This window comes from Phoenix dactylifera, chromosome 8, assembly GCF_009389715.1.
Source record: "Phoenix dactylifera cultivar Barhee BC4 chromosome 8, palm_55x_up_171113_PBpolish2nd_filt_p, whole genome shotgun sequence".
NCBI lineage: Eukaryota > Viridiplantae > Streptophyta > Magnoliopsida > Arecales > Arecaceae > Phoenix > Phoenix dactylifera.
This window is the reverse complement of record NC_052399.1, coordinates 2,821,159-2,893,247: the sequence shown is the minus strand read 5'-3', so window position 1 is coordinate 2,893,247 and position 72,089 is coordinate 2,821,159. Positions and strand designations below refer to the sequence as shown.

The following is a 72,089-nucleotide window of genomic DNA, read 5'->3' as shown; positions in this document are numbered from 1 at the left end:
AGATGGTTTCTTACTCATTATTCATTCAAATCATGCTTTAATCATGTATCTTACTTTTGATGATGTTTCAACTCTATTTTTCAAGTTAAAAAGAAATAGGAAGAAATCTTAGAATTGAGATCTGATCCAAGATTTAATGATGCCTCTTACTTTTCAAGTTGTTTTAACACTATTGTTTTATGTCAAAAAGAAATCTTACAATTTATGATTCAATTCATGATCCAGTCCAATTTGACCTCTATGATTTTATGACATGATCCTGACCTTAATAACATTGGTCGTGTAAGCCCTATCTAGGTGATGTTCACCTACGGGCTTATCTGCTTATGTAGGATTGGCACAAGTCTTTAGGGTAGTTGGTACTAGCTTAGTCAAGATATCAGCAGCTCCCATGCTGCCATAACAAACTCCAACATCAATCTTTTGCTGGAACATGCCAAATATGCACTAGCGAAAATTGTTTATTCTGCAAGTACTAGCAACAATTTCACACCAGGAGGCACTAGGAACATTAACTCTTTACCTAGCGACAACACACGATCAAATTAAATATGAAATTTACTAGTATATACAAAAAAAAAAAAAACAGGAGTAATCAGCAATAAGTCATAAGTCCTTGGCATTGCAAATTGTCCCTTCCAAAGATGCATGTAATGAAGACAAAGTCAACAGAGGAACCAGACTTACTTCAGGTATTACCCAAAGTGATAGCTTTGCATAAAGAAGATCTATAGAAACCCCATTAAACTTAAACTTCATCACAGGTACATGAGCATCAGGAACAGGATGTAGTTCTGTCACTTCTGGCATCTCAGCCAACATATTATGGAGTTCTGTAAAGAAGTCCTCCTGCATTCAAATTTAATAATACATTTTCCTCATTAAAATGTATTTCAAACTAAATGAAAGCAGTTCAATCTTCAGCAAAAATTGAATAGTTAATCTTACTTCTCTAGTTGCATGTCTAGGCCCTACACATAATGTGTCTATATCTGCACCAGGTCCATGAACCTGAGATAATACACAAATACAACAGCCCACATCACTATGAATGACAAGGGAAAATCAAAGGAATCTGTTAAAAGAACAACTGCAAGTGCAGAATTGACCAAAAAGTATTATGATAGCATGTTTTGGTTCCCCCCATCATTTGAAGATGGTATAAAATTCAATTCGTGTTGAAAACTATACCAAATTTTTTTAAGCTATAGTTTTATTATAATATAAATTACAGTGAATTAAAATTGCAAAATCAGTCCTTAAATCCACCATTTAAGTGAGCAAGTTTAGCTTCATATGTTTGATCATTCAAACAAAATTCTTTTGCCAGATATGCATTGGCAAAAACATCAAAGTACATGAAAGATTATGTTTCCCAGGTTGTACCACATAGTTCATCACCTTCTCTTTTCAGATGAGTCCAAAGTTCACCACCTTCTCTTTTCCAATGAATCCAACTACCATGTGTTTATTCGACCAATATTTGATAGTGTTTATGGCATGATGGCAAATGAATGATTCTAAGCATATTTAAGGTCTGGAATTGGACCAGGATCTGCGTCCAATGGCCTACACAAAGATGCACCATGCTTCAGGTTTTTTAGGCCAACAACTATGCCATTCAATTCTGTAAGTGATTCAATTTTGAGGGTTGGTTATATGTAAGGCAAAATACTCATAAAGTGGACTGCTAATTGTGGTCATTATAGTGAAAATCTTGAGAAATCCTGATGAATTGAAGGCACAATCATTTTATAAGGTATCAAAAGGTCTTTAAGAAGTTGTGCAATTACCTTAAAAGGGCTTTCTCCTATCGAAGGTGGTGAACAATTGCTCTCGGTTGTAGAAGATGGTAGCAGCAGTGTTAAGCATGTTGGTAGATAAAGGGTGGTGATGACAATGCAGAAGTAGGGCTAATAAAGGATGCAAAATGGAGGTGGCAACATAAACATACCAGCAGTACATTGTGATATGATTAGAGGTATGGAGGCGCCACATGATGGCAGTTGAGAGGGTGCTGAAGGTGGCAAGATGTAGTTGAGGTGGAAAAGAGTGGAGCCAACAAGGTGATGATGCTAACAGAAGAGGATAGCAATGGTGGTATAGAAGGCAATGGTGGGTGAATAAGGTAGATGAAGTGAAAGGAGTGGCAAAGGATGACAGTCATGCAACAAAGTGCACAGAATGAATGGCATATTGGCACACATTTAAAGACAATGGGGGAGGTCAGATGGTAGAATGACAATGGCGGTAGAAGATTGGGGGATGGCATTTGGAAATGATGAGGAGGATAGTTAGAAGAGCATCAAGCCCTGCTTGAAGGGGTAGGTTCTAACATTCGCCTGTTGTAGATTATAAATGAAAACTCAATGTCCCTATTCAAAAGATAACTATAAAATTTGGTAATCTCAAGCATAGTTAAATTTTAGCAAAAGGGTTATTTTCTTATTCAAATGGAGCCAGGTGGACCTCCATCCCCATCCCTTCTACTATAAAAAAAATAAGAAAAAAATTATCAACAAGTTTGTTTCTTGCATCTATCAGAAGAACTGAGTACATAAATAAATTAAATGCCTTCAGGACTTTAGCTAACAACTTGGCAAAGTCAGCTTTAGAAAAGACAAAAGTAACCACATTTTCGCAAGTGCAAACATATTATTTAGCATAGTAACATAAAGCCGTATTGACTAACAGAATCAATAGCTCTTCCCATTTTAAGTATCCCATGTGCTCGTTTGCTATCAGCAAAAGACAAATAAAGTGGTGAGTAAGTACCCCAAGACGGTAAGAACCAAAAGTGAAGATCTTTGCATTTGCTTCTTGCACAAATTGCTCGTTGAATCCTTTGGCCCTGCTAACCTTCCTAACCCAAACCTTCACAATCTGTTAAAACCTCCAATGGTATCAATATCCACAGAAAGGAATGAAAAGCAATGAATGGAAGAGATCAAATTACATGAAATTAGAGATAACCTGGTCCAGTCTTCCCAAAACCTCCTCTCGAGACACAGCTCCTTCCTGGCTTTCATATAACCCAGCATCCGCAAGATACTGAGCAAAACAGAGATCATAGTTCAAAAATCCAATCTTTCCAAAAATCAAACTTGACACATAAACAAAAGCCCATGAGCAAAGTGAAACCTTTTCAAGCTCCTGGGTCTTTGTGATATCAAATTCAGTAGGCCCACTCCACGAGATTGGCTCCGTGACCCCAAGGTATCCATTACTCCGCTTCGATAATCCAGAGCTCGCCATCGATTGCAGGAACTCTAATATTATTTCCTTTCTTTTTAATAAATACAATTTGTTTATGCCTTCCTATATAGAATTATAAATAAAAATTGATATCCCGCAAAATCCCCCCCTCAAAATTCAAGTGCAAAGAGCAAGGGATTTACTATTTTTTTATTTTTTTTCTGATACACAAATTGTAACCAAGAACAAGGGAAATTAAAAAGATAAAGAAAGAAAACTAAAATCACTGTCCAGAATTACTGGTTCCAAACATCAGAACAAGAATCCATACAGGTCGAGCAGAGAGCTTATTTTTACAAAGAGAACGAATCGAAGCCCTAACAACATGAACTCATCCACCAGATCTCCACAGGGTTGCGAACTTGCGATTACAACCGCATCTATCTCCTTCACTCTCCAACTCTTCCTTAAGAGAAAACGCAATAACAAAGAGACCAAATCCAAGCTCTAGAGAGAAGAATAATTGAACCACTCCTCGGTGCAACAGGCTTGCACGCTTCGGTTCCAGCCTTCTCGTTCTCCTCCGGCTTCTCCTTGGATTCGAAGATCTAATGAGGCCCGGCGTTCGCCTCGCCGTCGATGATCGGCGGACGAAAAACAAAACCTAGAATTCGAGGATTTGGGGGAAGGAAAAGAGAAACAAAGGAGAAGAGGTTTCGGCCTCTCTCCTTTTCTGGGCCTCTTGTTCTGCCTCTTTATTAACCGAGTTAGAAACCGACAACTCTCTCTCTCTCTCCCTCTCTCCTATTTTGTTTAGGAAAGGGAAAAACTATTAGCCGTTAGATATCTTGGCGAGGTCCTTATCTCAAAGCATATGCAACGGAAACCCTTTCGAGGGCCTTCTGGGCCTGGGCCAACGGAATCTGGAGGGCCTGGGCTGGTAATCAGATGGCTCGTGCGATACCGATGGGCTGAGTCGCTGAGCACTAAGGTCGATCATGCCAATACATGGATTAGACGGATCACAACGGGCCGCATCAACTTGAAGGTGAAGATGATCACATGATTGGTGTTTTGGTTGCCGTTGCCTTGGATGGACTAATGTCCAAATAATTTTAGGCAAAGTTGATGGTACCATCTCAAACCGCTCGATTCGAAGTACATCGAGCCAGCTGACCAGAATGGTTCCGGCCTTCCCGTTGAGAAATCAATGAGAGAGGGAGAAAGGAAGAAGGAAAGAGTGGGGGAAAAAAAAAAGAGAGGAAAGGAGGATAAAGAGAGAGAGTGCGGCGGAGAGCCGCAGAGAGGGAAGGAGGGGAGAGAAAAGCCCTCTCTTCCTTGCGATGCTACAATGGGGGCGAAGCTCCTATTTCAAAACCAAGCAAGACTTTGGCCTCTCTTTTTTTTTGAATGTTTTTAACTGAAAAATAATGAACCATTACTCCAAATGACAGCAGCTCTGCCATTGGAAGACACCATTCATCCTGTTATTTGGATGATAATAACTGTTACTTGGCCACAATTGCATTCATTCTTTTATGTGACAATGCTAGAAGGGATGTCCCAACGATTTTTATTAGTTTTATGGCAAATTGTGTACATTAATGAGAATACAATGCTATTGTTTGATGGGTTCACTATTTTAACAAATAAAATTTATATTTTATCAAAACTATGTCATGCACATGTACAGCATAAAGGATGGCCTCGAAGGCTATCGTAACATTATTTGTTTAAAACCCTAACATGATCTCTTATAGTTAAGGGTATGCATTTAGTGTCACGAGCGACAAAAGTTACATTGAAATTATAGAATAATTCAAATTCTGATTCGATCGAAGAGAAGAAAGTAATTCCTTCAATCTATGTAGTAGCTATATAATAAATTTCTTGACTTTAATGGGTGGATTCCTTGCTGAAATAGGGCCTTAACTCACAAAACATTCTTAACTCCAATAATTAACATAGTGTAAGGACGACGAAGGTGCAATCTTCTTGGAGGGACCTGAGGAATCACAAGTATACTCGGGCAAGAAGGTATACCGGTGACTTAGGTGTGCAATTGCCTCTATTTTGCTCATGGCCAAGTTTATTTCTAATTGGGATATAGACTCTTGAGAACTGAGATTAGGAGGTGGATTTCTACTATTATTTTGGTGCACAATGAGGAGGTGGAGTAATTTAGTGAATATGGTAATTGATGGTCTAGATGCTCCCTGTTAAATTGAACGGTTGTTGTTGCTTTGACAGAATTATTGTTGGCGAGTTCAGGAGTTTGGATGATATAGAAGAATGATGTTTGATCTAGGGGATGAGATGATAGGAACATCTAAGGGTTAGAATGGCGTCTACACAGAAATATTCGTGCTTTTATAGTATTTAAGATAAGATCATCTCTTATCAACGTATATCCTGCCTAGCACAAGTAAGTAGCTTGTACAATCTGAGTTCTCTATTACACAATTGTTTCTAAAGCTTTGAGTTGAAACAAAATCTCATGAGACAACGACTGTTTTGAAAGAAAAAAAAAAATCATACTTTGATAGATAAAGATCAGGTAGAAAAACACTAACTTGAAATAATGACAGTGTAGTTGTTTCCAAGCACGAATCAAAATAATGAAATAATTTTCTTCTTCTTCTTTTGGTTGGAAAAGGAGTTTTTATTTTTTTGTGGTGGTACTTTTCTCTTATTTTGCTGTCTTGTTTAGTTTTATAGTTTTGTCAACCTTATGGTTTGATTATTATGGATATTTGTAGTGAAAATAATACTTTGGATGTTTGTGGATTTGGTGGAGTTTGGATGTTTATGGTTTTTAATAATCCAGCTATTACAATTCTTGGTGTTATCCCATTTTATTCATGGTGTTGGCCACATAGACATTATAATATAGATAATATCCAAGAGAACTGGTATATCTAAATTTTTCACATTTATTCAAGTTAAACTTTGTTAAATGTGCTACATGTTGTATGCTGAATGGCTTTGTCTTGTATGCAGTTTGAGTGTAACAAAATAGGTCATTCTAAATTGAGGTGACGAGGGATTGATTATTTTGTTTGTAAAGACATGGAGACTTCTTGAACCTATATGTTTTGAATTGTTTAATATTCTTCTATTATTCATTAGTGCATAACAAGCTTGGGACTACAAAAACAATTTTTTTACATTTAGGACGTGTGAATGAACAACAAAAAAAATATAAGTGTTCTGTAGATACCGTCCAGAGGTAGGAATCACTAAAAATACAATTTGTAACAAAATGATGGAACCATATAAGAATCAGCATATTTGCTTATATTCTTGATTCATGAAAATTGCAAATACATAAAAAATCTATTTGAGATATGTTAAAAGTATTTTTGGTATTATATAGCTGGTAATCTTCGATTGCCATATCATACCAAACATATCATACCAAACAGGTTATCTATCGCTACTCGAGGATTTTTAATTACTAAAACATGGCTTACCAAATATATTGATTTTAGATCACTAAGGATTATATCATCTCAAGATTAGGATTATTGATGATCTTAGATCACTGTGGTGACCCAAATGGAGTCACCAAACGCCCACAAATGGAAAAGCATAGGTCTGGCTAGAAAAACCCCAAACATCAAAACATGTGGGAAACCATGCGACAAGGACATCGCTAGGTAGTTGAAAGGTCCAAAGAAACTCGATGGCCATGGGTCAAAAAAGAAAGGTTTTAGCAGAAGGGCAAACCCATCCCTTGACATTGTAGTCCTCAAACCCATGAGGAGCAGGGGCATAAACTCAACAAGTCTCCAACAGCAGAAAACTTACCAAAGAATATACTACACATTGGATCAAGACGCAGACTTAATCTTATCAACGAGCAGTAGCACATTACGTGCGATCTTTTGAATCTTAATGGTCAAAAAATAGCTTTCCGACAAAGTTCAAAACAGATTTTTCAGAAAGCTCTAAAATAAAGCTTCTTTCAAAAAGCTATTTTTAGTTTCTTGATAAATCTAAAATAGCTTTTCAAAATTTTTATCAAATACTCTTTTTTGTCTAAAAGTATTTTTGGAGGGACGGAGAGTACTTTTTGATCCTTTAAAAACTCTTCCAAACGGGGCCTTAATCTTGATGGCTGTCCCGTTGCAACAGTAGTATCCAGTGCCCGCGCCAAGCAACTGAGGCACACTTAGCGGATCCTGGGGTAAACAGGTGTAGTGTTGGAAACCGGGGTCGCAACGGAAGCGCAGCCACCTAATTGATTTTTAAGTGCGACAGAAGCCTCCCATTGGCATCAGTTTATTGATGAGCAGCTATACCGAAGACATTTCTTTAAAAGCCTGCGCCCCCCGCCCACGCGCGCGCACAAAAAAAAAGAGGCACAGCCGACATGCACACGTTGCCGCTACCCCACATAAGCATGCCGCGACTTTCGACCACTTAACGTGCAGGCCCCACATAAGCATGCATAAGCTGGTAACACATGCACGTCGAAATCACTGACAATTACGAGCGCATCAGCTGCACCTCCAGGATACTCACCTAAAAAAAAAAGGAAAGAAACAAGAGGCATAAGCCAGAAGTTTAGCGAGACCAGAAAAAAAAAACAGGTTCATCTCTTTGTCCCACCATCAGGCATCACTGGTTCAATTGATCATATATTGCGCATGATGTTTATTCCAAACAACATAAACATAGTATAAATATCCAGATTTCAAGGTAACTGTTTTAGCCAAAAAGAGATCTTGGTTACCAACTGAGAAGCAGAATGAACTTCACAATACAGTCTTTTTGATGCAACTGTGAACAGAAAGAACTTTGAGCAGCCACATAAAAAACCAGAGCTCCTCTCCAATTTCTGCATTTAAGCTGTTGCAGACCCCCCGACCCCCCTGCTCTACTTTCTTTCTTGAAATGAAAAGGAAAAGAAGAAAGAAAAGAAAGGTAGAAAAAGAAAGCCCTTCACTGCCCTCTCATAAAACTTTTGCCATGATAATTTCCTTTCTGAGGGCCCTGTAACATAGGTGAGTTCACGACGCTACCACCAGAAGCGCCTGTCTGGGAGCTCACCTGTGGGCTTCCAGCATTAGCAATACCAGTATTGACCTGCTGGCTAGCCGACCCTGAGCTCAACTGTTTTGGACTCATTAATGATATCTGTGATTCGTGCTGCTGGGGAGAGCCTAGTTGGTGTTGCTGCAGCTGTCGTATTGACTGATTCACAGTCAGCAAATCATGCTGACAGGCTAGTTGTTGCTGCAGCTGCTGCAATGGCAGTTGCAGATTTCCCCTTGGATGCATATTCTGCTGACGCTGTTGGTCATAGTTGTTGGTGCTCAGGTTCAAGGATTGCTTGTTAGGAAAGATAGTAGGCTGTGTATCTCGGTACTGGAATTGATCGGTACAGCTTCTTCCCAGTATCTGATCCAGCAAAGATCCATCTCCTGTCATCCCAAAAATCCCATAAGTCGAACTCCCTGCAGGCATACTACCACTCACCACCCCCATTCCCTGACTGCCTGCCTGTCTCAGCTTTGCTAGCACAGCTGCAGAGGTTTCAGAAGTTCCTCTTTGGAGGAATTGCGTACCGGAGTGACTCAACCCAGGTACCTGAATAAGGTGATCATTGTTGCGACAGACATTCAACCCAGATTCGCATTCCCCCATGCCTACGATATTGTTGGTGGCTCCAAGGATAGTCATCTTATTCTGTAAGATTGCTTGTTGCTCATAATTCTGCCATTTACTCTGCTGCAAGCGAAGAAGGTTTAGATGGGGAATGCTGTTGGGTGTTGCATTGCCCATCTGCATATTTGTGTTGGGATGGGGAATGCTGTTGGGTGTGGCATTGCCCACCTGCATATTTGTGTTGGGATGGGCAATGCTGTTGGGTGTTGCATTGCCCACATGCATATTTGTGTTAACCAGTGGGTTGTTCCAAACAAAAGGCAGGGGACTCTGAAACTGAGGGTGTTGTTGCTGCACGGAATTAAGATGAGAAACAATATCCAACTGCTGTTGCCTGGTCAAATTCAAAGAGGACGTAGGTGCCCTTGAAGGCATTTGAATATTCTGAGGTGGAAACTGGCATAAGTTCAAGGCTGAGATGCTGTCACCAAATGGGGAAATTGGCTTCAATGACTGGCTCGTAACAGGTGTTGTGCAAGGATACAGAGTAACTCCACGGGAATCAGTATGTACAGAATCAATAGAAAGGCCACGAGTGCAGGATAACAATGGCTGGAGTTGATCATCCACGACTTTGTAGCCCTCGCGTTCCATCTGCATGTGTATCAGACAGGTGCATGGGAAAAATTTTAAACTGTTTGATCATAAATCAAGCTAGTGCTCACATCAAGTCCGCCAACTCTACTTGGTTGCTATAAAGAATGCTTGTACGAATATTGTAGCTTGTTCGCCATGCATTTGACATGATCACCCCATTCAAGGGTATAGACCCTTAAAATAACTACAGATTATTCAGGATAGATTATCATCCATTGGAACATTTTATAAACAATGTTATTTTTGTCCTTAAGAATTGCTCAGACCAAATCAAAGATCAGGATATCAAAAGGATCTCCAGATTATGGCCCTTGCAGAAGATAGATGACACAATTATAATGCAAATTGTCATGCAGACTACAACATGGCAACATTAAAAAGTCGCATACTACTGAACTCAAATTTCATAGGCACATTTTGACATTTTACATAATTAGAAGAGGAAGTTGAAGGCAAACATACCAGTGAAGCGAACTGAGCAGCAAATAGGTCCGCATGATGCTGCAAAGCACATTATCGTGCGGGTGAGAAAAGACTGCAAGCGACAGTTACTTGCACAGATGTTACTTCAGTCAAAAAAATACTCACAGGATTGTGGAGAAGAGCAGTATGGAAGTGTTGTTCTTTGTCTCCAAAGACAACTTCTGCTCTGACCTCATGCATGTCAAGCTCCTCAGATTCAGTAAGGATTAATTTGCACCGAGATTCATCAACCAAGAAGGGGATACCATTTCCTGTGGAGAATAAACATAAATATCAGAAAGTCAGGATTAGCGAATAATTAGTAAGATTCAATAACGACTTACCTCTAAAGAAAAATCTCACACGCACAAATGTAATCTTTCGGGTCTTGTGAGCATTCCTGCTTCCACCAATTAAGTACTTTGACATGCACAAGTTCTCTGTGAGAGGCCCACATTCTTCAGTATCCTCCCGCATTACAAGTCTGGCTGGTGGCAAAGAGCATTCAGATAATGATTTTGTTGTTGGAAACTCTTCAATTTTGTTTCTTTTGCTGTTGAGTCCATGCCTAAAAATAGGTTTGACAGAATATTAGTGCTATAGAATTGATGAGAAATTGAGAACATATAAAAATATCAGCACGCACGTGATTCTGATATTGAAACTTTTCATAACTGGTTCTGAAGCTGATATCAAATCTTCCCAACTGAAACAAAAAAAGAAAAACTAATACAAATAACGATTTTTCTTAAGTCACACCTTTGGCTCACCACCTCAATCTTTGAGAACCTCTCTAAGGCGCTAGGATCAACATCAGTTCCTGAAGGAGGCAATAATCCAATCCCAACTGAAGAACTGTTTGATCCGAATGAAACATTTGATTCACCAACATGTGCTAGAGATCCTATTTCACTCATGCTCTGAGATGTAACCTTATTAAGAGCTTTAGATTTCTTCCTTTTAGGTAAAGTCAACTGACTCTCCTGTATCAAAGAACTGCTAGAAGCAGAATTTGCAGAAAGAGTTCCAATTGAAGCAGCAGGCACTGATGCAACTTTATCCTTGGATAATCCAACCACAGTAACATTTGGCGATGTGCTGCAACTTGACAATATTCTTTGTCTATCTCCTAGTTTGGACACGTGAGAATCTGAACCCCGAGCTGAACCTTGGGGGCCTTGCGAGGGTTTCCTTTTCCGAGAAGCTCTCTCCTTCTTCGGATACTTTTCAACAGACTGTCCAGCACCAATTTCCTGCATCTGGAGAGGCAGAGCTCTTACACATGATGGAGTTTGCTGCTCACTTGAAATCTCACTTCTGATATCCTGTGCATGGCCTTCTCTGTCCTTCTCTACCTCTATTCTGCATAAAATTTCTGTCTCACCAGGCTCTTCTTTAACAATATGTTGTACATGCTCTTGGTATAAGTAAGAGGGCATTTCGGCTTCCAGATTTCCAGTTCTTTCAATGGATGCTTCACTCCTCTGCTGTTGGGAAGAATTTTGGTCATGAAATCTGAGATGCTGCATATTTTGAGCTTCCTGATGTTTTTGTGCCAGAGTAGTATTCCGTTGTGGTTCTTGTTCAAGCAGAGTGTCCCTTTGACTGGTAATTATCTGTGAAGAAACCAGGTCTGGTGGCTCTTGTTTTGGCCTTTTGCCATTAGTTTTGGAGGTTGGTTGTATTTTAGATCTAGTCCTCTTTCCAAGAAGATTAATAGGATTCTTCAAACCAAGCCAAGAGTCTCTGAGATTTTGATCAGGTGCTGATGCAAAAACCACATTACTGGAAACAGATAAAGGGCAACTGACTACTAAATTATAGTTTGGTTGGAATGCCAATGGTAAAGAGGGCACTGTAACATCTTTCATGCTGTCAACCTGTTGCACATGTGGCATGCTTCTTGAGATGGCACACTGAGAATGATGTGCAGAATCATTTTTGAAGGAAAAACTTGTTTGGGACTTCAAACTCTCAGCATATCCATTGCTTGACATGTCTAAATTAGTAGATTTATGGTTAACTTCTAGCATGTCATGTTGCTTGCTCATCAGCTTTTGTTTATATATCCCTAAATCAACCTACACATGGCAACAAAAGTTGGTGAAACAAATTGTTGGTGAAAATATCATGCTGCTTGAAACTAGGTAATAGGAGATGAAAGTGGAACTTATGTAAACATTCACACCTGTTTTGGAACTGTTCTACAAAGCCTGTCTAGGGATGGATCTGGGCCCAAATAAAGCATCGGTTGCAAGGCCTTCACAATCTGAGACTCCGCTTGCTGAAACACAAATACATACTAACAATGTACTGAAGTTGAAATAACCAAGAAGCACCAAGAAAACAGAATAATCATTTAGACTGACCAATAGATCATTGTAAGTCCATGAGTCATCAGAAATTGACGGCATGTCTTTGACAACATTCTCCATGCCCATCCGTAAGCACACTTTCTGAACTCTGGGAAACTCATCTCCAGAAGAATCACTGTTTCTAAATTTTGACATACAAGATCGATAATCCCGCACCTGTTTAAAAATATATTCATTCTGGTCACCATATAACTTAGCACCGATCACCATATAATATAATCTTCTACAGTCTCACTCAAACAAGAGTTCTAATAAAATGAAAGTCAGAAAGATCATCGGTTCATATAATAACAGCTTGAACACAAGTGCTGCTATGTAACAAATGTACCCTCTTTCCCTACATATGATGGCCGCTTTGGAAATAAAATATTACTAAGTTGCAACATCTCTATTTGCTCAGTCAAATAATGATATGTCCCTAGAAGCAAATGAATGAACATGAGCAAACAAATAATATGTTGCATTGCAAGGTCTCAAAAATTATGGAATTTGATATTGTTTTGCGGTCCCTTGTTTAGAAAGTAGTTCTAACTATGGAAAAACTGCTTGAGATAATCAAAATGCATAAAAAGGAATCCAAAGCAACAAGAAACAAAGAAAAGAAAATTTTGATTAAGAATGAACAAAGACAGAGAGGGACAGAAAAATAAGAGATTATGCAAAGCTGTATTTCATCGTTATGCAACTTGGGACTTTCAGTAATCAGGGTGAAAAGCAAACAGGTGGTGAATGACCAAACTGCCATGCATAAATCATAGACTACTCAATCACCAAGTTACACTGACTATGGCCCATAAGCATGGAGAAACTAAAACAGGTACAGCTACAGATCAAACAGTGAAATATTACATCATAGACACTCCTCTTATGCTAAAGCCTAGATATCATAGCATCAAAGCTTAAAATAACATTTAACAAGCTGGCATCTTTCCAAATTTATAACATATTGGCAAATTGTTCTATCATAAGGATTTTGTTATCTCATTCATATTTAAGTTAATAGTTTTAATCTCAAACCTTCACTGCAAGCAACAAATGGACTTGCTTATCAAATAATATAATTATACATAATTACAAGTGATCATCAATCACATCTCAATTAATACTTTACATAACTCAGTCTAGATCATGCTAATCGAGCAGGTTTTGTGACTCAAATGTTGACTCACCAACATAGCAACACTCAAGTGTCTTATTTGATCACATGGTACCTTGATCTCATAGATGGAGTTGGGCACATAACTGAGTCAATAAAAATCACTGCATTGTTAACATTTTTATATGAAATGAGCATGACTAATCAAGAACACCAAGTCTTAAACCATATAGGCATGTTTTGATTAAATTAGTACACTAATCATATCTTATAAACAAAAGCAAGATGCCAACTCATTATTTGAGATCTTATGGAGCAACTGAAATCAATTTAAGGAATATCACCTACTATGATGAGTTTAATTATCTCCTTTTCACACTCCCTTCATTTTAGCCATATCATGTTCTGCCTTAAGAACTTTGCAGCCCTTGTTGCATGTGTCTAAATAAACCAATCATTACAAACTATTTGACACCCATGCTATGCACACCTTCAGCATATATCCTATCATTATCATCCAAAACACTATCAATCAAACAGTTCTTATCACAAAATTAAAATTTGTATGAATTCAATGTTGACAATATAACTATAAGTCATTCGTGAAGGCTATTGCCTGCTTTTACATCACAACAGAGGCCATTGCTTGCTTTCAAGACCAAACATGGATCACAAAGATAAAAAGCATGCTAAAAATGGCTAGATTAGGATCCATAAGTGCCTCTTAAAATGACGTAATGTGCTCAATTGACAGCTCTAGTTAGATGGAGTTTTATAGACTTCAAATTTAGTTGTAGGGGAACATTGTGCCTCATGCTGATTTGATGTTTTATCAATTCAAGATTTTTATCATCACATTTTCATGAAATAACTATTATATGATAAAGGAAATGAGAGCAAACTCTGGCATCTCACAAAGTAGTACATTATTTTATCTAAAGTTGAACACAACTGGTAACAATAAGCAATTGTCTTTTATGTAATTGGCTCTTTGTTACCAACTTTAAGTAGTCTGAAAAGGCTGCGACTGATCCATGTTCTTCAATACTAGTACATTCATTTTGCCTTTATTTGTCAGCATTAAACATATATACCATATTTAAGTGATAATAAGATATCCATATTACTCAACCTATATAAAAGAACATGAAATTGGGCAAAAAATGGGGAAAATGTACTCAACTATTAAAGTGCATGTTGAGTAATATCTAAAGCATCCATGGTTTTCCCAGATATAACAGTGCACTCCCTTACAATGGCCAATATCTCTCGAGTAATGTCCTGATATTACCAAGATAAAAGGGGGAAAAGAGAAAAAGAGAAAACGAGAAAAAGATAAAAAGATAAAATAAAAATAAACACTTGGGGTAAAGAAACAGTTGAATAATGTTCATCATGATCAAGTAAAACATAAAATTACAGGATATTAATATGTCAATTCAATTTCACAAAATTTGAAGAGGTATGTAACAAGTAAGTACATAATCACCACAATGAATTTACAACTAAGAAAAAAAATACAGGAAATTTCACTAGAATAAGCAGTCTTCAACAGGAAGTCAGGAACAACCTTCTCCTTTTAAATAATATAGGACCTGACAAATTTCAAAAACAGAATTAACCATAATCTCCTAATATTAAAAATCAATTAATTTCAAGTTTCGACTTGACCAGCACTTTTCTAAATTATAAATATGGAGCTTTCCAGAACACACACACAAACACAAAGAAAAAGAAGATATGGAGATCTAAATCAAAGAATGCTATATGGAAAATAACAGTTAGCCTCCTCTATGAGCATTTATTGCTACTTCACCTCACAAATAAGAGTTCCATTGAAGTATTTGCAAGGTAGGTCATCTAAGATGTCGCTCGGCAACCATCCATATTCAATTGCCTGTACAAAAGGAGGGGGGGATAGAGAGAGAGAAAGAGAGAGAGTTTAGTAGCAAATTGATGGCATAAGTAGGTAGCATCAAAAAAATAAATTTACATACTTAGTTTCCACCTATCCAACAAAATATAATAAGTGAAAAGGTCAAATAATAAGCACAAAATGTAAGCATGCAAGAATACTTACTACATACATACCAGACTCATGGTTTTAAAAACTTGTTTAGAATATTACCATTCAGGAGGCATAAGTTCTTTTGATTTGCCAGACTAGAACAGGGCATAAAAACAGGTAATGATCCATTTCCCCTGTTGTCATTACAATACTTGTATTTCATTCAGTAATCCAAGAGAAACTACAATGCTTCATGGTATTGATATTCTACTAATTAGAACATGTTAACAGGTTAGTTAAAATCCAGAATTCCATATGTATGTGCCAAAGGATCAAAGATTTATTGATAGCATGCCTCTTTCTCGATAGCATCGCAAAATCTTGTGGGCACAGATATCAACTATTTGCCACTTATTGACCTTTAAAATATGGAATTCATGAAACCAAAGAGGCAGGAAATTTTGATACCTTTGAATTATAAATCAGTTGCGATGCTATCGAGAAAGAGTCCTACAGTGAGCAAAGAGGTTGCATGAATAAATTTTAAGCCAATGTGTTAAGCCTACAAAGCATGTACACGGAAGAGTCCTAAGCGTGCATGTAGGTCTAGCATGCCTCGTTTTCAATAGCATCGCAAAATCTCATGGGCACGGATATCAACTATTTGCCTCTTATTGATCTTTAAGAAATGAAATTCATGAAACCAAAGAGGTAGCATATTTTGATACCTTTGGATCATAAATCAGTCGCGACATTAGTTTTGATGAATAGATCCAAACAAAATAGTTAGATTATGGAGAAGTGCATAGGCAGAAATTAGATAGAAAACAATCTTTTGGGAAAATTTTATTACAGTTCTATTATTTGCATAATCACAGGAAATTATTTCATAAGAAACTAGCTATTAGCAATCTACCACAACATACTGCATTCAACCATAATTGCTTAGAAGTACAGACTACAAACATGAAGTAACACCAAGCAAAAGATTCTACCACACTATCTCACTAGACGTATTGAAAATACAATGCCACTGCCGTGCATTTGATTTTCCAAATATGTGAATGACAGTGATCTAAGACACATCATGAGATTTTTTCCAATCATATGTTTTAGGGAAAAGTTAGTGCCAAGAGTATCAAGAAGCTTTGAGACCGGTGTTTGCAATGGCAAGATGGCATCCCAAGAAACAAGCTATGGCATATGGAACCACGAGAGAAGGGACGTTGCAAGCAACGGGGTTGAGTCATGAGAAACCTAGCTATCGAACAGCAAGAAGTTGATCTAGGGTAAAATAAGAAGGGACGAATTACGAGCATTTTTTTTCCTTTGGTGTATCTTGTTCTTCAAGATGGTGTCTTGCAATGTGAGACAGTTAGTACTTTACAGAACACAATTATGCAAGGCAGTCATCTTTGACTTTTACTTGGTACTTATCAGAAACTACTATGAGAAAAGACAATGAAAAGCTCCAAGTTTCTAGGAGAAAAAGTATAAAGATTCAACTCCAAGACATGTCAACATGTTTCAAAATTTCTTCTGGTCACAACTTCCAGAATATTGTTGCTGATATCCCTCCTAGCCTTCAATCAAAAACATCTTCTCTAAGAATTTCAAAACTAATGTTATATATGATTGAACAGAAGTCAACGAGTACATATTCTAGAACAAATTACTCATTTGAAGCAGTAAGAACTTATATAAATCAGCATACTTACAGAGAACAAAGTCTTCGATGCCCTATCATAAGGGTGCAGCAACTTTGGAGCATCTTCAAGCAAAGGCAAAAGCATACCCTATGGAAATCCCAATAGCACTAAGTGGCAAATTCTACATACCTGTTACTGAATTGTTATAGTAATCAAAAGTACAGTCAACAAACCTCAGTAGGTCTTCCAACAGAAAATCCATCAGGAAATAAGTTTAGAGAGAAGGATACCTCATGATCTGCATTAGAAGTCAACGCAACTCAAAATAAAAAAAGAAAAGAAAAGAAAAGAAAAGGCACCATTCTATTGAATCAGAATTGGTCACCTGGTCCAACAAGGTTGCTTTCACTATTTGCTGATAAAACAGAACCAGCAAAGCCATCACCTAGACCCGGCAATGCAACCTGCATGATAAGCAGGGAAACATAAAATAAATTATGTTGAATAAAATTCAATATAAATGGAAAGTGTATCCTTACAAATAAAAATTTCAGCTGAAGATATTAGATAACCATTTCACAATACAGTGAGAGACAGCAAACAATGATATCAACCTAAGAAACAAAACTATCTCAGATAGGAGTTCAACTTGCGGACTAGAAACGTCTCCAACATTAATAGATAAAACCAGGTATCTTCGATGTTAGTCAGATAACCATAAGTACCGAGGAATTGGTTAAAATTTGTTTGCATGATTCCCCTCCAAAGAATTTAAATCAAGTTAATCAGCAGTATCAACCACTGCTGTTCATAAAGGAACAGTCCAGCCAACAACCAAGCAAGCAAGCACAAATGCATGTTATGCACATGCACATGCGCCCGTGCGCACACGCGTGGGCCCATGCACACACACACACACACACACACACACACACACGCACACACGGATATGTACACAAATGCATGTCATAAGCATAAAAATGTATTTAGGGTTTTACTAAATGATAAACTAATGAAAAGGACAAGAAAGTCACCACAATAAAGCAGTTGTAATCATTAGTTTAAAATAAATAGTGTGCCCTTCCAACAGACTCAAAATAAACCATTCAAGGATGCCCTATAACTCATTTTTGATACAAATATATGCTTTAAAAAGCATTCTTCATAAAGATGTTTGTGATTACCCTCCATGTGAATCATGCAACCATCTTCAAGTAAGAAAATAAGCTCACGCGATTTCATATAATAGTTAGAGACACATTACCCTCCTCACAGTAGCCAGCTATGGATGGAAGAACCAATCGGCCAAAAGGAATTTACAACTAGCTCACACACACAAACCACCCTCATCGATATGCAAGTACACATGCAAACATGTGTATATATGAGCGTGCCCATACACAAGGGAAAAACACCTTCTACTAGATCATTGACTAAAGGGTTCAAAAACAGTAGCAGTTGGCATATCATGAACTACTTTGATGAATAAAGAACATTTATGTTTCAAACAAGATAATAAAAAAGAAAAATCTGAAATAAGTAACAAATTAAAACACAAAATTGCACATTGCTGGAAATAAAACCAGTATGTACTTTACTGAGTAAATTTAGATAAAGATCAAAGAAGAAAATATTTTTTTCTTAAAAGAGTACCAACTTCTTACATGACAATCATTTTTTTTTAGTTTGATGATGCATTTGTATAATGATGAAAGGACATAACAGTCATCATAAACAGCTTGAGCAGCTCTCCTATTTCCATAGTTTCCTCTGAAAATGAGTAACAAATTAGAAGACAAAATTGCCCATTGTTGGAAATGAAACCAGTGCACTTTACCAAGTAAGTTTAGATAAATATTAAAGAAGAAATCATTCTTTCTTAAAAAAGTACCAACTTTTTACATGACAAACATTTTTCTTTTAATTTAGTCATGCACTTGTACAATAGGACATAAATATCATCATAACTGAAAAGGCTTGAGCAGCTCTCCTATTTCTGTAGTTATCTTCTTCACTCTTCCCTTTCTTTCCTGCAACTGGATGAATACCGGTTCACAAGGAAAGTAATTGATGCCAGTATAAACCAACTAGTGTTGATACTATGCATGCATTCTGTCTAGAACAGAACTAATATAGCATACAATCTTTACAAGTCATACTTGGGAGGACATATTCTTAACAATGTACCCCACCCCTAGTCCTTATATTTGTCATCATAATCCAAATATGCTGTGTCTATTGATAATAAATGACGACATTTGGATTTTACCCATTTATCTAATCCTTTAGGTTCGCATCAAAACTCAAATTTGTTGTCATTTAGGAGTCCCATAACCCAAGTGGTAAGGGTTGGAGCAAATGCAAGTCCACAGATTGACACTGAGCTAAGAACAAAATATTTGCCTCACAGTTACTAAACCCAGGCAACTACTGTTACCTTAATGCAAAAAAAAAGCCAGTTGCTTAGGCTGAAGCATTTGGACTCTCAACGTAGCACGCATGAAACAGAGTCTGTAAAGCCAATATCGCCCTCTTTCTATATTTGAGATGATGTCATTTTTCTGTTATTATTTCTAAGGTTTTGTTGTTATTGACATTTAATTTTTTGTTTCTGTTGGTATGCTATGTGCATTCAATGGATCTTAAACTTGTATTAGGCATCAATCCAAGGTAGAAAATATGGTTTGCTTATATATTTTACTCTTTCTATATGGAAACTGAAACTACTAATGTGAGTGAAGAAGTCTTAAGAATTAAAAAGGAATGACTACATTAAAAGAATAGTATAGGTTTAAAAAAATATTGGATAGATAATATTATAAGCAGAGCACAATATCTGGCAATAAACTTGCAGACTCTATACTCCAAAAAAGTGTAAAGCTGTTGATCTAACATAAACTACCCTGGCCAAATACACATGTTTGAGAGAATATTAATAAAAAATCCATCTCTCCGTGCCAAGATTTAGAAAGTATCTAATTTTCAGATTCTTTTTACTGAAAATAGAAGCAAAAGATAGTTCTTTTTGATTTTCTAACAGTTATTTGTTTCACAAACTTGTGAATGTAAAAAACATAGCACTTATTCTCCTGAGCCCATCAAACCAAAGAGGAAGAGGATCTTTCAGGTTTTTGTATAGCAAACGAGAACAGGCTTGTTTACAGGGTAAATTGTATATACTTCCAACACAAACCAGACCTTATTTTTAAACTAAGGCCCATCAACAGTTGACGACCGCAGCAACTTTTATACCGTTAATTCCCCTTAAAATTACACATTGACCCATATTAAATAATATCGCCAGTAAGTTGTGGAACAATCACTGACAGTCTCGATATTAGCTTCCACAATTCCAACATCTTGAGATCTAAAAGTGAATCCTTATATGAAAGTGTCCAAACAATTACATAATTTTTACATCATTCTAAGCATGGCTCAAAAACACACTGTTCCGATTTCTGAGCTCGGGTTAAGTCCATATCTCTGCTTGCTGCATGCAACTCCCTTGGCTGGGTGATGGGACGTCCATGTTGGACCAAGATAAGTTTGGGATCGTTTAACTCAGTCCACTACAGAATGGTAACGAATGCTCCCCTCACCTGAGCCCGGCCCATCTAAAGCCCCTAGAGACTTTTAAGGGCGCCTAGATTTTCAATAACAGCAACAGTAACAAAAAAAAACAAAAAGAAGAAGAAGAAGGAGAACAAAAAAAATCGACAACAACCGATATGTCCAGCAAAACAGAGTAAAAAATCAGAACTTTGGTCACTACCAGCCCTGGTATTTCAAGAAAACAAACACGGCAAAGCACATACCGCAAAACAAAAGCCACATCATGATCCGGAAACCACGCTATTAAAAGGAAAAACACTAAAATAATAAGTGCAAGACCGCTCCTGCACTAAGATATCATCACCAAACCCTAAATCCCAGTCAAAACACCGAAGAAACCGCCACGCAAATCCTAAACGAGATCAAAACCCCAGATCAAACCAAGAAACCAAATCCCTACAACTCAGACACAGAAAAACAGAGACCATACGACAGAAGGCTCAATAAAAGCGGAAACCCTAGAAGAAAGCCCGAGCTCACCTCGCGATCGGTCAGCTTGGGATCGGGTGCGTCGCCGGAGGTGTCGGGATCCGCATCCTTCTCTCCGGCGCCGGCTGGGGAATCCGGAGGGGGGAGCTTGGGGCGGTAGCGGGTTCCGACCTTGGAGACCTTGAAGGAGACGCCCATGGCGGCCTCGCCCTCGGCCGCTTCCCTTCTCGGAAGCGGCGGCGAGCGCTAGGGTTTCGGCGTGGGGAGAGATTAGAAGTGGAGAGAGCTCTCGGGGTTTAGAAGAGGGGGAGAGAGGGCCGGACAAAAGGAGGGAGAGGGAGCGCTGCGGACGCTTGGTTTGAATGCATGCACAATAGGCCGGGGGTAACGATAAATGTCGAGACGGGGGGGGACGTGGGGGGCCTTGTTTATGGATCCGATTCCGGTCACCTCCAGTGAGCGTTATCTGAACGGAACGGACGTATGAATCACTGTCGGCCGGTCGGGGGTGGCGGATGAAATACTGAAATGGGACATGGGAAGATGATTTTGCGGTGACCGACTCACCGGGAGGGGAATGGAACAGGATGATTACAGGGGTATTTTTGAGTATTAGGGAATTTAATCCTTTTCGGGGGCTTTAGTTTTGTCTTGTTGTTGACGGACAGAGTTGTGGTGGCTAAATTTTTAGCTGCCACGTATCCGTGTATGTGCTTATGCCATGTAAGTGTCGGCATCAGTCCGTAGCCGGAAAGGGCTTGTGGTGGGATATGGCTGCAATTGACAAAAAACAAAAAAAAATGTACTAGAATGAAAGTGGAAAGTGGAGGTTAAGTTAATTGGGATAACTTTGTAAAAAGTACTATGAGATAAAAATAAAAAATTATTTTTATTTTCTCCTGGAGCAACATCGTTTGAGTCAATTGTGATGGATGGAAAACAATAGCATTGATTGTATAAAGGCATTTACGTTGCATGTTTTGTTTCTTGTTTGACATTGGTTGCAAATAATTATCTATTAGTGCAATTTTAATAAAGGAGATTATCAAATAGCATCATTATAAATTAGGGATGGCAGCCGGACAGATTTTTTTTTAGATAGCCGACCCATCCCAACCTCTAATAGAATCCATTTAGCAAAGTCCTATAGAATTTAGGAACGGGTTTGGAATTTGAAATTAAAACTCTTTAGGATTTGGAACAGATTTCGAACTTACTCCTCGGATCTTTGCTACCCAAACCCTATTATGTATAATATATATATAATATATTATAAAACTTTATAAAAGCATATATGTTGTGAGGGAACTTGAACCCTAAATCTCAAAGGCATCTAATTTTTACCTTTACCACTAAGCTATAAAACTTATTTGTATTTAGATTATTCATAAAATTATTTATACTCATGTTTAGTTGATATTATTCCTTCATATATATTTTTTGTAATTATAGGTCCCCTTTTTTTTGGTAATTTCGGATCGGGTATTCGACTCGACCCGAATAACTCAATCAGAATAAATATTAATCAAGCGGGTTCAAGTACCTTATGGGTTCATCATTTTTTGATAAGACAGATTTGAGATTTTTAGATAAATTTTTAATAGGATTTAGAATGGATCCATGCAGTAGAATTTTAAATGAATTCAAGTACGAATGTACAAATTTACAGGCACCCTACCCGTTGCCATTCTTACTAAAAATTTTAACACTCAAGCCTTTGTTTAATTTTTATTTTATGTTTTGCATATGAATGATTAGCATTTTATACTTATGTTCATAATAAAGTTTATAATTTGCACGTAGTGAGATCTATTTTGTGCACATATTTTTTCCTATCTTGTGCATAGATCAAACCAAAAATGACCATCAAATTCAAGGAATGCATAATAATTTCGAGCAACAATGATTAAATATAAAATAGCAGTCAATTTAAAGTACAAATCTTAATTTCTCATGTCAGTTTTTTTCTTCTTTTTTTTTCTTCTGCTGTGAATGATTTGCAATGTCTACGGGCTCGTTTGGTTCGCGGGAAAAAAAAGGGAAAAAGTGTGGTCAACGGAAAAGTAATGATATGCCTCTTGTTTGGTTGGAGTTTTCAAAGGAGAAAGAAGGGAAAGTTGTATTCCCATGGGAATGTGATTCCCACATTTCATGGGAAAGTCTTTCCCATGAGAAACATGGGAAAGTAACTTTCCCATGAGGCGGGAATCACTCCATTTTTACTTTTTTCCAAAAAGTCCCTTCAGCATTAAAGAAGCATTAAAGAGACATTAAAAACCTAATTTTTATTAAGGGCATAATAGGAATTATATATAACTTTCCTAGAAAAGTGGATGGCCAACCAAACATAAGCACCTTGGAAATTTATCACTTTCCCATGGTCAACCAAACATGCCAAAAATACTTTCCTAGGCATTCTCTTCCTAGGAATTTGTTTTCCAGAAATCATGTTCCTAGGAAGGAAAATGCTTCCTGCGAACCAAACGAGCCCTACATGAAACTCGCTAATGAGGGATGTTTATATAAGTCAAGGATAAAACAAGGACGTGCAGTCATATCCCCTTTAACCATATTCGAATACAAACAATTAAAACAACGCTTACAAGCTTGCGACCCAAAAATATTAAACTAATTTGAGGACAGCATAGGGGCCTATGGGTAATTCGCCTTTATCATATTTTTCATAGAAATTGCAAAACAAAATTAAGGCTCAAATCATAGGACTTCTCAAGCTATCAATGTCCCAATTAGAGGTTTGCCAACGTTTGCAGTCTTCTACACTTGCTATCCGGTAGCATTTTAGTAGTTTTACAGCAAACAACAAAGGAGCCCATAGCATATTCTGCAAAAAATCTGCATAAAACTCCACGGCCAGATCCTTATGTAATTTAGATAATCGCAGGGGCTTAAAGATAATAACCTTTTCATATAATCTGTGGAGATTTCAAATCACTTGCAGTCCATGCATGAAACAGGCTCTTATGAAAGTTTTCTTCTTTAACTATCTAATAGAACTGTAGAAGGGATAGAAATGGGCTAGGCCAAGGTCAGGTCCAGGTCAACCCAACCTGACCCAATTATTAGTTAGACCAGATTTTAGCCGGGATATGTTGTCCCGAAACCCAGTTGGTTAGAAAAGGTCATATTCAGGCCTAACCGGGCCAACCTGACCTAATCTGGTCTTATTTTGGCTTTGATCTAATTCCAATCAAAATAAATACTACAATATATAACTAATAAATAAATGACTTGTGCACATTCTTTGTGTGTATATACATATTCTGTATATGTTATACATATTATATGCAAATGCAAGCATTGAAAAAAGAAGAGCTATATACAAATGCATGGGCTAGACCAAAGTTGGGTTGGCTTGAGGTTGACCTAGACCAGTATCGAATTTGATTTCGATCTTAAAATCGTCACCTAACCCGACTCAAAATGCCTAACACTATAACCCGACCCTTCTTTTCTAGCTAGCCTAACCCTTTTACACCCCTAGACAATGATGTTCCCACATCTACCATCCCATATTCCTTCTCTACTTACTCCTTTGCTTTTTCTGTGTTTTCTTTTAAGATGGCAATCTTGCTCATTCCAACTACAGATGGATTTTCTCTTCCCTTCTCAATTCTTTACTTTTTTTGCATCCATTTTAGAATTTGGATGAAGATGGCTTAGGTGCAATAATAAGATCGCCAAGGCTATAGAATGATTTTGAGACCACCATACATAAGAAATCAAGAAATTAAATCTGAAAATAATTATTTGATTGGAGAAATTATATTTTTAATTATATGTATGTGTGTGTGTGTTCCATCTAATGACTTTATAATGATTCCAAGGTACTACATGGGAACACAAAAATGTCAAAAAAAAAAAAGGATGCAAATACGACTACTACTAAAAGGCAAGAGAGACTAGTTAACTATAAGAGCTCGTTTGGTTCGCGGGAAAAGAATAAAGAAAAATGTGGTCAACGGAAAAGTAAAAAGATGCATCTTGTTTGGTTAGAGTTTTTAAATGAGAGAGACGGACAAGTTGTATTTCCGTGGAAATATGATTCCTACGTTTTATGGGAAAGTCTTTTATATGAGAAACATGGAAAAGTTACTTTTCCGTAAGTCGGAAATCGAAACATTTTTATTTTTTCTCAAAAAGATCCTTCAGCATCAAATCAAGGATCCTTATTTGATCCAAAGCATTAAAAACCTAATTTTTATTAAGAAAATAATAGGAATTACACAAAACTTTTTTAGGAAAGTGGATGGTCAACCAAACATAAGCACTCTGAAAATCTGTTACTTTTTTCATGGTCAACCAAACATACCAAAATTACTTTTCCAAGTATCCTCTTTCCAGAAATCTATTTTCTAGAAATCATATTCCTATGAGGAAAAATGCTTCCCGCAAACCAAACGAATCCTAAATGACCACTGAAAAGGTAACTTTATTTAGAAGTCCCTACTTGGTAAATAACTTATTTCTAGGTACAGCACCCATATTTACACGCATTTTGATCTCTAGGGTTGGACGCCTCCCCTCCCCGCTGACAACGGAAAGCTTGCCTCTCGCACATCCTCCCTCCTCATTCCTCAGCCACCTCCATGATACTCTTTTCTCACAACCCACATACTTTTCTCCTCTGTGTTCTCTTTCGATATTGCTAATATGATTTTCTCCTTTTAATTCATTTTTCTCATCTTAAAATTTGTTTCCTCCTCTTTCTTTTAATTCATTAGCTGAATGTCTAACTTGATCATGCACTGTTGGAAAATAGATAGATTCCATGTTGAAATTTTCATTTTTTTTGATGAATCCATTACTTCATATATTTTGAATGTTTGTTTACTCATAAAAATATATAATATGCATTATGACTTTGATTAATTCAGCACTCTCTGTATTTATTGTTTAGATTTACAATTGGCTTCAGGTGAGTTCCTCTTTATTTACTTTTACGTTCTTTCTTCTTTTCTTCATGTCCATATAACAAGAAATTTTCTAGTGAGGAGGATCTAAACCTTACCTCCTTGGAAATTAGAGCACTAGAGTAACAAGATATGCTTATCAGAAAATTATATTATAAACAAAATCATTGAATACTCGCATCACATTACCCTTCACCTCATCAAGAATTTTGATTCTTTTAAACTAACAAAAAGAATTTTGAATCAGTTAATTTATGCCCTTCATGCAATCAATGGATTCATGTGGTTGATGAGTACGATTATTGCGCACTTCTTCATTTGAGCATAATGTTTATGTTTTAGACCAATAAGTGATTAAGAAATGAGAGGTTCTTGCTTCATTCTGCCAACTTAATTTACTAATCTGTTGCCTTCCCACATGTTGGTACAACATGTAGTTATTCAATATTAGTTTTCTCAAAATTTTTGCAAGATACAAAATGCTTGTACCTAGATTCGAGACAATTTAGCTTACTTGGGCAAATGCAAGATCGATCAAGTTACCTCAAATTCTACAAGATTCGCACCAAAACCGACTCTAGTTCTCATGTGGAGGTGGAGCTATTGAGTCATCATGCAACTCTTTGAGATTGGTTAAGCCAATTGTCCGGGTACAAGAGTCCCCCCCCCCCCCCGACTCGCTTGCACCCCTCAGATTTTGCTCGACCTTGATTTAAAGGCGTTATACAATTTGGAGCTTAATCCATCCCGTTGCAGATCTACTCTCAAATCAGACAAAGCATGGCTCTCCAAAAGCTGGCCTAATCCAAACAGGTAACGTTGGCTCCACCCATCGAGTTCAAACCCAACCATACCAAGGTAGTGCATCAAAGAGTGGATCTTAAATTTGGTCCAAGATTGAGTTATGGCATCTAATCACATTGGGGATATCCTCTAAACAAGCATGAGATATGGTGCCGTAGAAGCAAATTTTTTTTTTTTTTTTTGGTACCCCAGCAACTCATACTAGTTTCGTGTAAGCAGCCCAATTAGCAGTGCTCTGTCACGCTCCGATAGCAGCCCAGCCCGCCCCGCCTCCGCTTTTGCCGCCGCCGCCGCCGCCGCCGCCGCCACCGCCACATGTGGATCCCATATTAAATATAAATATTTGCTATATATGATGATTACACCCGCGCCCAAATCCAGCCAATATGTACGTGGAACGCAGAGGAGAGAAACTGTTCCCTTGGATCTTTGTACTTATCCATAGTACTTCCATAAAGACAAACAGCAACATGACGTACTCATGCTACGTCGGAAGATATTATTGGCTAATATAAAAGTTCAGGAGGAACACATGAATCGACCTCGCTGACCGAGGATGTCCTGGCGCTTCCGAACTCCATTCTCATCCGGCCGATCACAATCCAGCGGCGACGATCGCAGCTTAAAATATAAGGGTAGTTTAGTAATTGCATTAGGTCCGTGCCGGAGAATTCGCTTTGGTCGTAGAGACGGCTTTCGGAGGACCCGATGCAGTGGGGCGAAGCACTGCATGATGAATAATATCATAAAAGCCAACTTCACGATTTTTTTCTTACGGAACGAATGATTGGTTGGACACTGGTGGGACCACCCGCGACGTATGCACACCTTAACAAAATATGAAATACGTAAGGTTCCGTAACTTTTCTTTTTTATTCCTTCTTGGTCTATTTAAACGTCCGCGCTGGGACAGAAGGGGGAGGGCCGTGAGAGAGATGGCGACGGTGAAGATGAGTGCTCCGGCGAGCCAGTGGGTCGGCGGCAGGAAGCCGTTGGGCGAGGGGCGGTCCGTTCGGCCGTCGTTGCGGCGGGTCTCGGTGCCGGTGGTCAGGGCCGGATCTTACACCGATGAGCTCGTCCAGACCGCTGTGAGTAAATTACGCATCCTAACCCTAGGCCATCCTTTTTCTCTCCTGCCTTTCTCCAAGCACGATATCTGGGGTCAGAATCGTTTCTTGTGATTTTCCCCTTTTGTCGGTATTCGATCTCTCGCTTTCTCGGGGATCGTACAAAAATATGACTTTTTCGTGGTTTGTATGATCGTCTTTGAGTTAGTTTCCATTGATATCGGTCATATGCGTTTGTTTATGGATCATGATTAAAGATCGTTCTTCTATGATGGTTCGGTTTTATATAATAAGGGTTTTGAATCTGAGCGGTGTGGAAGCTAGATTAAGGTATCATTTTGGCGGTGTTGTTTACTTGTGTAAAAATCTTGTGTTTGTTGACCAGTTCAAGTTCTTGTTTATATGAATACAAAAATGAAAGGAAATCTATGTATAGTTAAATTATTTCAAAATCTTGGGTTTGTTGGGCAGTTCAAGTTCCTGTTTTTATGAATACAAAAATGAAAGGAAATCTATGTATAGTTAAATCATTTCAAAATCTTGTGTTTGTTGGGCAGTTCAAGTTCCTGTTTATGTGAATACAAAAATGAAAGGAAATCTATGTATAGTTAAATTATTTCACGTGAAGACTATAGGAGTATAGGGTTATTTTATTTTATTTTTAGCTTATTATTATCGACTGTTTATTGAGCAAGCTATGACTAGGGATGAGAAACAGAGGGAAGAAGCAATTTATATTGGAACGATCGATTTATGCATCATTTAATGCAAGATCTATTTGTTTCTAGGAACGTCTTCTAGGACTTTTGTTAGGAACATTGAGAATGGATACCAAGAATGATTTTTAATCCCTTACCAAGTGAGACAATTAAGTAGGCCACTTTGTGATATATCAAAATCTTTCTTTTGTGAAAAAAGTTAAAGAAAAATCATTTTTGGAGCATTTGTTGCTGTTTTTTCGTTGCTTGGAATCTTTGAACTAAAGTATTAGGATAATTCTTACTAAATTTAAGATCCTAAGGGTCTCTTTCACAGATACAAATATATTTTACTTGGGTTCTCAAAAATGAAGGAGAATAGCTTTAGGAGCCCGTTCACCAAATGCTAGTTGATGGCAAGTCACATTCCTCTGGAAGACATCATTCTTTCAATTTCTTTTTTATTTTTTTCTAGTCTCATTGTTCAGAACTGTTTCATGTAAACTTACCGACCCCACTAGGCTACAGAAATCTGGTTCTGTATGTTACTCGAACCAAATAAGGAAAGTGGTAAGGTTAAAGTTTGAATATGATATTAGATTATATTAGATTGCCATGATAATGTTTTAAGCATTTAAAGGTGATGGACATGGCACAAATGAAAATCATAACCTCCTAAACTTCTCCCAATCTTCTACTCTGAATCATATAACAAATTATTTAAAGTTATTGCGAGTCAGTCTAGTGGATTTTTTTAATTTTGGAGTTAGGGCAGGAGGGAATAATGACAGAATGACTCATGCTATCTAAGTATTTAGGAAAAAGAACCAAATATGATCTATGAAATAGCAAAAGGAAAAAGTTTCAGCGAACTTGATCAACCTTTCTGGGAATCTGATCCCATGGTTTTATTTGAGATGATTTTGTGTTGTCATGGTCTGAGTTTGTCAGAAATTTCATGCATTTGTTTGGTTTTCTAAAGCATGTTAGTCTGTTGGCCCACATGTGGGCTTCTTTTGTAAATACTGATAACGTGATACTGTGTTGCATGCTGCATGCCTGTTCAGCAATCTTATCAGTATTTGGGCTTATAAAGACAATTTCAAGAAACTACAGAGAAATTTTAACATGGGAGAGTTGTACAATCTTATTTTCTGGGTCAAGTTGGCTTGTGAATCTTTTGCTAAAAGTATATGATGCAAGAAAGTACTAGCTGTGCAAGGTGGGGGTCTTAGATTTGGGTCAAACAGCCAAAAAAGAAGTTCATGGAATAGTTGAATGTAAATAGTCAAAAGGGCTTTGAAGACACTTTATGGGGCATTTGAGCTTTGATCATAATACTAAGTGTTGGGGGGAAAAATGGACCACCCCACAAATACAATTAAAGCACCCAAATCCGACAGAAAGGCCGAGCTCATCCAGGTCGAGCTCATGCAGGCTGCCAAGCTCAGAAGGCCGAGACCAGAAAGCCGAGCTCATGCAGGCTGCCGAGCTCAGAAGGCCGAGCACAGAAGGCTGCCGAGCTCAGAAGGCCGAGCACAGAAGGCCGAGACCAGAAGGCCGAGCTCATGCAGGCTGCCGAGCTCAGAAGGCCGAGCACAAAAGGCTGAGACCAAAAGGCCGAGACCAGAAGACCGAGCACAGAAGGCTGCCGAGCTCATGCAGGCTGCCGAGCTCAGAAAGCTGCCGAGCTCATGCAGGCTGCCGAGCTCAGAAGGCTGCCGAGCTCAGAAGGCCGAGCACAGAAAGCTGCCGAGCTCATTCAGGCCGAGCTCATGCAGGCTGCCGAGCTCAGAAGGCCGAGACCAGAAGGCCGAGCACAGAAGGCCGAGACGCCGAGACCAAAAGGCCGAGACCAGAAGGCCGAGCACAGAAGGCTGCCTAGCTCAGAAGGCCGAGCACAGAAGGCTGCCTAGCTTAGAAGGCCGAGCACAGAAGGCTGCCGAGCTCATTCAGGCCGAGTTCATGCAGGCTGCCGAGCTCAGAAAGCTGCCGAGCTCAGAAGGCCAAGCACAGAAGGCCGAGCTGACCTCAGAAGGCCGATCTTGTCGTCCACATGCTGCGGCCATGCCCTGCAGCAGCCTCACCGCACCATGCTTTACCTGCCGACCACGCCACGACATATCAACCAGGGACCATACCCTGCTACGACTGTCAACGCCTCACCATTCTCAAGAATGGACTGCACTGCACGCCACAAGCAAGCTCTGGCTGCACGCCATCTCCTCCCATGATGGGAATGGGCCATCCACGACAACTCATTACTTTCACGCCCACGTCGAATCGTGACGGTAACCCATTATTCGCCCAGTCACATCACAGGTAACTCTGGCACTCCCCCTATAAAAGGGGAGCTTCTCCCTTTATAAAGGGGCTTCTTCCTTCCAAAGGAGGGTTTCGGACTTCTACATACAGTCCCTCTCCTTCTCCAAAATTAAGCCCCCCTCTGACTTAAGCATCGGAGGGCCGGCGCCGGAAACCCCGACCACCGGCATTTTGCAGGTCTTCCGGAGGACGCCACCCGCCGACGGACCGCCACCCGCCATTCTCGCCGGAGCTCCTCCTCCTCAGCCGACGGCCGCCCTCGGGTCTAATTTCCAGCAACAGTTGGCGCTAGAGGAATGGCCCGAGTTGCGGCCATGAAACTAAGGAATAGAGGAGCCTTTAATGCCTCGTGGCATCATGATCCAAGTCCCGAACGCTCATTCCAGAATTCACCACCAAGATCTCCGGTAGATCAAGTTCCACAAGTCCAACCCGAACACTTCGACGCGCTAGTGCAGCAAGTCCAAGCGCTAGCCATTGCAGCCCAAAGTCTGCAACAAGTGGAGGCCCCTCCTGTGCCGCCTCCACGGGTTCATATTAAGCAGAGGAAGAAACTTTCTTCCGAGCCATCTCGAATCAGGCATGGCTGCCGCTGCAACGACGTATGTGGGGGCAACCAGTGAGTAGTAGCCCAAGTCTCACGTCAACGAGTTGAAGGGAAAGAGAAATAAAAATTGAGGTCTGGAGAAGGAGAGTTATGGAGCTTTAAAATGGGATTGTAAGCCTCTGTGGCAAAGGGTACAGCCCCGTTAAATCCCATTGTCCTTCCAAGTCTTCTATCTTCCGGCAGCAAGTAAGAAACCAGCATGTACTCCCTCCTCACGGGTGTAAGTCCTCAGGACAGCGCCCGCAACGTTGCTCTCCTTTAGAGCGTCGCCATCACCGAAGCCCCCGCCGAGCTCATGCAGGCCGAGCCGAGCTCGTCATCCACATGCTGCAGCCACGACCTGCAGTAGTCTCATCCAGGCCGAGCTCATGCAGGCCGAGCCGATCTCAGAAGGCTGCCGAGCTATGCAGGTCGAGCCGAGCTCAAAAAGGCCGAGCTCGTCATCCACATGCTGCAGCCACGACCTGCAGCAGTCTCATCCAGGCCGAGCTGAGCTCATGCAGGCCGAGCCGAGCTCAGAAGGCCGAGACCAGAAGACTGCCGAGCTCATAAGCCCGAGGGCAGAACACCTCTCCCAGAAAATCGAGCCAAAGAAAGCTGGTGCTAAGCCAAGTTCTGAGGGACTTCGAAGTTCGGAAGCTATCAAAATATCTCCAAAAGGTACAGGATGCCATTTTGGCTTTAAATACTTTTAATATTTTACCTATCTCCAGGTCGGAGAATGCAAAAAACGACCTACGGGTATCTCTATCTCCAACGTCGCCCCACTCCAGGTGGGAACGCACGATCGCCAACAGACAAAGCCATCTCCGATCTCCATCTCGATCTCCCTCAAAGACCCCGACTAAGTTCGGGATGCCCCGTGTGTCGACCATAGAGTCTCAAACTTCCTCGACCTCGGAAAGCGTCGCAGGTCAATAGTGCGTTCCCAGTCCCTTCGACCTTGCACACGATCCCTCGACTAAGGTCGAGATGCCCCACTGAGTCGACAGTGAGCCCAAGCTCCCTCGGCCTCGGAAAGACGGGGTAGTACCTTCGCGGCCCTCCGTGGCGCTCGACATCGACAACGGGGTAGTACCTTCGCGGCCTTCCGTAGCGCCTCCTCGACTAAGGTCGAGATGCCCCGTGTGTCGACAGTGCGTTCCCAGACCCCTCGACCTCGGAAAGCGTCGCAGGTCGACAGTGCCTTCTCAGACCCTTCGACCTTGTGCACGATCCCTCGACTAAGGTCGAGATGCCCCGTTGAGTTGACAGTGAGCCCAAGCTCCCTCGGCCTTGGAAAGACGGGGTAGTACCTTCGCGGCCCCCCATAGTGCCTTCTCGACTAAGGTCGAGATGCCTCATGTGTCGACAATGCGTTCCCAGACCCCTCGACCTCGGGAAGCGTCGCAGGTCGACAGTACGTTCCCAGACCCCTCGATCTTGCGCACGATTCCTCGACTAAGGTCGAGATGCCCCGATAAGTCGACAGCGAGCCCAAGCTCCCTCGACTTCGGAAAGACGGGGGTAGTACCTTCGCGGCCCTCCGTGACGCCCGACAACGACAACGGGGTAGTACCTACGCGGACCCCCGAGGCATTCAACGACATTCGACGACATTTCGACGACATTCAACGCCATTCGACGCCTCCTACGATAACACGTCCCGATCTGAGTGGGGGCACCCCTGTTGAGTCGACCACAAGCCAAAGAAGGCTGCTGAGTCGACCTAAAGTACTTAACTCCAACTGCATGAGAGGTACATCCTACTTGGCACGCACATCTCCATATATATTTGGCTATATTACAGGATGATCGACGACTAGACTACTTCCTTCGCCCGAGCTAAAAAGCGGCTCGAACTCGGAAGTCGGGGGTAGTGTTGGGGGGAAAAATGGACCACCCCACAAATACAATTAAAGCACCCAAATCCGACAGAAAGGTCGAGCTCATCCAGGCCGAGCTCATGCAGGCTGCCAAGCTCAGAAGGCCGAGACCAGAAGGCTGCCGAGCTCATTCAGGCCGAGCTCATGCAGGCTGCCGAGCTCAGAAGGCCGAGCACAGAAGGCCGAGACCAGAAGGCTGCCTAGCTCAGAAGGCCGAGCACAGAAGGCTGCCGAGCTCATGCAGGCTGCCGAGCTCAGAAGGCCGAGCACAGAAGGCTGCCGAACTCAGAAGGCCGAGCACAGAAGGCTGCCGAGCTCATTCAGGCCGAGCTCATGCAGGCTGCCGAGCACAGAAGGCCGAGACCAGAAGGTCGAGCTTATGCAGGTTGCCGAGCTCAGAAGGCCGAGCACAGAAGGCCGAGACCAAAAGGCCGAGACCAGAAGGCCGAGCACAGAAGGCTGCCTAGCTCAGAAGGCCGAGCACAGAAGGCTGCCAAGCTCATGCAGGCTGCCGAGCTCAGAAGGCCGAGCACAGAAGGCCGAGCTGACCTCAGAAGGCCGACCTTGTCGTCCACATGCTGCGGCCATGCCCTGCAACAGTCTCACCGCACCATGCTTTACTTGCCGGCCACGCCACGACATATCAACCAGGGACCATATCCTGCTACGACTGTCAACGCCTCACCATTCCTAAGAATGGACTGCACTGCGCACCACAAGCAAGCTCTGGCTGCACGCCTTCTCCTCCCATGATGGGAACGGGCCATCACGGCAACTCATTACTTCTACGCCCACGTCGAATCGTGACGGTAACCCATTAATTCGCCCAGTCACATCACAGGTAACCCTGGCACTCCCCCTATAAAAGGGGAGCTTCTCCTTCTAAAAAGGGGCTTCTTCCTCCCAAGGGAGGGCTTCGGACTTCTACATACAGTCCCTTTCTTTCTCCAAAATTAAACCCCCCTCTGACTTAAGCATCGGAGGACCGGCGCCGGAAACCCCGGCCACCGGCATTTTGCAGGTCTCCTGGAGGACGCCGCCCGCCGACGGACCGCCACCCGCCATTCTCGCGCCGGAGCTCCTCCTCCTCAGCCGACGACCGCCCCTGGGTCCAATTTCCAGCAACACTAAGCAGTTATCAAGAAGCCAACACCATTTAAGGGCAAGGCTTGTGTTCATGTCAGTCAACTTGAAGGATTGATTCACTTTAATAATCCATCTATGATCTATCTCTTTCTTTCGATATCTATTAGATTTCATGTATAATAATGGGATCATTTCAGTCCATGTAATGGTTTTGATTTTTTATCAATATGAATTTTGTTGTTATGCTGCTACATCGTGTGTGGCAGTCTAAATAAGAGGTAGGTTTAGTGTTTCCAGATTTTCATCAAGCAGCGCAAATGTTTGCTGTGTGTTCCACAGACTTCAGCTCTACCAGTATTCCACGCCTTGGACTTTGCTCTTCCGATCCCTGCTGCCCTGTGAAATAGATATTTTAGCAAATAAGTTAGGATTATTACATACGGATATTGTTTTTTTTTTTTTAAAAAAAAGGATAAACCTGGGTAGTTCTGAAGCTAAACAAGCTTAAAAAAAATTAAAAAGTTTTTATATTTAAATGTTGAGCACTTCTGTTTTTCTTTTCTTTTTTTTCGTTTATCTGTTGGTATCTCATGAATATGTTATTTGTAGAAATCTATTGCTTCCCCTGGGCGTGGACTCCTTGCGATCGATGAATCAAATGCTACATGTGGGAAGAGGCTTGCTTCAATTGTTTGGATAATACAGAAGCAAATCGCCAAGCTTACAGACAGCTTTTGCTGACAGCTCGTGGTTTAGGCGAATACATCTCTGGTGCCATTCTTTTTGAGGAAACACTTTACCAGTCAACAACAGATGGAAAGAAGTTTGTAGATTGTCTGCATGAAGAGAAAATTGTCCCTGGTATTAAAGTCGACAAGGTACTTCTGCAAGGGTTTTCATGCATGCTTAGTTTTAACTTGCAACAACTCCGACTTTAGAAATTTTATACTGATTCGCATATAAACTCTGGTTTTCTTGTCCTGCCAAGGGTCTGGTTCCCTTACCAGGATCAAATAATGAATCTTGGTGCCAAGGTTTGGATGGATTGGCGTCAAGATGTGCTGAATACTACAAGCAAGGGGCACGTTTTGCTAAGTGGTTAGTCTAGGTCCTTTTTTGTTAGGAACCTGCATGGCTTTTTAGTTAATCTGTTCACAGCATCCAGAAATAATTGCTAACATTATCGCAAATGTCTAATAAACTGTAACCAAATGTACAGGCGAACAGTAGTTAGCATTCCTTCTGGTCCTTCTGCCCTGGCCATTAAGGAGGCTGCATGGGGGCTTTCTCGTTATGCTGCTATTGCTCAGGTATTGCTTTTCTACACATGCCTGAGAATATATTCTAGAAGTGAGATTCAATGGGATGAGTCGTTATGATCATTTTTAAATTTTCAACCGTATTGTAGTTAAGCCATAATGTGATTATTTTCAACTGTCGGTTGTTTCAGGCCATTCTTATTTTGTGCATGAATTCATTCATGTCTATCCATGCATCTGTACCTGGTGAAACAACCTATCTACCTTTTTCAGAAAATAGAAATAAAGAGAGTTTTTTGCTTTTCAATTTATTTGCTGTTTCAAAGCTTATAATGCCTTGACATTTTGAAAAATTAAAGGTTTTAGTTTGTTGTGCGGTAGTAACCCACCACTTTATTTTCGTCTGACAAATTTAAAGTTAAGTAAACATTATAATGCATAATTTCTGATACAAAGGTATAAACTACTGCAGGTCCTAATTATCAATTTCGATTGATCTGAAGTGCACATGTAGTATTCTTAGTTCTCAGCCAATTCTATTGGAGTCTGAATGCTTGCAGACACAAGTATTTGTGAAAAGAAGTGAAAAAAAAAATGCTTATCTCTAAAAAGGTTGCACATTTCTGGCTTAATAATTTCTATATTGTATAGTACTAAACATCTGCTGGAGAATTCCAGGCTATTGTTCAGCAAGCTGAAAAATTTATAATATAATGTCTCAAGATCAAGCTTGAAAAAATCACAAGCTCATTGATAGATGGACCAGAGATCTCTTCTGTGAATTTGTACCTGCCAGCCTCATCTGTAAACAATTAGTTATCAGACATCCAAAAATCTTGCCTCTTCTTCCTCATTATCATGCTTGTTAACTGTATCTGTCCATTACACCACATTTGCAGGACAATGGCTTGTGCAATTGTTGAACTGAGATTCGCTTGATGGAGACCACCCCTATTGAAAGGACGCTTGAAGTGCAGAGAAAGTCTGGGCAGAAGTATTCTACTACCTTGCAGAAAAAAATGTGGTGTTTGAGGCATCTTCTGAAAACCCAGTATGGTGACTCCTGGTGCTGAACACAAGGAGAAGCATTCTCCAGAGTCTGTTGCCAGGTTTCACTCTTCAAATTGCTGCACAGGAGAGTACCACCTGCAGTTCCTGAATCATGGTATTCCCCAAAACACATTCTTTTGGTGCCTCCTCCTTTTCTCTTTATCATATCTGCATCCTATCTTCCACATTTTCTTGTCTTGGCCCTCTTGGGACATCAGAAATGTATGGAAGGTCAATATTTCCGAGGAGCATCATTCTTTGGCAGCCAGACTGGCCGTGCAGACTGTTTGCTTGAAACAAACATGTTTTTAAGCTACCAGTTGAACATCAACTAGCATGCACTGTAAGTAGTGATTTAAGATGATGCTGCAGAATGATAATAACCATGATATTTTTGCAGTTTCTATCGGGGGGCAGTCTGAAGTGGAAGCAACTTTGAATTTGAATGCTATGAACCAAGGGCCAACCCTTGGCATGTCTCTTTCTCATTGCTCGAGCTCTTCAAAATACGGTCTTGAAGACATGGCAGGGGCGTCCAGAGAATGTGGAAGCTGCGCAGAAAGCACTCTTGGTGCGTTGCCAAGGCAAACTCTCTGGCTCAGGCTTGGGCTACTACTCTGGAGAGGGTGAGGACGAGGAGGCCAAGAAGGAATGTTCGAAAAAGGCTACACCTACTAAAGCAGGCGACCAGCACCCTTCATAGTTTCATCTCTTACCATAATCTTTAGTCTAGGTAGTTATTATGGAGTTCGGAGAGTTGTTTGAGTGATTATTGTTTAGTTAGATGGGTCTATAAGATGACCCCAATAAGCACTCGTGGAGTCTGTTGTCTTCATTGGAGCAGTTCAACTGCAACAGGACACATAGTATAACCATTGGCTTCATTGAGCATTATGGAACCATAAATATTAGTGGTTTGGTCTTTTGACCCAACAGTGATGATAAGGTAAGAGGTATGGATGATGACCGATATCATGGTGTGGTGTATGAGGGCAGTGATGAGAGAAGCATCAGAGTGATGTGTGGCTGTGGTGTGCCACCTATCGAGGAGGATAACCGGAATGGTGTATGGCTAGTAGACGGTGTGCTGTCTTGATGAGGTTGACTCAAGTTGGTATTTAGCTAGTTAGTGCGAGGACTTCACCCAAAACTTATCGCCCTTGTGTTTGATTAGTGGCATGTCGTGAAACTGCTTGTTCGGATTTTGATTCAGGCGAGCTTCCCTATGAACATGTCGGGGCGATTGACATTTTAAATCTTGAATGGTTCGTATTTAAATTGTGAATTGCAGGAAAAAGGTGATTGAGATTTGACTTTTGAACTAGGAGGTTTATGCTGTATTATGGGTTTCTTTTTAAGGTGTGAGATGTTCCTGACGGCGAGTTAGGGAAATTCATTGGGCGAACACACTCGAACGGAAGGATTAAAACCAACGTGCGCGTTGATAGCCCCCGGAGCTTTAACTAGAAGGTAGCAGGAAGAGTCGAACTGACATGGCTTACGCCGAGAGAGGAGCCATAGACTTGAAATACTTTCAAAATCAGAAAAAAGCAGACATGAGAAGTGATCTCTCATATTTCAGGACTATTAGAATTCAATGCTAATACTGATCTCCCTTGCGAGACGTGACAACTAATGAACATAACATAGAGCGAGAGACAGGATAGGTTTATGGAGTTGACTCACCTTTGCACATTTGCAACCCTTTGTTCCATCCTGGTCATAAGGGGCATGGTGACCTAGACGCCATCCTCATCTTACTTCAGCTTATCACCCGCAATCTGTTTCAAGATTTCAAATTCAAAGATGGCAACTAATCCATGAGTTGCTCTCGTTACGAGACTCAACCTAACATTACAGCTCCAGCTGACAACAACTATATATATATATGTAGTGTGGATGATTTGGTAAAGCTGATGTCTATGACAAGAAAGGCCAAGTGAATCATGAGATATAATGTAGAAAAAGAAAGATGTAAAATATAACGACAGCTTGTAAGAAGTCATATGTTTGGTTTCACAGAACAACCCAAGCAGCGCTGCCATGAAATGCCGATCATTTGATTTCTATCCAGCAATATGATAGTCTCCTCGAAAAACCAAGCATCTAACAGAAGAAAAGCATGCGTAGCTTCACTTTTAATACCAGAAGAGCAAGGAAAACAGTGCTCACAGAACTACAAGAATTAAGAAATACACTTAAAGCATGAAGCCAAAATATCCAGACTTGTAAACAACCAGAACTACCATTTTTCTTGACACTTCAATCCATAAATTAGGAGGGTTTTTAAGCTAAACAAATCATCTAAGGTTCCAAACAACCATACCAGTTGACATGTCCCACTCTACCTCACAAGGATTATGTCATCAATCTTCAAGATCATCCTCACACATTCGGCTGCTAGTGTAAATTGCACTAATACTAACCAACAAAGGTTTGCACAACATTCTCCTCCAAGATGTCTGTAATCTGGCCCTTCCTCACATTGATCCCAGCATGGATCTCACCCTGGCATGTCGGTTCCTTAGCTCTGTCACGATGGCTATTGGATTCAGCCCTGCATTCTCAGCCAAAGTGTAGGGAATGACCTCAAGTGCCTCCGCCGAAACCTTTTACACAGTAGCTCTCCATCCCTTGGCAGTTCCTTTGCCCATGCTCCTAGCTGCCTTGACATCTCAATTTCCGGAGCACCCCACCAGCAATCAGAAATCTCTTATTCACTAAGCATCTGGTCATGGCACAATAAGAATTGTTTTGATTCAATTTAGATTGATAAATGGACCAAATTTTAAAGTGTTAGCATTGAAACATTGGATATTTATCTCGTAGAATGATCATAAACAGTAAAAATTTCATGAATTCAAATAATTCATACAATTTAATTGAACAAATATTGGAAAAGCGATTTTTAACTTGCTGAAAATAGGATCTTCTATAAGAGAGAGAGGGAAGGAAGAGAGAATCCTATGAAACAGTCAGTAATTAAATTCAAGCACATATTTTGAAGCATGGATATGTACATGACATGATATGGATAAGCCAATATGACACCATAAGAAAAGGAATACATCATCACTACTAGGATTTGACAATAAAAAAAATAAATAAACATTTTCTACACAGAAAAAGATAGTCAAAAAGCACAATGGGTTATCCCAATAACATAGTCCATTCCCAATGCAAGAACATCAACATCACAACATCATTCATCATTCAAATTCATATACCACAATCATGACATTAGCATCACAAATTCTAAATCATCAAAAGGGTTGATACTCATCCTTTTTTAAAAAAGAGACAAGGAACCAGATAGATAGATAGAGAGAGAGAGAGAGAGAGAGAGAGAGAGAGAGCCCTCCCTATCATCACTAGAGGTATGTGGGAAGCATTCAAAAGCTCTTTATTAATTTAAAATACAATATTTATAATTGATATACAACAGATGCTAACCACATCCAACAATTACAGGATTAAGTGCAAGCTGAAAATGGGCATGGCATGCCCTCAAGAGATCACCAGAAATCCAATTAGCCTTGAAGAAAAGGAACAGCCACTGAACAACATAGCAATATTTTAGACCACATAATCTGGATTCCACAAAACCATAAGACATGTAACATCATGCAAAAAACACCATCAACCACAATGTTCTACCCAACTCACGTAAAGAAACTTTCAATGTTGTCCACTATCACCTTACTATCAAAATCTCACATTCCTAGATTTCCCCAAAAAAAGTAAGACAATACAGTGCACGACAGGGTCCAAGGATAGTCAGATGTACACAGCCTTACTCCGGCATTGCAGAGCAGTAGTTCACAAGAAAGCAACCCTACTTGCGTTAAGGTTCCACATCAAATGTTTTAAAAACTAAATTGAGACTTGCACAATTAGAGCGAGCAGCTTAGCATCTGCCAAATCTTCATATCAAAATAAGGGCCCGAAAAGACACAGTCACCATCTTTGTATTAGGAACACTGCAATAGGATGTGAGTCAGAAATAACAGATATAATGAGGCATCTAGAATATCAAATGAAATCCTTATTCCTTGATTTGCGTCAATTAAATCCTCATAAATAACCTAGAACACTAAGTAACCTTCAGTTTTCCACTCTAACATCTGCTGTGCAACATTCTCAATTCAATACTACCTTAACAGTCACAGCACAAGAAAAATGAACTGATGAACAGCTGGCACAGGGATGCAAAGAAAGGATCAAGAACAAACCCTTGAGATCAAACCGTCCACTAAATTTATCTTTTTTTTTTTGGGGGGGGGGGGGGGGTGGGAGGTTGGGGGGAGAAAAACTAAAAGTGAAATCAGTGAAAAATCTGTCTTTCAGTTTTATTCAAGCATGTCAATACCTTCAATAGATTCACCAAATCTTAGCCATTTATGTCAAATCTAAAAAATGCAGACTCACTAAAATAGTTGGAACCAAAGGAATATCCAAGAGGAAAGAGATGAGGAAAAGGTGGATTTGCTCTTATGGCAATGTTACTGAGAAAGGTGAATCTCCAGGAAGGGGAGACCACTTTTTAGTGATAAAATAAAAGCACTTACTAAGCATAAACATGTCATCATCATCAAACCATTTTTCTGTCCCTCTTTGAATGAATGTGACGATTCATGGGCTCTCAATTAGGGAATGTTGAATTTGTAGGCTATCCTAGAATAAGCAACTCAAAGATAAAGACTAATTGTATGTAAAGAAGTTCGCAATTCTGGATCACCTAAGCATAAGGTTAACATCTTTGTTCAGGCATCTAAAATAACAATTTTCGTAAATGCATATAAATTAACATCAAGGGCCTCGCTAATACTGCACGAATCATAATTTACCAATGCCTCTTTGGGGTTATATTTGCCAAAAAAACATTGAAGAGATTCCATCTAGAGAAGCGATCATGACAAAACAAAAATTTTTGTGAAACAGTGACATGGACTTTACTGTAGGTGTATACAGTAAGATTTTCATTGAAGCAACCCTAACTACTTACTAGACTCAAAAAAGGTCATGAAAATTTCACATATGCAAAATCCATCTGTTTTGTGAAATTCTAATTCCTTGTAAGGTTAAGATGATGGACTTCTAATCCTTGGAGAGGGGGAGAGAGAGAGAGAGAGAGAGAGATCTTAACGGGGAAAGAAGCCAGAGGGAAGAACATTATGAATAGAGGGAAGGAAGGTGTTCTTCAGCATCTCTCCTTAGATAAGTTATTCTTAATTTACTTAATATTAGAGATGTTGGGTTCTTGTAATCTTACCAAGGAAAGGGATGTCCCACCATCAACAGGATTTTTTCTCTTCATGCCATAAGCATAATCAATGATCTAGGCTCTAAGAGAGAAAAGAACAAGGTGATTTTACTGTCTTAGTGCAACAATAGGAATATTATGATGAAACCAAGTTAGAAAGAGGAAATTAATAGGAAGAAGACAAGTTCTTTAACAAAAGGCCACTCTCTATCCAAGAAAACATTCCCTCTAGCAGGGTAAGCTGACAGTCAATACCTCATATTCATGTCCATATTAGAACCATTTATTCAGAATTCTAATAAAAAACTGCCAATAAATCATCCAATGTGATAGTCAATATTCCATGGCATCCTTTGCTATTATTGGCATGCAACTATACATAAAACTACATTAGATTACAATGCCGAATTCCAGAAACTGGTTGAATAATTAAACATTGACAATCCTCTGAATGATGCAGGGGGGGGGGGGGGGGTTCTTGAAAATTTAGTTGGATTACACATAACCTCGAAAATCAAAACAATTTCTTGCCAAATATCTAGACCCATAATCAATTGATGTCTCAACAACGAGGACATGATGCAACATCAAATTGGGAAGACTGGTAATTCCCAATTGATGTACAAAAGCAATGAAGAATCCTACCTAAGGCATGCAAAGATTAACTCATCAATATTCCAAGCGAATTTTTTTTGCCCCCACAGTAGGATTTATTTCATAAGTCACTCAAGTATGCATTTCACTAGAAATTCTATGCCCTACTAGTATTTACATTAAGATCAAACTCCCAATTACCTAAGGATCATACCACCACCTAGAAAAATCATCGAACTCCAAATTCATCATTGCATAACCTTTACCATAAAAAACCCAAGCAAAAGAAATCACAACCAAGATCCAACTTGAGACAAATTTGGATCTAAACCTATACAAGAATGGTTTTACCCATAACAATACATCAAAGGAAATCAGCAAACATCTTCAGACTAGTGCAAGGTGTAGATTATAAAGATTCAAAAAAAAAAGGATTACACAACAAGAGCATATATATTCATATGATGTCTGCATTGATAAACATACTTCAGTTTATCTTCGTAGTGAGTGCATTTTTAGTCAATATTGTTCTATTGAGTTAACTATACTCACAAGATGAATTTTCATATAAATTCAGTAACATCAACTATTGATTATGGCAGAAACGACAATATTTATCCAGACAAGCATTTCCCATAGGCACAACTAATGAAGCAAGTAATGGATCAATCAAAAGTCAAGACAACAACCATCTATTCCTAGATATTGTTGAAATGATGGTGCAAAACACACTGAGGAATTATGCATAGACTAGTTGAACACATTTCCTGCATGATATATATTGACCGCAATGTTAAAAATTACGCAAACCGCCCCATGATATAAATTCCCTCGCCCATTTCAACAGAGCACCAATACTAAGGTGTATCACCTCCTCAGTAATGTTACCTTCTTTTCACAAGTACTTAATAACCCCATAATTTCAAGTTCTCATTTCTTTCCCTGTTCTCACATCACTCATTTGCTCGATATACCTCAAACTACTTCCCCTTGCATCATTGCATCGCCTTCGTCACCCTTCTGGCAACCACTAAATGTCTAGAGCTCAAGAAAAATACTAAAATACTGAGCACATTAAATGTCTCTTGAGAAAGACCCACCTAAGACATTTCAAGTCTTTCAACAGAAAACCTCTCAAAACCCTTCTCTCATCCCTCTGCAGAGCCAATCAACAACAACATGCCATCAATCTAGCACCAGAACACCCCAATCAAAAAAGTAATTACCACCATTCAGCTCTTCGTAAATTTCCCAACAAAAAAGCAATAGAATGGTGTTTTTAAGAGAACAACAATAACTTTTGGATCGATTAATGGACTAGTGCAAATAAGAAAGCAGAACAAAGAGGTAGTTCTCTGAGAGAGTACCTGACAAACACAGAGTGCATCGTGAAGGCTTCCGCTCCGCCTCATCAATGACAAGCTGATTTGATCCCCGGACAAGCACAGTCGTGGTCCTCCCCATGTCCTTGATCCCCGTGATTTTTCACAATCTTCCCATCCCCGACCGAAGCCTCCTCCACCAAATCAGCATATCCCAGCTTCTCCTCCCGGAAGTGCTCAATATGGCAATGGGCAGGCAGTTCAGTGTCTTCGTAATGAACTCAATCTCATCCCTCTCGACATCTTTGACCACCAAAATCTTGGCCTTGGCCAGGTAGTGCAGCGAGAGGTCGGTCACGGCATCCCTGAGAATACTCTTCTGGATGAGAAGCACCATTGCACCCGGTCGCCTTAATCTTCTTCACCATCCCAAGTATATAGTTGCGCTCCTCCCGGAGAATGCGATCCATCTGAGTGTAATCTGAGACAACGATGCTCTGCTCGATGTCGGTCTTGGGAGGGGAGATCTGGAACTGGATAACAGCGATCTTGGCATTCTCAACACGGGTGGGGCCTCCGGCGGCATGGCTGGCCTTCTTATCAAAGACGAGGCCTTTGACGAGCTCGGTGTCATCTACCGTGCCACCCAGCTTCTTGACGATCTTGACATCGCGGAGGTCAACGAGATCAGGTGGGCGGGGTCGACGACGGAAGAGGACAGCGTCGACGGCGAGGGGCGCGAGGAGGGACGAGTACTGGCTGACGACCTTGCTGTTGAGGGAGGTGGCGGCGGACTTGACGAGGGAGTCGCGGGTCGGCGAGGTCGAGGGGGACGGCCATGCCATGGAGGATGTCGACGGCGCGGAGGGAGAGGTGGTGGAGGGCGTCGGAGACAGCGGTGGGTGGATGCCGGCGGAGAGGAGGGAGAGGGAGCGGCTGAGGAGGGAACCGGCGAGGACGACGACGGTGGTGGTGCCGTCGCCGGCGGCGGCGTCCTGGGAGCGGGAGAGGTCGACGAGCATCTTGGCGGCGGGCTGGAGGACCTCCATCTTGTTAAGGATGGTGGCGCCGTCGTTGGTGATGATGACCTCGCCGGAGGCGGAGGCGATCATCTTGTCCATGCCCTTGGGGCCGAGGCTGGTGCGCACAGCGTCCGCCACCGCACGAGCAGCAATGATGTTGGCCTGCCGCACGTCGTCGCGCCGCTTGGTGTCGACGTAGCTCTCCGTATTGGAGGAGACGCTGCGGGCCGGGGGGCAGCTGCGGTGACGGCGGCCGCCATGGGAGCTTGGAGAGGAGGAGAGGGGGACGGGCGAAACCCTAGAAACAGGCTTCTTGCAAAACCCTAATAAAGTTAGCGAGCAGAGGGACGAGCGAAGAAGGTTTGAGTTCCAAGTGAGGAGAGAGAGCGTTGAATGGTCTTTGGGGTTTGGGTCTCTGGATGGTCTAGTTAACGGTGTGGCCAGGGATGGCTTACTTGCTAATATCCCGCGAGGGGAGCGTCGCCGGAACAACCGACAAGGAGATCATAGGTACAATAATTTTTTTCTTTTATCTGGATACAAACGTCTCTAGTCAAAAAAAAAAAAAAAAAACACTCATTACCTATAGCAAACTCAAATGTCTTATTAATTATTCAAATATTAAATCACTTGTTCATCAAAATAATAATAATAAATTTATCATCGTTATTATCATTATCATTATCAGTATAATAATAATAATAATAACAATAATAATAATACTGTTAGTAAGAATAATAATAATACAATTCCGATATGAAAAAAAAAGGATGTTTAACAAAAGCTAGTTATCATGTTTTCACTGCAAATTTTAACCCATTATTATAGAGGAACAATCTAATAATTTTTTTGAACTAAATTTTTTATCTATCCAACTTTAAACACTTGTACTGTAAGAAATAAACTTTGAGTTGGTATGGTTTCTATGCCTCTAACTGCATAATGTTTAAACTAGGAGCAAAAATTAATCATCTTGACAATTTTCAAATGAACCAAATAATGGTGGTGATACAAGTAAACAATATGTAATTGTTCCTATTATTTGATGGATTAAGCCAAATGCTGACTCATTGCTTTAAAAATCTAAATGCGTATATGCATGTGCAGATAACAGCTGAAAAAATATAGTCACAAAGATCATGCAGATTCAGATTGGAAAAAAAAAGTGTTTGTGGGCATCTAGGCCTTGAAAATATACTCAACAAAAAAAGATTAGATGAAGGACTTTTTCTCTCTAAATTGGCTTTCAATTTTTAAACATAATTATTCTTATTTTATTCGCGTAATCACAAATCTCACTTGAGCAAATGTTGACAAAAATTAAAACCTAGTTAAGCAGAAAGCTTTGGTTTCGGAGAAAGTAATTAAGGTGGTACATCAATTTCTTTTTTATATTTCAACTACTTGATTGCGCATCTCTCTAATTGTAGATCAATTAAATTATTATAGATTGATTATATTTAATTTTTAATATTTAATGTTATAAATCTACTCAATTTTTAGTGAATTAGAGCTTGCTCCAATGACCACACCCTCATACTTAGCAACGAGGGTGGCAATCTTTTTCTCTCTAATAATTTTATTTCAAAGAATGCTCTCATGCTTTGTAATTTTGACCAAAACCTGAACATAGAATAAGAATAAAATTTCTAATAATTTATTTCGTAGAAAATGTCAAATTCTGCCCTCAACAACTCCTACGAGAACTTAATTTCAGTTTGTTTGTCACTTTGAAATGCTCAAGCATTTCTTTGTGCATGAAAGATTTTTTCTAATAACTATGTCCATGTAGGCCACTAAAGAGAGAAATGTTAAAGACTAAAAATTTTGAAATTGCAAAGATAATTATCTTTTTGATTTGTTAAACCCTTTCCTTGCTTAGCCGCATCTTATTAGCTCATTGATCTCTCTCTCACACACACACATCAAGAAAAAAAGTTGGATCCAGACCACAAACAAAATGAGATGCAAGCCATTGTTCTACATTAAAAACATCTCGATGCTTAAAGTCTATACCTCATTGTTCATAGCAAGTGATGAGAGCACAAAAGTGCAATCGTCGGGCCATTTTAATTAGTATTTTAGCTAATCATTTAAAATAAAATTAACTAATTAATATTTTATTTGTGCAAGCATCCCACATTCCATGTCCAGGTTCAACCGAGCCCAACTGCATCTGACTTGTCTTAATTCCCACGGGCATCACCCTGATGGAGTCGAGTCACTACCGGCTGCCACCCATCATTGTCTCAGCCCAACTTTGATTCCAGCTCCTAATCGCGCGCACCAAAGTATCATTGATTTTGGTATAGCACCAACTTGACCCAAGCATGGCACGTTTCCCCCATCTCAGCAATCAGAGCACCATCCCACGGCCACATCTTTCCAAGCTTCATCCCAGCTGTTCACCGTCCGCACCTCCCAGCGTCCACGGCGTCCTCCCATCGATCCCGGATCGCCTTCCATTCCATGTGCGATCTCGGATGATCGCCTCCTCCATTCCAGCCATCGGAATTCAACGCCCACTTCCCAAATCTGCACCGCGTCCATCCCGTGCGAGAGCAACGGTCCGCGAGCAATCTCTTCTTCATTCCACGCATCATCGGCGATCCCGCATCGGCGAGCCCAAAGAAGCAAGACCGCGCCTCCCCTCTGCAACCGCCCAGCGACCCTGTGAACCAGCCGTGATCCAAGCTCATCCCATCCCGTGATTAGCGATCCAACGCGTCTCCTCCCTTCCATTTCTTCCTTCCGCGACTGGTCCACCATCCACCGAGGCCAAGGACCAGCTCCTCCCGAGATCTCGCAGCCGGCCGTGAAGCATCCCGAAATCCCAGCGCCCGAATCTCTTCCGTAATCGGCTCCTCACAGCAGCACTTCCTTCCGCGACAGCATCCCGCGTCCGTCCTCCCCCTCGATCCCGCTTCCTTGATCCAAGCATCGCGTCCGGCACATCCAAAGAAGGAATCCCAAGCCGGAATCCCAGCACCCGTGCTAGCTCCAAGCCATGATCCCGTGATCCCAGCGCCTCACAATCGCTGCCAGCCGTCCGCCCGATTTCAGCGTCCGTCCGAGTCCCCAACGCGTCTCCAAGAGCTATAAGAAGGAGGGAAGAAGAAGAAGGAGGGGTGTGCTCGGTGGAGGCCGAGAGTCGAAGGAGAAGGAGGTGCTCTGTGTCGGTTCCAAAGAACAGAGGAGGGGCCCTGTTTTCCGAGAAGAAGGAAGAAGAAAGTATTATTTTAATATTTTTTTTTAGTGTTCAGCCGAATTGTTAGTTCCTTTTATTTCAAGGATTTTCTTTTATGTTCTTGTAATCAATTTTCTTTAATGCAATCCCTGATCTAGATTCAAGTTAATTTCTATTTTTTTTATACAATCTTTTAATTTTTCTTTTATGCAATACATGTTTAAGTTTTAAATTTTCTACAATTTATTATATGCATTCTAGAATTCTTAATTTTAAGATAACCTTGGAATGAATCTTTTCAGTTCGATTGACGATTTTAATTTATATTCTGTCTTTAGAAATCGACTCCTACTCTGCATTAAATTTCAATTGCAAGTTTTCTTTCTTTTCTTTGTTTATTTTCAAATAGAAAACATTCTCTAATAGACTGGAGAATCATTTAACATCCTCAAAATAATGTTTTTTCTCCCATCATTCCAAATCAATTTCGAATCCAAGTGAACGTTTTAATTTTTATGCAACTCCAATCGCCTCCCTGTGGATCGACCTCTTACAACCACTATTCTTCGAGTAGGAAAGGTAAGAGTAGAATTAAATTTAACTTTTGTTCGTCGGTTCTAACAACGATCTGTCTAGCATATTTTTAGGTAGACAGAAAAAGGACGAACAGAATTTTGGCGCCGTTGCCGGAGAGGCAAATCGAGAAGCAAGAACGATCACGAAGATCAAATTGGATTTTGGATGCCCGGAGTGAACGTACTCCGGTAGTAAGTTATTATTTTGATTATTTTCAGTTAATAATTTCGTAGTTATTAAATTCTGAAATTTGAAATTCAAAAAAAAAAAATTCAAAAAAAAATAAAATATAAAAATATTTCAAAATTCAAAAATTCAAAAATTTAAATTCAAAATTCGAATTCTGAAATTCGAAATTTGAAATTTAAATTTAAATTTTAAAAAAATATATATAAAAAAAATCAAAAAAAATTAAAAAAATTAAAAAAATCTATATTATTTTTGCTAGTAATTGATAAGGCGCAATTTCCCGAGGTTATTATACCTCTATTGGGACTCCTCACGGAGTAATCTCCAGAGCTTATTCAACGGGCATTCGGAGATTGACTGACGCATAAGAATTGTGTTTAGTTTACATTCAAGTTATTGCTATATAAAAAAATAATAATAAAAAATAATAAAAAAATAATAAAAATAAAAAAAATAAAAGTAAAAAAATATATATTTTGCTTGCTCATTTAATCAATACAACCTAATGACATTGCATAAACTTTAAAAAAATTATTGATTATTTGTTGCATCAAGCATTTGCATAAAATAATTTAAGGGCAAAACCCACTAAAAAGATAAGGTCGGGAAGTCATTACCTGTCCTTAGCCCAAAAATCACCACATTGCATACTTATCCTAAGCCAAATTAAATTAAAATCAAATTAGACGTTGGCCTTAGGGTTTTCGAGCTCAATTAGGCTCTTGGAAAGAAGCGGCTGAAAGCCACTCCAGTGAGGATTTAGTAATTGGTGATGTCTAGGAAAGTTTTACAACAGTGAGAACTGTTACGGGTATTGTGGTATTGGTGTATCCCTTCTGGCACCACCACACACCCCGGGACTTTCCTGGTCACTGATTACTGGATCGCTTAACTGGTAAGCTCAAGCTTAATCTGAAAGGGAGATTAGGAGCTGTCTAATCTAGGAGAGAATTTCAGGAACTTTTTAACCTGATAAATCTCTGTGCAACTAGATTAAAAGCTACTAAACCTTCTTTAACCTCAAGATTAAAGAGCCAATCTATTGTGTGGTGTTGATTGTGGTCATCTTGGTCTAGCCCTTCTTCTTATCTTTTAGGATTTCGTTTAAAAATTGAGTCTAATTAAGTTGTGGAAAATGTATGCATGGTAGAAGGTCATTAAAGGATAAGTTAACCCCATTTGATCCTGAGATTGACAGAACTTTTCATCACAACTTGCGAAGTGTAAACCAACTGTCAATCTCTATAATGGGTGAACACATTAGAACTTTGAATGAATTATTCGCACCCGCATCTGCTAGTCCCCCTACTTGCATAGTTTTACCAATTAATAATGCAACCCAATTCGAGATTCGGGCTGCAACAATAAACATGTTACCCAAGTTTCATGGGTTCGAGAGGGAACAACCCTACATTCATCTAAACAAATTTTTGACAATCTGTCAAACGTTTAGAAATCAAAACTTAGATGAAGAGGGTATTAAATTAAGGTTGTTTCCCATGACTTTAGAGGATCGTGCTGCTGCATGGCTATATTCCCTAGCTTCGAATTCCATCACATCATGGGAACAACTATCTAGGAAGTTCATGGCTAAGTTCTATCCCATGGTAAAAACTGAAAAAATTAAGGATGCCATCAGAACTTTTAGAGGAAAATCTGAGGAGGAATTTTCCCAAACTTGGGAACGGTTCCATGACTTGTTGGTCAAATGCCCACACCATGGGCTTGATAAGGCTGATCTGGTCCACTTCTTTTATAAAGGACTAACTCCGGCACATAGAAATATGATTGAATCCATGCACAAGGGTAGGTTCATGAACCAAACCCCAGATCAGGCCTATGAATTTCTTGTTGACTTAGCTAAAAATGCCCAAAATTGGAGTAGCTATGGTGAGGAAATAAATAGAGATGAGTTCGGGTCTAGAAAATCAAGCAATTATGAAATAAAAGCAGATCCAGATCTTAAAAATGTCATGTCCAATCTGGTGACTGGAATGAACAACTTAAGCAAAAAGTTTGATGCTTTCACTATTTCCACTAGCTCAAGTTCATACAAAGAGTTAAATCCCATCATGAAAGTGGATCACGAGTTACAAAGTTTATGTATCTTGTGTAATAGTTCTGAGCATCTAGTGGAGTGTTGTCCTAGTTTACCCAACATTAAGGCTGAGCAGGCAAATGCTCTAAACTCATATAGTGCCTTCAAGAAGCCCACTCCCAATTCATTCAGCCCAGTCTACCACCCTGATAATAGGTTCCATCCAAATTTCTCATACAAGCAAAATGAACCTATTCAGCATCAAGGTGGTCTACCAGGTTTTCAGAACAACTACCCCAGGATAGGTCCATCACAAATGAACCAACCCTTGGTTCCATCTGTACCTCCGTATAATGCCCCTATCCCACAGCAACCTTCACCATTAGAAACCATGATGGCTAATATGATGAAACAACAACAAGATTTTATCAAGCAACAACAACAGACCAATACAGCCCAAGCCCAGACTAACCAATTTCATGCGCAAGCGATTGCAAAACTTGAGGTTAGTCTAAGCCAAATAGCTAACTCTCTAGGGGATAGGAAGAGAGGTGAACTGCCAAGTCAGCCAGTACCTAACCCTAGTAGGCAACAGAATCAAGGGCTGAGAGGCCAGTTTCAGATTGATTCTAATGGAAACCAGAACCATGAAGTCCAAGCAATTACTACTTTACGGTCTGGCAAGCAAGTGGACAATAAGGTTCAACTTCCTATACAAGAAAAAGAAGAAAAGCATGAACCGAATCCCACTCAGAAAAAGGCACAAGAACAGAAAACACAAGGAATAGAGGAGAAACCAATAGAGACATACACACCCAAGGCTCCCTTTCCCAGTAGACTTCAGGACTCAAAGAAACAATCTAACTTTGATGAAATAATGGAAGTCTTTAAAACTGTTCAAATAAATATACCTTTTCTCGATGCCATAAGACAAATTCCCTCCTATACAAAATTCTTGAAAGATCTTACCACGGTTAAAAGAAAAACCAGCATTCCTAGGCAAGCTGTTATGGCTGCACAAGCCTCATCTCTCATTCAACAACAGATTGCCCCGAAATTCAAAGACCCTGGTTGCCCAACTATTGAAATAAAAATAGGAGAGACGATCATCCAAAGAGCACTCTTAGATTTAGGAGCCAGTGTGAACCTACTTCCCTACTATGTGTACCAAAAGTTAGGTTTGGAGAAATTAAAGCCCACAAATATTACCCTTTCCTTAGCAGATAGGACGGTGAAGTACCCCAAAGGGATTGTAGAGGATGTAATAGTGAAGGTAAATGAGTTTTACTATCCTGTGGACTTCGTTATCCTTGAGACCGAACCTGTAATACATCCAGACAATCACACACCTATAATTTTAGGTAGACCCTTCTTAGCCACAGCAAATGCTGTGATCAATTGTCGGAATGGGATGCTAAAGTTATCTTTTGGCAATATGAAAGTCGAACTTAATGTCTTTAATATAAGTAAACAACCACCAGACGACAAAGAAATCAATGAAGTTGACATGATTGAAAGTCTGGTTCAGGAGACTTTCTTACAAACTTATAATAAGGACCCTTTAGAAGCTTACCTTGCCCATTCTGAGGAAGTGGTCGAGCATGCACCCCCTAGTTCTGTTCCTCTTATAAGCATAGATCGTCACCAGCCAACTGTTCTTCCTTGGACTCTTCCAAAACCATTCTTAGATAATGGTTGAAAAAAAATGGGGATCTACATTTTGTCTGGCTGAAGACATAAAACTTAGCGCTCTTGGGAGGCAACCCAACATGTAAATATTCTCAAAAAAAAAAAAAAATTGCAGGTTTGGGGGTATTTTGCCCCAATTTACCCGCCCATATCAGGTACCTTCTTCTCTGTCCTTTTACTGCTTTAAATTTTCTTTAACATTGAGGACAATGTTAGATTTAGGTATGGGGGTGAGAATATTTTTGATTTTTCTTTTAAAAAAAAAAGGGAGAGAATATTTTTGATTTTTTTTTTTTAAAAAAAGGGAGAGAATATTTTTGATTTTTTTTATGCAATTAAAAAAAATTAAAAAAAATTATTAAAATTTCAAAAAAAAATAATAAAAAAAAGGGGGATTTCAAATTTTTAACTCAAACTCTAATCTTTTTGGCTGTACAAACTAGGAATTGCTCTGACAATAGCTTTGAGTTAAGAAATATGATAGCAGTTCTAGCTTAAGTTTTCATCCAACCTATCTTCTGCTAACATGATACAAGATGAGTTAGCACCTACACGTAAGCACATGAATAGTGGGGTATGTAAACTTACGACTAATATGAATACTTTTAATTTTTGGGATAATTTAGAGTTATATGTGTGATGAACACCCTAGCCTAACCAAAAAAAAAAGAAAAAAAAAGAAAAAAAAAGATAAAATAAAATAAAATAATGAGTTTAATTTAAGTCTTCTCACTGAGTAACCGGGCCTCTTGCCTGGCAAGCAGCGAGTGTTCGCGTAAAAAGGTGAGGACATTGAGATTAAACTCTGAGTGACTAATTTGGCCTTGAAGCCTAGTTAACCTGAGTTATTAAGCCTGTTAGGGTGTCTCTACACCTAGTGCCCTAAGCCATCTGGATCGGGAGTCATTGGCCTAACACTCGCTACATGGGTTAGCTAGAAAGCTTAATAAGGTTAGATATTGCACAAGTCATTCTTCTTAGCATTCAGTCTGAAAAAAAAAAGAATAAATAAATCTGGGGTGTTCATTACCATTTAACTCTAGAAAGTCTTGAAAATTGGAGTGATCATGTTGGAAGTAAGTGAAAGCCACTCATTTATATGATACTATCTTGCACCTCACTACATTCTTGACTTGTTAGCAGATAGATTGGGTGTAATGACACTTGAGTTAGAGTCTGTTTAAATATGATAACAACAAGTCTCTATTGTCCTTGCAATTCTAGTTTCATACAGTAATACGTGTTCAAATTTCGAGTTAAAATTTGGAAATTCCTGACTGATGAAGTTTGTGGGTAACTTCACTGCAAACCCTCACGAGACAACACTCGTCCGCTAGGGTAACCTAGGGGTTTAAAGGCTTGTTGCACGTGCTAAGTGCAATCGTAATGCTCTACGAAAGTGAGTATTTATCTTAGTATATTTATATAATAAATAACACTTTTGCACTCTCATTTATCATTGTCGCACTAAATTGCTAGAGACTAGCAATAAGCTGGTTGGGGGGTGTGATGAGAGCACAAAAGTGCAATCGTCAGGCCATTTTAATTAGTATTTTAGCTAATCATTTAAAATAAAATTAACTAATTAATATTTTATTTGTGCAAGCATCCCACATTCCATGTCCAGGTTCAACCGAGCCCAACTGCATCTGACTTGTCTTAATTCCCACGGGCATCACCCTGATGGAGTCGAGTCACTACCGGCTGCCACCCATCATTGTCTCAGCCCAACTTTGATTCCAGCTCCTAATCGCGCGCACCAAAGTATCATTGATTCTGGTATAGCACCAACTTGACCCAAGCATGGCACGTTTCCCCCATCTCAGCAATCAGAGCACCATCCCACGGCCACATCTTTCCAAGCTTCATCCCAGTTGTTCACCGTCCGCACCTCCCAGCGTCCACGGCGTCCTCCCATCGATCCCGGATCGCCTTCCATTCCATGTGCGATCTCGGATGATCGCCTCCTCCATTCCAGCCATCGGAATTCAACGCCCACTTCCCAAATCTGCACCGCGTCCATCCCGTGCGAGAGCAACGGTCCGCGAGCAATCTCTTCTTCATTCCACGCATCATCGGCGATCCCGCATCGGCGAGCCCAAAGAAGCAAGACCGCGCCTCCCCTCTGCAACCGCTCAGCGACCCTGTGAACCAGCCGTGATCCAAGCTCATCCCATCCCGTGATTAGCGATCCAACGCGTCTCCTCCCTTCCATTTCTTCCTTCCGCGACTGGTCCACCATCCACCGAGGCCAAGACCGGCTCCTCCCGAGATCTCGCAGCCGGCCGTGAAGCATCCCGAAATCCCAGCGCCCGAATCTCTTCCGTAATCGGCTCCTCACAGCAGCACTTCCTTCCGCGACAGCATCCCGCGTCCGTCCTCCCCCTCGATCCCGCTTCCTTGATCCAAGCATCGCGTCCGGCACATCCAAAGAAGGAATCCCGAGCCGGAATCCCAGCACCCGTGCCAGCTCCAAGCCATGATCCCGTGATCCCAGCGCCTCACAATCGCTGCCAGCCGTCCGCCTGATTTCAGCGTCCGTCCGAGTCCCCAACGCGTCTCCAAGAGCTATAAGAAGGAGGGAAGAAGAAGAAGGAGGGGTGTGCTCGGTGGAGGCCGAGAGTCGAAGGAGAAGGAGGTGCTCTGTGTCGGTTCCAAAGAACAGAGGAGGGGCCCTGTTTTCCGAGAAGAAGGAAGAAGAAAGTATTATTTTAATATTTTTTTTAGTGTTCAGCCGAATTGTTAGTTCCTTTTATTTCAAGGATTTTCTTTTATGTTCTTGTAATCAATTTTCTTTAATGCAATCCCTGATCTAGATTCAAGTTAATTTCTATTTTTTTTATACAATCTTTTAATTTTTCTTTTATGCAATACATGTTTAAGTTTTAAATTTTCTACAATTTATTATATGCATTCTAGAATTCTTAATTTTAAGATAACCTTGGAATGAATCTTTTCAGTTCGATTGACGATTTTAATTTATATTCTGTCTTTAGAAATCGACTCCTACTCTGCATTAAATTTCAATTGCAAGTTTTCTTTCTTTTCTTTGTTTATTTTCAAATAGAAAACATTCTCTAATAGACTGGAGAATCATTTAACATCCTCAAAATAATGTTTTTTCTCCCATCATTCCAAAATCAATTTCGAATCCAAGTGAACGTTTTAATTTTTATGCAACTCCAATCGCCTCCCTGTGGATCGACCTCTTACAACCACTATTCTTCGAGTAGGAAAGGTAAGAGTAGAATTAAATTTAACTTTTGTTCGTCGGTTCTAACAACGATCTGTCTAGCATATTTTTAGGTAGACAGGAAAAGGACGAACAGCAAGCACTAAATAGTTACTGTTTTATATGCTATGATATTTACATGATAACAAAATGAGTTATAACAGGTGCTATCTATGCGATATAAGAAACTAGGATTGAGTTTAGGTCCTCTCCTAAACACAGGATCAAAGATATGTGCAAACGTTAATATAATATTTGCCATAACAATTTCAAATATATATTTTATTTTTTTTGGGTACATTAAAAATATTTGATTAAAAAAATATTTTCTTTTAAACATAAAAAGATCCTCTTTTTTTTTTGGTACAACATAAAAAGATCCTTCATTGTAAGCATGCATGCTTTATTTTGAAGCACATTGACGGGGTACAGCTTTTTTACAAACCACAGCCGTTAAAAACCCATGCCTTCATCACTAGTGGCAACAGACTAAAAACTAACTATCTAAGGTTAGCAATTATTCAACCTGAACCCCAATATAAGACTAATATACCTGATTTCGACCATACTGGACTTGCTAGTCGGCAATGTTTAACCCAACTCAGCCCACAATGAGTAGCTGGTCAAGTTAGGCCAAGCAAAAGCAATGTGACCAAGACTGGGTTAGACTAGGCTTAAGTACAACTTCTATTGTCACGGTCAATAAATAAATAATAAATATAAGTCCAAGCCGTCTAAAAAGTCAAAACTATACATGGTACTAATCTCACAGCCTATGGCTTAAACAATGCGGGCGGGGATACTATAGGTTTCTTTTCAATTTTTAAATTTTTTTAACATAAATAACTTTCTAAATATTAAAATTTATATAAATATTCTTCTAAAATTAATATGTATATTTTATAAAACATATACTATCAATTTTTTATTTTTTATTTTTTTATAGCCGTACCATCTTAAAAAATTAACGATTTTAAATTAAAATAACTAAAATATATTTAATAGATAGATATATAAAAAAATATTTATAATTTTAAAATTTTATTTTATTTTTAATTAAAATAAATATAGTTTGGATTAAGAAGGAGTGTTTGTATAAAAACAATATTTGTAGGGGATATATAAATAAATATTAATTTTAAAAAGATATTCACGTAAATTTAAATTTGATAAGGGTATTTATGTAAAAAAACTCTAATTTTTTACTCCACAAGAAGGGGTGGTTCTATATACACCCCCCTATTGCTCAGGACACCCCCCAAAAATTAAAAAAAAATTAAATACTCTCTACACCCCCCATTTGCTAAGGACACCCCTAAAAAATTAAAAATTCCTAAATTACCCCCCACCCTCCCCACCCCCTCACCTAAATTGCTCTCTACACCCCCCAAACCCCCCCCCCACCCCGCTCTTCCCCTCCAAAACACCCGCCGGCTTCTCCCTTCCGCCCAAAAAGCCTCGCCTCAAGCACCTCGCCGGCGGCCAAACCCCCTCCGTCTCCCTTTGAACTGTTCCGCCCAAAGCACCTCGCCAACGCCCAAAACCCCCCCGTTCCCCCTTCTCCCTCTCGTCGCCGGCATTCTCCCGATCTCCGACCACCTCGCCGGCTTCTCCCGGAACCACCTCTCCGGCCATCTCCCGAGCAACGAGCACCTCGCCGGCGCCTCCACGACCACCTCGAGGTAGCTCCCCCCCCCTCCCCAAATCGTTCGGCACTGGTTCTTTGAACCAGTGCCTTCGGTTCGGCCCCATGGGGCCGACCCGCTGCAATTGGGTCGGCCCCATGAATACATTGGTTCGGCCCCATGGGGCCGACCCAATGTATCTTGGTCCCCATGGGGACGAATCCAAATTTTTTTTTTTTTTCTGTTGCTAGACTAAGGATTATTTTTATTCCCAAATTTTAGCCTAGATCACGTCCTTAGGGTGAATTGGATACCCAACATCAAGGACAAGTTTTTCATTACTAGATTAGATAGTAATTTGAGAAGTAGGGATAATTTAGAATCATTATCATATAGCATTAACATGGTGCATCCAAATATGATGATCTTGTTACCTTCATCGATGTCATTCTTGATCTTGGAATGATTATCTCATATCAAATGCTCTATCAAATAATAAAACCACAACATTAGTTAACGAACAAAAACTAAAAACAAAAACTAAGAACTGCGGCATAGTTTTAGGTAAAGTCTATTATTGAGTTATGTCTTGAGTTTACGAGTAGTATACTTTTGAATTATCATTTATGTATGCAATTGAAGTAACATTGAATTATTTATCACAAAACCCAATCATGTAGATTCCAAGAAGTAACTTGTTTCTTTTTTGGCTTGTTTTATCATTTATCATTTATGTATGCAATTGAATTATTTTCTTTGATATAGCCTAACATTGAATTTCTATATTTTCAGACATGGATCCCGGTCCCTCCAGAGTTAGACCTACGGCGTCAGCTAGGAGACGTCGTGCTAGGATTGCTTCTCCCGAGCCTGCTCATATGCCATCGCCCTCTCCTGAGTCAGAGCATGATGATATGCCCGCTAGGGGCGAAGACGATGAGTCCGTTGGACCATGTCCAGGAGGTCCAGAGGATGAGTCCGTCCTGATCAGTTTCAGGACGCATATAGCAGCTTCCATCTGGAGGCAACAGGTATTGTTTATTTGTTATAGCATTATATTTTGTTTATTGATGTTTTATAAAGTAGTAGTAATTATACATTTATATTACAGGAACGGGCTCCACTAAAGTGCATGAACCATACTGCCAAGGTTGGTGAATGGAAGTGGTGGTCTTCAAACCAACCAAATACCAGGTTCAAAGCACTATTGAGGCAGTCGGGCCTCATAGAGTTAGTACAGTGCTCTTATCGATTCACCGATAAGATTCTGATTTCGGGCTTCGTAGAGAGATGGCAGCCCGAGACGAACACCTTCCATATACCATTTGGCGAGATCACTATCACGTTGGATGATGTATCCGCCATTTTAGGGATTCCTGTCGCAGGTGCCTCAGTAGCAGTTTCTCCTGAGAGGATGAGTGATCGGGATGCTGAGGAGCTACTTGTGGAGTTGTTGGGGGTGTCAGCTGGAGACGCGCGTCAGGAGGTATTGTCATCGCGCGGTCAGTCTGTGAGGATGGAGTGGCTGAGGACTCAGTTTCACTCTGTATCTGATAGAGACAGCCAGCAGAGGATAGAGTGTGCAGCACGAGCCTATTTATTATTTTTGTTAGGCTGCACACTCTTTGCTGATAAGAGTGGGACCAGGGTGCCTATAGCGTATCTGTGTTTACTGCGGGATCTGGATAGGGTGAGCACATATGCCTGGGGTACAGCTGCCTTAGCATATTTGTATCGGCAGTTGGGGATTGCGTCGAGGTCATCAGTGAGACAGATCAGTGGTTATATGACGCTTCTGCAGGCATGGATTTATGAGCATTTTCCAGCACTCAGTCCTCACCCATCGCTTGAGTATACTGATGCCAGTCCCCGCGTGCACCGCTGGATGCCCGGTACTCCATCCCGTACCACGATGGACCATTTAGTGGTTCTACGTGAGTCATTGGACCTTTTGAGCATCGATGAGGTACGTATCATATTACCATTTGCTTGTGTTTGTCAGTACTTTTAATATGCGATATAGTATAAAACTGAAATGGACTTTTTGTTTTGCAGGTTATTTGGGATCCCCATCATCGGCTTCGGGGAGATCGCCCATATGTTGATATCGCATTTTTTAGTGGCTCCATCAAGTGCCTTGATATCGTAGAACCCTATCATCCAGAAAGGGTTCTTAGACAGTTTGGTCGTATTCAGACCATCCCTCGAGCGCCACTAGCCCCTACGCGAGCCAACAGAGGTTCCACAGCAGGCTCGTACCGGATACATTACTCCTATATGGATCAGCTTTGGGAGCGGTGGGAGGACCACGTGCTGAGCCAGGCGAGCAGGAGCCACCCAGTTACCCGGCCATCAGACAGCGTACCGGGATACATGGAGTGGTATCTCCGTATCACGCACGTTGCAGTTCAGCCTCCTCATCTGCGCTCGAGTACTCATTCTGGAGCTAGGGGAGGTCATGATGATGCTGACATGCACCGGCGGCGTATTGCAGATGCACTCGGTATCAGTACCGACATTGTACGGATGGGTCCCTCAGAGGCTACGTCACTAGGTGCCGGGCACCTATTTCATGCTATTTGTCAGATGCATCAGTTACTTCTGGGTGATGAGCCTGGCCCGAGTACAGCACCCTCTCATTCGGATCCAGCACCCTCTCATTCGGACGTACAGCAGTACACGCGTCGACGACGGCGTCATAGGGATTGATGATGGAGCCTTTATTTTGATTATGTAGCTTCGACTTTTTTTTTTGGTGTAATTTGAAACTGTTGATATTAATGAAAAATATATATTTTTGGTACATTTACGTGTAATCTTTGTAAAGCCTGGCCCGTTCTATTTTACACAAATATAACAGTGCACATAACAATCAATCTAACAATGCGAAGACAGATATTTTTTGATTTATATTGATGATGGAGTTTCACAGTACATGACTCTAAGAGCCCAAAAAAATTTACAACTTTCAAAAATTGTACATATATAAACAATCAATCTAACTCTACTGTCTCGCTAATTATAACATTAGGTGAGATGCTCTCTTTGAACTGTTGAATCCGGGCTTCATATGAATTTTTCCATCCGGTAGCACAAGGAAGATGATATTTTCGCCAGTTGGTCGCTACTGGCGGAACGGGATGTCCCGGCAACAAGAACACCTTCAAAATTAGAAATAGCCCTACATATAAAATAATTTATCACCAAGAATTAATGAATCAGAGGATCTGTTCGGCACAAAATTCAGCACGGCACGCGATTTGGCACCAGAAGCCTTCTGTTCGGCTGCACAGTGCCGAACAGAAGGCTTCTGTTCGGCTGCATAGAGCCGGACAGAACCCTTCTGTTCGGCTGCACAGTGCCGGACAGAAGCCTTCTGTTCGGCACTGTGCAGCCGAACAGAAGGCTTCTGTTCGGTTGAGGGTTGCCGAACAGAAGGCTTCTGTTCGGCACTGTTCAGCCGAACAGAAGCCTTTTGTTCGGCGATCCAGTGCCGAACGGAGCACGAACCGTGAAAAAAAAAAAAATTTCGAAACAAGGTGGAACACGTACCTTTGCGGCCGATTCTTCGTCCCAAATCACTAGTTGCTTGTCCATGCTTCGAATGGGGCTTAAATCTCCTTCAAAGATCGCCTAAACGATGTAAATGGATCGAGGGGTTTAAGGGGGGTTTGAGGGGTGTTTTTTTTTTTTTCTTTTCAAAACGAAACGGAGGAGGAGGAAGGGGGGTGTACTGAGAAAATTTCAAGGGCAATATGGTAATTACACTAAAGGTTAGTTTGGGTATTTTTTTTTTGGTTTTTGCGGGGTGTCCTTAGCAATAGGGGGGGTGTATATAGAACCACCCCGCAAGAAGCTCTCTCGAAATTGCGTGTGGAGGAGGGGAGGGGTGACTCGTACCTTAAATCCCTACAAATTATCAAAACCCTCGCCAGTCCTCTCCACCACCGCCAGCTTCTCTCTTTCGCTCTATGCTATGATTTCGTATCTTCTCTCAGCGGGAGGAATTTGGGCCGTTTAATTTCAGTCTGGGAAAGGTATCATGGTTCTTTCTCTCATGATTTTATCTTTGTTCCTCTTCCTTCTCTTCTGCCGTTATCTTGATGCGTCTCTTTTTCCCGCTGTTACATTGTTTTTAGTTTGAATCTTGGTCTCTTTATTTGTTTCGGATTTATCGATGTGAATCCAATATCGTATGCAATTTTCTGTTTCTGTCCCCTCAAAATTTTTTTGGTACCTGTAATAGTAGAAAGTTCGGATTTTTGTTGTCGATTAGGCATATAGCGTTGAAAGCGCTGTGTATGCTTTGATGGGCATGCCGGTCTTGAATCAGTTTGTCCTATATCAAGTGCGAAGGTGGAATCTGGAAGCTTTATCAAATGCAGTCGTGCTGTGGGGATTTTTGGTTGATTGCTTTGGAAAGAGTAGATGTTCTAATTGCTTGTCACGGTTAATGGTAGGGAATGTTGTAATTCATCTTTTGTTTCAAGAGGGTGACTTGGATTATGGCCATCAAATATGAATTATTTGTTTCAGATGTGTGCTTTTTTAGGTGGAGGAAAAAATTAGTTGAGATGAGACATAATTAGGAGGGGAAATATAAACTATTTAGGAATTTGAGAGGAAGTGGGGTACAAAAGATGTATCACCTCCCATTTGATGGGGAAAAATGATAAATGTGTCAGAAAGACCTGAAAATCATAAAAATTTTGTGCCTGAAAGGCTATTAGCAGAATCTATCAAAAACATGCAAAGTATTAAAAGATTTGGAACATTACAATGAAACCAGGGTACTGCAGAGATCAAGGATTTGTTGAGCATATCCATATGTATATGGTGTACTTGTATAAAAATGTGAGAAAAGAAACAAATTCTGAGAGAATTGTAAGTTGAATAGGAGGATCCCTTGGTCTTGGCTGTGAATTAATGGATATGAAAAACCTGGAATGATGCTTTCATAAGTTTTCATCATTAAGCATGATACATGGGTCTGGAGTAACACGAGCTGGTAGTTCTCAGTGGAGGAATTACATCAACTTCATTGACAATTGATCAAAAATTTACTTGTTATTAACACCATTGTCTAATGGGTTACTTTGTTTTTCGTGTAAGACGAGGTGTTGAAAAGATAAGATAGAAGTTTTTGTGCATCTGTGAAAGATTTTAGGAATGCATCCAGGAGTAATTAGATCCACGAAAGAGTTATCTGTTGAGTTTAAAAGTAAATATAACTAGTATATGAGTCTTGTTGTCAAGTAGTTGATTGCAGAAGAAATGCACATATACTTTATTTAACCAAATTTTCTAAAATCTTCTTAGATTTTGTTGAGCTGGATAGTAGATAAACTTTTTTATTTTTTTTTGTAATATGTTTTCTGCATTTTGACCAATTTATGCTAGATTCTCTAAATTGAATTAGTCCTTGATTGCAATGTTTTAGAAGGTGTCTACGACATGAAGGCAGTCAAGGGTCCGTGTAGTGTCCCTGCTAGCATTTTGTTGCTCACGAATGGGGTAAATGATGATATTGGGTCATCATGCTTCATAATATTATTTACTTTGAAATCCTACTTAATACGTGCTGCAGAGGATCCGAACTCTGAGTTGCATAGAACTGCTCCCTTTGAGATACATAGCAACTTGCATTTGTAAAGGTTGTAGTTTGGTGTGGGCTTGAATAATCAAAAATAGAGTTAGAGTTTATCTGATTGGAATGATTATCTGGTCTTGAAATCTATTTTTAGGTTATTGAAATCCTGCTGCCTTCAGGAGAATTTGAAATATGATGTTCTCGTTGAATTTCTATAGATCTAGAACCAAATGAGAATCAGGACACCGAGGAAAAGCAAGGTCTATGGTAGCTTATGGCTGTGGAATAAGATGCTGTATCCTTCCGTGAAATTCTTCCGGAGTCTTGAAACTGATAGTGACTGATGAGCTTAGGTTGGTGGATGTCATGAGTGGAATTATTATTTGAGTGTTTGTGCAGCATGGTTACTAATTGTGATTCAGGTTAGTTATCTACTTACAGGGGAGATAGTAATTATTATTCAAGTGTTTGTTGTTGTTTGTCTTCTTTGCTTGACCTTCAATAGTGGCAAGCAAAGTTGGTGGAACCGTACTGCAATAACTTTTGTGCTTCTCTGGGGCACCTACCTGGTCACATGTTTACCGTCAAGAACCTTGTCAAAAGAGGGTTGGAAAATATCAATCATTTCTATGCTTTGTTATGCAGTTAAAATGATTCTTGAGCACTGCTGTATAATATGACTTGCATGGGAAGTCGGGCATCGTATCTAGATGGCTCCTAACCCATTGGTAGATAACTTCCATAAACAATTACTTATAGCAATTTGTTAAGTGGAAATATCATTGCATGGTCTTGCATAAAACAAAACCTTATTAAACATTATGATGGACCAATTTAAAACACCAAAAAGGAATAAAAACAAACATAATGGAGAGTTTAACCACAAAAGTTCCATTCTGGAGTTTAGATATAGATCATACTTTTTAAAGAAGCTAACAGCATGTTCCTGCTCATATAAAGGTATTATATCTATCACTAAAAGAATAAGATGTGGGCAAACAGATCAAGGGTTATCGTAACATTTACATGTCTATAACGTCTATCAAGAGAATTATTTTCCCCACTTTTTTAAGTAACAGCTATCACCCAAATTCTATTTCATCCCTTGTATTCTTTTTCAATGCATTTTATCTAAATTTATGAGAGTACAATCCTTTGTCACCCATCAATTGCATGCATTGCATCTATAAATTGATAGTAATTGATACGACTATATCATGCTTTAAAAAGGAAATACTCCTTACCCTTACATCAACCATTTGTTTGCATGATGAATAACAATCTAATTGGAAGTGTCAGGGCATACCCATCCTTTATGTGCTCTCTCCTCTTGTCTCATATGACATGAATGATATGGACTCTGGTCCATGATGGTCACAAATATCACTTCTTTTCCAAGTACTCCCACTTCTTCCACTTATGAGAGCAAAAAATGCGGACAGCCAGAACTTGTAGTTGCAACTTAAAATGTAAGGATCATGGGGCAAACAACCATGCTATTTGCATACACATGGACTTCTGTCCATGCGGGGTTAGGTGTCTATCAAGCTGGGCCTCTAAGACAGATGTCTAATGGGCTAGGTCTAATTCAAGCACACATTCTCTCTCATGAAAAATTGGGCCCGAATATAGTATTTGCTCTGTTGGTTCAAACTGGCTAGGTTTGAACTAGAACTAGGATTGGACAAAGATGAAATCAGGTTGGGTCTAGTCCATTGGTGTGTCTTGATTCTTCGGTAGTTCAGTGCAAGGCCTGATGCCCTAAAGGTAAAATGATTTCCTAGTTTTGGTGGGAAAAAGGAAACAAAGTGGTCAGCATTCTACCATCTCCACTTGCTGTTTGCCATCACTGGCGGCCAATCTGACTATCTCGAACCTTTCTTCGATCAGGTGATTTGAAGTATCCTCTCTCTCTCTAATTCATCTAATCTTTTCTCTCTGTTGTCTCCTAACTAGTTTTCTTCTGACAGAGTTTGGTGAGAGGAGTTAACATGCTTTAAGATCTGAGATGTGTGCCCATGTGGAACCATCCCCAAGAACTGGTTTAATACTTTTTTGCACTGAGCAATATATAATTCTACAGCCTTGTAATTAGTTCACCTCACCTCCAAGGGATCCCACTTATTATTCTTGTGGAGGAGTTCGCACTCTCTTGAAGTAAATCATTTCTTCCACTTGATCTTCTCATATGTTCATTTTCTAGTTTATTTTTCCCTCGATAATGGGTTCTTTATTTTCTCCTTGTTGAACTTACTATAAAAAATAGGGTTTTTTTATTATGAATATAGCAGTGTTAGTTAGGTGTTCTCCAATGAGAAAACTATCCAAGTGGATATGTTAGCGATTTTTTAATCTTGTGTATGGATTAATTTGTGTTGGACTTGGAGGATTGTCACAATTTTAGAAGGGGATGAAGATTTGCCAAATTCCTTTTAACCAAAATAGAAGTGTGTCAAGTTATAAAAAGTGTTCAGGAAAATACATGATGGATTAGGATACCTAGGTTTTCATCTAGAGCTAGAATATTCTCAAGTAGTTCTTTGTTTTGTTGCTAATTAGTTCATCTAATGAATTGAAGTCTTTAATTTTTTTAAGTTTTTCTTGGCTGCCTACATCAATGATTTTGGTACAGAATTATGTTTGTTTAAGAGATGGGTTAAGGCATAATCATTTTTTGTCTGTATTATTCTCATCATTAATATTGTTTTCACATTCTGATTTTCATTTATATGTTAACTTATTAGAGTATATGTGAATTTGATTAGTTCTGACCTGTCATTGCCACTATTTTAGGGTATTTAATATTGCTGGATATGGAGATAATCTCGAATTCTTGCCCATCGACTCACTTTCCTGTTGCCCACAAGGCAATATCCTTAGATATCAAGGTCTCTCTCTCTCTCTCTCCATCACCCTCTCATAGACATACTCAATTATTTTTATGATATGAATATCAACATGCCACTTATATTCAAGCTTTGTTGTTCATGCAAAGGATACTGCAAATGCTTAACTATATGTAACAACTCAGGATTTCAGCCAAAAAAACTAGCCGAAAGGTATTATTTGGGTTCCTTGGCCCTGTATAAGTATCCAAGACTACCTAGTGCATAGCCGATATAGAATCTAAATGCACGCCTGCAAGGATCCTTGTATACTCTCTCCATTTAAGCCCTGACATCCTCGTTGGGTTCAAATTTATTCAAATCTAATCACAAGCACCATGATCGGCTTGTGGTCAGCCTTAATGAGTCTGTGCTGCTGCGCCTTCTAGTCCACATAGTCTATGGGCTGGATATGCTCTGATACTATTTGTCACAACTCATGACCTCACCCAAAAAGGTCAGCTGGAAGTATTATTTGAATTTTTTGGCCTTATAACTTACCTAAGATCTACCCAGTGCATAGCCGATGTGGTACTAAACACACGTCCGCATAGATCCTCACACTATATATGCTTGGTGATGCCTTTTGGAAGAATTGACTTTTGGAAGTTTGGACTAATTACATGTGAATACCATGCACATGACTTCAGAATGTATTAAAGAGAAAAAAATGCTGAAATATTATTATTCTCAAGAGTTGGGTGATAGCTACTTAAGAAAATGCAAAGACAATTTTCTGGATAGATACTATAGATGTGTGAATGTTATGGGAAAACTTCATTTATTTGTGTATTATCTAATTCTTTTAGTAATAGATATAATACCTTAACATGAGTAGGGTTCTCACATTCTTTAAAAAGTATGATCCATATCTAAACTCTAGAATGGAACTTTGTGGTGAAACTCTCCATTTTTTTAACATTCTTTTTCAATGTTTTTAGATTGGTCAATAATATTGCTTGATAGGGTTTTGTTTCATGCATGATCAAGCAATGATATTTCCTCTTAAGAATAATTGTTTATCAAAGTTACTATGTACTAGTGGGTTGGGAGCCAGCTTGGCTTTCCATTCCTAATCCATATGCCTTTTCCTACAGAATGATTCTAGTAGCATCAAATTTAAATTAGAGAAGGGAGTTTTTTTTTTTTTTTGCTAGAAATCCCATCAAGAATATACACATACCTCTTTGCAATTGAGTTTACTATCGTAGGTTATGACCCCGTTGCAAAAGTCGACAATGCGGTAATTGCTAATTGTTGTAACATATTGCCTTGCCTTCTGTATTTCATTTTGTATGGGGAAGTGTCTTAATCTTCAAATGGTATTTAACTTTGTATATGTCAATATATCATTCTGCTCGAGCATTCTCCTTGATACACAATAATTCAAATGTATGCGTCCATAAAGTTAATGTTTTCAGTCAATGTTGTGCTCAAAACAAAAAATCTGTCTCAAACGATGAGTAGTGTATTTTCTTTTTACATAAAATTAATTTTACCAAAAAAGGCTCTGTTGGATATATAATTTCTTTTGCATGTATATCCACATTAATACTTGCAAAATCTTGTATTTGGCTTGTAGGGAAATAAGACGGACATTGTAATCTGCAAGTATGATGATAATTTTCTGGTCAGTTATACCCTCGCTTATATTAATTTTAGAGATGCTCAACTTTTACTTTAGAGATGCTTATTTTCAAATACCTTTTCAGGTCATGGTGACTCAGATAGGATGTATGGGATCCATATTGCGTGCTAGGTCAGCTTTTCCCCCTCTTTTTAAGAAAAAACATATTTCTTTGATATATATATTTTGAATGTATAACGAGCTTTTGTTAGCATGAGTTTTTCTGCTGCAGTAATTTTGGTAGTCCTGGTGAGATCCATAATTTATGCTGCCTGAGTTATGTCAGGGTCATGCAGTACTAATCGTTTTTCAGATTTTTAAAAGCTAAGATTTCAATTTGCACTTTATATAATTGGAATTCATGATCGCCTACTGATGTTCAAATTTTGTAGTTTTTAAATTGAATTAGTTCATTGTTTGAAAAGGAATATCTGCCACTTGTCTTGCCTCACATGTCATGGCTAGGCTCTTCAGAAATGCCTCAAAGGCTCATTTGCAAGGCTACCAAGGGTGGTGTAGATGCATCGCATTCAGAAGCTCATGTAATACATGCCCTTGTGCCTTATCATATAGTTTTCTAGCAAGCAATGCACAATAGCATTTAATTTTTTCCACTTCTAGTGGAGGAGGAAGGATGGTCTTGTATCTACATTTTCTTGATGTACATGTGTTCTCGAATGTTGAAATTAACTATATTAGAATATAAAATTGTACATTTCTAACTTTTCCACAAACAATACGTATGATATTGAATTCTCAATTTTTTTTGCTAAATATTCCATTTTACATCTCAAATTCTTTGCCTCGCTTTTTTGCATTTTTTTTATCCTTTTAAACATTTTGATATAAATAAAAATCCATAAAGCATTTGTCTGATGTTACATGTCTTGATCGCCGCCTCTTTGAGAGTCTACATGTGTTGGTTTATGTCTTCATATTCTTAAACAATGGGTTTGTTTAACAAGAACAATAAACGTTGGCATGATCAAGGACATCGTTATGGATTACACTAAGTTTTATGTGTTGGCTTATTTTTTTTTGAAAAATGAATGTTTACATTCTTGCTTTTGTTGTTTTGTCAATTATTTTCTGCATTTTGTTTATTGTGGATTCATTTTATTCTTAGGAAAATAAAAGAGACAATTCAATCTATGGACTTTAATTGCGTTAATAAGTGGAGGCAGTGATAGTGGTGGCAGTGGTGATGATCGTGATGTTAGAGTGGAGCTTATACTTTTAGGGAGGGAATTTTCATTGCTGTCAAATGTGATGATATCATGCATGTCATTTGCTATGCAGTAGTACAAGATTTTTTTCTTTTAAAATTTGATAATTCATTCCCTTTTTTCTTAGAAAAAAGAATTGATGCTTTCTTTTGATTCTTAAATCACTTGTTCACCAATGAAACACCACATATAACAAACTTGCCAGCCTTCAACAGGCAAATCCAACATGTACTAATTCGTGCAGCAGTGGTGTAGTATGCAAGTTCTAATCTAAGTTTATCAGTCCACATTCATTTGGTTGAGTCAAATTTGATGAATTTTTGAGGTCATGGATCAATCCCAATATCTTTTTATTAGAAGTTTTCATATTTTTATCCTAAAAATATATTGTGTTTTGCTTTCTTCTATTTTTACTAGAATTCTGATGGAAGGCTTTTTGTTGAGCTAGGAAGGAGGAAAGTGTATCTGTTGACCCAACTTTTAATGTTTCTGTAGTATTTGGTAAAAGAGATGAGGCATGTTTTCCCTGAATTGCATAGTTAGTCAATTTTTAGTTATTCCCAAGGAAACAATGATTTTAAATTTCTATAATTTGTTGCTCACAGCCATATCTACTTGCATGTGCACGCCAGCTGATTGAAAATATAAGGTATGCTTTTGTGTCTTTATGTTACATTTGGGTGACCCATATTTTGAAAACATAGTGCAAATCTTCATGAGTTTTAGATCAGCTAAACTTATTATAACTTTCCAAGTTTAATGGTGATAAATTCCTAGTTTAGTTAATCAAAAGAGAAACAGCTACATAGTTTAAGAGGTGTTGCAGATGACCTTCATTTTATTTTAGTACCATTCAAATGCACAAGTTTATCACTTTTTTCATCATTAGAAAATAAAAGATTGATTCCTTTTATATCAGAATTTGGAGTTGGAGATTTACTTCCATCACTTCAGTCGGACTTGAGAAATTGAGACATCACATATCTTTAAAATTTTTTCATTGTTGGCACGATATTGTCAAATATTATTGAACTTGCTGTTAATATCATCTGTAAACTTAGTCAGTTTGTGAAATTCTATGTTGAGGGGAACAAAAAAGTGATGTTACATGCCCACTTGTTGGATAGGCTCTATGATTTTTGACATTTTTGTCTCATTAGATGCTACTGGATCAGAGCAATGCATGGACTGACTTGTGGTCAAAGATTTACCATATTATGGAAATTCCATGAGATATATACTGCCTTGAGAATTGCAAGCCATCTCTGACAGTTTTTCTGATTCAGTCTTCCGTGATAACATACTTGATATTACTTCATCATCCTTCTCTTGTTAGTCCATTTTTTGGTATTCCCATCATCAGATTTGTCTCTTTGAAGCTCCTTGTCAAGTGTTACTTTCATTAGTGCTTGTTGCATGGTTGACTTGATAATAACGGAAACAGGTGCAAATCTACTTTGAACAGGAAGGTCCAGTTGTACTGCCTGCTTTTTCATTTTCGTGAAAGAAAAATATAGTGCTCAAGTGAATTTGTGGATGGGAGGTTCCAAGTTGGATTTTGTTCATCAATCTTTGATCTCATGAAGCTTATCAATAATAAAAAAAAAATGCTACATGAGTTTTTCTCAATATTTTATGAAAAGATAGATTTGGAACCAGTAATACAGTAATCTCATGACTTCAATGCATTTCTGCAGTAGCTGCGGTTCATCCCGGCCATTGGTGCTGTCGCTTGGTCTCAAGGACCACTCTCCGGTATCATGTCAAAAGAAAAAACTTGCATATTTCTTTCAAATCCTGTTCATGCTCGTGAAAACATATATATCTGTTCATGATCAAACAAGCACCAGGGGCTGCAATAGAAATTCAAAGTGGCCTCTTCCCTGGATGGCAAATGGATTTATCTGACAGTTGTTTGTTTTATTAAATGGTGGTGATAATACTGCATGCAGTTATCTCATCGCTGTAGAATTTAAATCAGAGGGGTGCAATCCTTACCAAGACATGGTCTATCTTATTCTTTGCAGGGAACTTTGAAAGATGTCATTTCTGCTGTCATTGATAATCGCCTATGGTAAATGCGCTTCATCAACGGACTCATTTGTCTGCAGCAAGAGTGGGGAGTGGTGCTTCAAACTTTCTATATTTTTTCCCCCTAGCTTGTGGAGTTCAGCTCGCTCGTTTTCCAACGGACGTGGCTTTAGCCTGTTTGTACTATTGATGCTTGTGTTCACCTTTGCGGTAGCCATCTGCAATTTCCTAGGACAGCAACCAAGCAGAGCTGGTGAATTCAGTGTAACAGGTCAAGATATTATTAGAGTGAAACTGATTTATTTGGAAGCAAATTCGTGATAGGTCCTATGCATTTTCATTCTCATATAGACCTGAACTCCTTGTCTGGTTATTTTGCCTCCCCAACATGCTGCAACTTTTTATTAGTTGCTTCCCACCGCTCGTCAGCTAAGCCTGCATGAACTGGATCCGGAATAACCAAGTCTTGTCCTTCAGCAGATCGTCCAAATCTAGCGCTCCTCTCCGCCTGACTTTTTTCCAAGCTGTCCCTCGTAGTCCTCTTCAGAGCCCTTTTTGATGCCCGCTCCTCCCCCTGCGTTGCATCTGCTACCTTTCTCTTGGGCCTTCCCGGGACTTCCCATTATGGCTGCAACCTTGGTCATCCTCCATGTTCATGTTCAACAGCAAATTACCATCAAAATTCACCTTATTTTCACCCATACTTTCCCTCATTATGGCCCCACAAAGATGGAAATTCTGGAGGAAAAAAATCCCATTCAATTGGATCAATGCATGTCCATTAAGGCCAAAAGCAAGCAGTCTTGCTGGTCATCTTTGATGATACATTTCTAAGCAAACAGGCTTAGCTTACTCGAAAAACTCCATGGAGGAGGATAATGGCAGATTGTTGATATTCGTAGAGGTGGAGGGGGATGATCCCTCAATTACTTTTAAACATCTGAAAAATAATGTCCCCGGTGACGTCTTATAAATAAAAGATATATGGCTTGAAAGAAAATAGAATTTACAGCGAGTCTATTTATGGACATTGTGCATATGTGTAATGATCAATTAAAGTCAAAATGGTAGTTATCTTACCATGTTGAGTGTGTAGTGTGAGTGCAAACTTTTAATTGACATGCATGTGTAGAGGAAATGCTCGAGCTAAATGTGAAAATCTAGTCTTCTCTAACTAATATACCCGCTAGTTAAGGGTTCGTTGA

At 39.6% G+C, this 72,089-nt stretch overlaps 3 protein-coding genes and 2 pseudogenes across 5 annotated transcripts in view; 2 read left to right on the top strand and 3 right to left on the bottom strand.

Annotated features, from left to right (window-relative positions):
* LOC103696098 (nuclear poly(A) polymerase 1) overlaps window positions 1-3,966 on the bottom strand; it is a 9,984-nt gene extending 6,018 nt beyond the window's left edge. The window contains exons 1-5 of one of the 2 annotated variants that reach the window (XM_039128654.1): window positions 3,142-3,966; window positions 2,974-3,051; window positions 2,776-2,883; window positions 949-1,011; window positions 688-849 (exon numbers count right to left, since the gene is read on the bottom strand). In XM_039128654.1, coding sequence (XP_038984582.1) covers window positions 688-849; window positions 949-1,011; window positions 2,776-2,883; window positions 2,974-3,051; window positions 3,142-3,255 — 525 coding nt within the window. In that variant the 5' untranslated portion in view covers window positions 3,256-3,966. The remainder of the gene's footprint in view (window positions 1-687; window positions 850-948; window positions 1,012-2,775; window positions 2,884-2,973; window positions 3,052-3,141) is intronic. The other variant, XM_008777628.4, reaches the window with a different exon arrangement.
* A 3,388-nt stretch (window positions 3,967-7,354) lies between these two features.
* Window positions 7,355-21,472, bottom strand: LOC103697717 (protein PHYTOCHROME-DEPENDENT LATE-FLOWERING-like). Its single transcript, XM_026800951.2, has 12 exons — window positions 21,148-21,472; window positions 17,441-17,519; window positions 17,289-17,353; window positions 17,125-17,202; window positions 15,215-15,295; window positions 12,297-12,458; window positions 12,116-12,211; window positions 10,687-12,008; window positions 10,272-10,495; window positions 10,054-10,199; window positions 9,928-9,966; window positions 7,355-9,462 (listed from the first exon to the last, which is right to left on the bottom strand). Exons 1-12 carry the CDS (start codon window positions 21,292-21,294, stop codon window positions 8,143-8,145), a joined length of 3,759 nt encoding a protein of 1,252 aa, XP_026656752.2. The 5' UTR covers window positions 21,295-21,472; the 3' UTR covers window positions 7,355-8,142.
* Window positions 21,473-27,695: 6,223 nt separating this feature from the next.
* On the top strand, window positions 27,696-37,727 carry LOC103696106 (annotated as a pseudogene).
* A 1,168-nt stretch (window positions 37,728-38,895) lies between these two features.
* On the bottom strand, window positions 38,896-45,378 carry LOC103696115 (annotated as a pseudogene).
* A 16,003-nt stretch (window positions 45,379-61,381) lies between these two features.
* LOC103696123 (proteasome assembly chaperone 3) lies at window positions 61,382-71,234 on the top strand. Of its 2 annotated transcripts, none has more exons than XM_008777668.4 (8): window positions 61,382-61,562; window positions 65,909-66,003; window positions 67,583-67,630; window positions 67,713-67,759; window positions 69,302-69,368; window positions 69,459-69,502; window positions 70,554-70,608; window positions 70,881-71,234. In XM_008777668.4, the coding sequence occupies exons 2-8, from the start codon at window positions 65,929-65,931 to the stop codon at window positions 70,929-70,931; spliced, it is 387 nt and encodes a 128-aa protein (XP_008775890.2). In that variant the 5' UTR covers window positions 61,382-61,562; window positions 65,909-65,928; the 3' UTR covers window positions 70,932-71,234. The 2 variants fall into 2 exon arrangements, with proteins under 2 accessions (XP_008775890.2, XP_008775882.2); XM_008777660.4 differs by having other exon boundaries at window positions 61,383-61,562; window positions 70,551-70,608.
* Window positions 71,235-72,089: the final 855 nt, after the last annotated feature.

What these genes read in the sequence shown, in the direction of transcription:
- LOC103696123 (XM_008777660.4), top strand. Translation starts at nt 65,929, where the DNA reads ATGGAGATAATCTCGAATTCTTGCCCATCGACTCACTTTCCTGTTGCC. An exon ending in CAATATCCTTAGATATCAAG is followed by an intron (nt 66,004 to 67,582) that starts GTCTCTCTCTCT and finishes TTTGGCTTGTAG; the next exon opens with GGAAATAAGACGGACATTGT. An exon ending in CAGCTGATTGAAAATATAAG is followed by an intron (nt 69,503 to 70,550) that starts GTATGCTTTTGT and finishes GCATTTCTGCAG; the next exon opens with TAGCTGCGGTTCATCCCGGC.
- LOC103697717 (XM_026800951.2), bottom strand. Translation starts at nt 21,294, where the DNA reads ATGGGCGTCTCCTTCAAGGTCTCCAAGGTCGGAACCCGCTACCGCCCC. An exon ending in ATTGAGGTGGTGAGCCAAAG is followed by an intron (nt 10,496 to 10,686) that starts GTGTGACTTAAG and finishes ACCTATTTTTAG; the next exon opens with GCATGGACTCAACAGCAAAA. An exon ending in TGTGAGATTTTTCTTTAGAG is followed by an intron (nt 10,200 to 10,271) that starts GTAAGTCGTTAT and finishes TATTCTCCACAG; the next exon opens with GAAATGGTATCCCCTTCTTG.